We start from the raw sequence: 71,315 nt of genomic DNA on the forward strand, positions 1-71,315 counted from the left end.
GTATGGTTTGTCACAATATTCCTGATATTATCGATACATCGATCCCACTACAGTATAAACAAGAATTTGTCTTAAGAAACAAAAGCCGCTGCAAGTCACCTAATTACACCATTATTGACGATTATAGTGGTTCCAAAAATTTTAGCGAAAATGCTACAGGATATTGTTTGGCAAAACCATTGATTTGGATATATACTGCCCAACATGCAACACTTAAAAAAAAAAAAAAACAAGCGAAATAAAATACTTATATTATTTATTGATATATAAATATTACTATTACAATACAAGCACCACTATCACTACTAATTCTACTACTAAAACATTTCAACACTTTTAACGCTACTAACACTACTACTGACACTATGAGATTATATACATTTTATTTTTACATATAGTTTCTTTAATTTGTCGGATTTTTGAATACTTTTTTTCATTTCGTTTTCTGCACCCCGCAATTCACTTTGTTCTTCCACTAACTGTCTTTGGAGAGTTGCAATTTGATTTGCTAATTTTTTAATGTTTTTTTTGCACTTTTTTTGTTTTTGCACTAGTTCCCTTTGTCGCGTATTATGTCTGTCCTGCGCTGCCCTACACTTCCACTTAAAATTATACAATAATGTAGATGCATTGTCTTCGTCTTCGAATTCATCACCCGAATCATCAGGTGCAGCAGGATGAGGTGTATCAGGGGCAGGTGTTGGTTGAGACGTCGGTGGTGATGGTGATTTGCGGACCGGTTGTTGCTGCTCCTCCTGCTGCTGTTGCTGCTGCTCCTGCTCCTGCTCCTGCTGCTCTTGCTGCTCTCTCTGCCTCTGTTCGTCTTCCTCCGTAACTCCGTAAACATTACGAAGGAAAGACAAGCTTTTTCCGTGCGCCTCTAACCCCTCAAACAGTGAGGGCGTCATAGAGACGCACGGCTCCTCCAGCCCTGATATATCTAGCTGGGAAGGTGTCTGGGAGTCTTCCACAGCGGAAGTGGAGGCGTCCTCACTTTTTGTTTTTAGTTTTTCAATTTCTTCCTCAGGTAGATCTGCAAGTCTACGCAGTTTGGGCAAAGGCGGCTGAAAATAAAATAAATACTTATAAACATTTCTACATTTTATGAATATAAAAACATTTTTTTTTTTAAATTAATCAAAAATAAAAAACCTACCTGTATCACTACATCCTGGAGGATGTTAATTTTTGGTTTCTTGAGACTCAAGGAATACTTCATTTTTTTTTTTTTTTTTCAACAATTAGCACTTAACACTAACAGACACAGAATTAAGACAAACAATTACGAGTTCCTATGCAAAATATATAGGAAAAATAATGCAGAATATGCAGAAAATAAATGGCGAAGAAGGGTGAAATGTCAAATCAGCAGTTTTACATGTCCATATATGGTCATTTAAAGATTGATTGCAATGAAGTAGGAGGGTGAAATGTCAAATCAGCAGTTTTTTCATGTCCATATATGGTCATTTAATAATTTATTGCAATTCAGCAATTCTTCAAACTATTTCCGTGTGAATTGCAATTCAGCAATTTTTTGATATTTGGTATATAAAAGTAACTTTTGTAAGCATGTGAGTACAGTTCACACATCAGATATGTTCTCATTAAAAAACACAAGTTTCATTTCTCGCAATCTTGATATATCTTCACTGAATGAAGAAAAACGTCGTATCATTCAAACAGTTGAAAGTTTGTTACATCAAAAAATTTCGGTCGTCCAGAACTTTCATGGCTGGGGGATGTGCAGCGTTTCTCTTAGGTCGGACGTCTTCTTATACAGACATCGATATTTACGTCGAAGCAGATGAAAATACACAAAAATGGGCTAAGGATAACTGCGCAGACAATCACATGTCTAAATATGACTATCTTTATCAGTCCAAGTGGCCCTGCTGCTATTTGAAGTTTGATGGATTTATATTTAATATTATTTTTGTTGAACCTCGTCTTCAATTTTCGTTGGAAGCCAGAATTCTATGTATCCTTAAATCGTTCGACTTAACCGCGTGCAAAGTGGCAATACACTTTTCAAGTGGAATAAATCCTGTTCTTGTAGAATGGAAATTAACTGACCTGAACTTCGATAATGTCAAGAAAAAGGATCGCATCATTAAGTATAAGAAAAGAATTGAGAAAAATGAAAAGGAACAACGATTCGATCCCAACAGTTTGTCTATGTTGGCCTATACCGTCGTGGTAGATCATGATGACTCATATCGTGCTGCTGGACAAATACTTTGAAAGATATTTATATAACTTAATATTGTTATGCTGAATCATTGTAGTGTTGATTCCGTTAGATAAATATGTAAGAGGATATTAAATAAAACTCACAAACGTAACTAATTGTTTTATTGAACCAATATGTTTATACATTTTCAAACATTTATTGAACTATTGCATTTGCTACAGTGAGTGAAACAAATTAGTACTAAATAAAGAAACACACACACGCACAATTATTTTTGTGTGTCTTGACATGTTTCCGTTTGCCGCCTTCGAAACGATGATATATTTTTTTTAATATTTTCTGAATACGTCTCTGGCAGCGTGCGAGATCCAATGCATCGCAAGCTTTTTCGCTCTCCGTCATCTAACACCTTATTGTAATAATTTCGAAGGAATGCGGACATGTTTACGTTATTGTGGATTAATTCTGGGCGTAATTCAACGATTTCGAAACGAAATTGATATATGGCAACGATTTCATTATTTTGTACATTAATTACTGCATGTTTTTTTTTTATATATATATATATAAAATCTGGTGTGGATACAAAAGTTGAATATCCGAATTTAATTGGGTCGTATTTATTTATGTTAATTTTCAATCCCAAAATTTCATACAACGCCCAACCGGAATCCTTTTCTGCAAATTTCTCTAATTTTTTCATGATTTTATCAATGACGTTTTCTTCGTACCATTCTTTTAAATTTGTGTTTTGATCAATGTGTTATTTTTTGTTGAAAATGTTTTAATGTCTGTTTCACTAGAGTGCGGTTGAATAAAATTTGCCGAAAAAATTACATTTACCTTAAGCATTGAGTTTTTCACTTCTTTTTTAATTCTAAACATAAAGCATTTAAAAGATTGTTGAAAAAAAAACTGAAGAGGATCTTTAACATGGTGGTTACTTATAAATCCTGTACGAATTCGTTGTTGAAAGCAGGATTCGACATCTTGCCATGTTACATTAGTCACCGATTTAAATTTGTTGGTTTTAATATAGCCTTCACCAGTTTTTATAGATAATAATTGTTTTTTCTTATTTAAAAGCTTTAGGTGATAAAATTTCAAATACGTCAAGCTTGTTCCTAAGGAATTTGCGTTTTCCAATATATTTTCTCAGGGGATTTTACATTTGAGTGCTTTTCTAATTATTATTATACTGTTATAACTAAAAAAATGTTTAGTTTCTTTGATTGTTTTGATTTTACTTAAGTATTCATGAATTAGCTTAAGAGAGTTTTTACATATAACCCTCACTGATTCTTGTGATTTCATTTTTTGTCGTGAAACTTGCTCACCACAGCAGAAAAAAAAAAAAAAGAACACTACTATGACCCGTGGAGTATATTGTATTGAATTGTAGCGTTGATGCTCTTAGATTAACATGTTGAAGTAAGTATATTAAATAAAACAATCTAGTAGCTAGTTGTTTTATCGAATCATACATTTGTTGTAGATTAACATGGTGAAGGATATTAAATAAAACAATCAAAAGTAGCTAATTGTTTTATTGAATCATACATTTGTTGGAGTATTTTATTTGCTAAAATAACTGAAACAAATTAATCCTAAATAAAGGAACACACAAAATACGATTACAAAAATAATTGCTCCTATCGAAGTAAATATCCATAGGGGAAGTTCAGCCTCCCAGAGTTTTCGCTCCCTCTCCCAGGCATCCCGATGACAGTTGAAAATATGTTTTCTCAACCTCTTCTCTAACAGCCTGTGGCTAGGATCATAAGGACAAATGATAAATTTTTCTACACAGAAAAAAAAAAAGTTTTTAAAACTTTACATACTACAACAAAAATGTATAAGCTTACCCATTTCTGCTGTTAAGTATTAACTTATGTACTTGCAAGAAACTTATTAATTCGTTCTTGTGTGTGTGTGATCTTTAATTTATACACCATATTAATCCCCACCCTTGCTTTTTTCCTTCCATTTTTGTTAAGGCTTTCTTAAAAAAATCACAGTACATAATTTTTGCATTACAACAGGGAAGAAAAAATCAATTGAAGAAAAACTACAGTCAATATGATCATTGTAATCTGAGAGATGTAAAATTGTACCTTAATGATACCATGTATCCCTACAAAAACATGAATGTTGATTTCACAAATAATCGGTATGCAATTGTCTATGATATGTTTAAAGAATTCCAGACATCGTTCTTATCCAAACAAACCAGCGAACTTCGATAAGGATGAAATGAAAAATACATCCCTGCACAAGATGTCGTCAGAGTGATGTAAATAATTTCATCTGTTATTGTATTATGTTTGGGGGTAAATAAAACTACATATAACCCATTTTTGTGTATTTTATTCATGGTTACCAGAAATTACATGTAAAGTTTTCTTATAATCATCTAACTTAATCGAGGGCCATTTTGTTGAATCCGGTCCCTCTGTCCATCCTAATGGTATTTCAGGATTGGCTTCTCCTTTGACAATGTTCTTTTTGATCCAGTTGAAAATTCTTCGGTGCTCCTGATTTTGAGAAGGTTGAAATGCGAAAGAATCGTAATTTATTATTTCTAAAGACTCATAGAAAGTACTGAGCGCTTTATGGTTTGCCAAATACGCAGCCCGACACATAAATTCATCCACGCACTGGTCGATCCTTCGATAATTTTTCCGGATATTCTCAACAGGATAGAATATATCTCCAAGATTCTGCCAGCGATTATCACTCAATAATTTATAAATAAAACATTTATACGTTAGAGTATTGTCCAAATAGTTGGTGGTCATCAAAAACTCCAAAGCAGCATAATTTAAATTTTCAATTTGGTCTCTTTCGCATACACGTAGAAATGCATCAATGTAACCATCGACACATTGCTTTCTTTGTAGCAGAATACAAATGTCAAGTGTATAAAAGTCACTTTCACTTTCGGCAATCCATTTAAACACTTCGTCCGGTACAATAAAATCTTTTTTATCGATGAGATGAAGGAATAAATTTAATTTCGTTCGATCACTCGCAGCGGCTTTAAGATATGTTTTGTACACGCTTTCGGATGCACAAAATGCTTGTAAATCAACAAATTGTCTCAAGTCAGACATTGTTGTAATCATAAAATAACCAACATCAGTGAAATTTAATTGCTTATATATGACAATTCCCACTTTTTTTAAATTACGTGCGAAATATGATATCCCCAAGGTTTCGTATCCGTTGCGAATCTTATGACAATTCTTTTGTCATCATTGGGGCTGAGAACTACTTTTTCTTGTTTTACTGTGTAAACAGTATGATGTTTGGACTTGATGAGTCTTTGGGATTTTTCGTAACTTCGATTATTAAATAAACAATCTTTGTAATTTTCAAACGTTATTGTTTTAAGTGATGCTTTTGTACTACCTTTGGATTTCTTAACTAATTTTTTATTGAAATCATAACTTGCAGTTCTAGATGCGTACATTTTAGATCTGAGACCCACAAATTCTAGCATAATCTTACCGTTATTTTCATCTTTCTTATTTTTAAGTTCTATATCATAAATATTATATAAATCATAGTCAGAAGTATCAAATCTATGTGAATCATTCATTAATTCACATATAAACAAAAAACTAGTCAACGGGTCATAGTAGTGTTCTTTTTTTTTTTTTCTGCTGTGGTGAGCAAGTTTCACGACAAAAAATGAAATCACAAGAATCAGTGAGGGTTATATGTAAAAACTCTCTTAAGCTAATTCATGAATACTTAAGTAAAATCAAAACAATCAAAGAAACTAAACATTTTTTTAGTTATAACAGTATAATAATAATTAGAAAAGCACTCAAATGTAAAATCCCCTGAGAAAATATATTGGAAAACGCAAATTCCTTAGGAACAAGCTTGACGTATTTGAAATTTTATCACCTAAAGCTTTTAAATAAGAAAAAACAATTATTATCTATAAAAACTGGTGAAGGCTATATTAAAACCAACAAATTTAAATCGGTGACTAATGTAACATGGCAAGATGTCGAATCCTGCTTTCAACAACGAATTCGTACAGGATTTATAAGTAACCACCATGTTAAAGATCCTCTTCAGTTTTTTTTTCAACAATCTTTTAAATGCTTTATGTTTAGAATTAAAAAAGAAGTGAAAAACTCAATGCTTAAGGTAAATGTAATTTTTTCGGCAAATTTTATTCAACCGCACTCTAGTGAAACAGACATTAAAACATTTTCAACAAAAAATAACACATTGATCAAAACACAAATTTAAAAGAATGGTACGAAGAAAACGTCATTGATAAAATCATGAAAAAATTAGAGAAATTTGCAGAAAAGGATTCCGGTTGGGCGTTGTATGAAATTTTGGGATTGAAAATTAACATAAATAAATACGACCCAATTAAATTCGGATATTCAACTTTTGTATCCACACCAGATTTTATATATATATATATAAAAAAAAAACATGCAGTAATTAATGTACAAAATAATGAAATCGTTGCCATATATCAATTTCGTTTCGAAATCGTTGAATTACGCCCAGAATTAATCCACAATAACGTAAACATGTCCGCATTCCTTCGAAATTATTACAATAAGGTGTTAGATGACGGAGAGCGAAAAAGCTTGCGATGCATTGGATCTCGCACGCTGCCAGAGACGTATTCAGAAAATATTAAAAAAAATATATCATCGTTTCGAAGGCGGCAAACGGAAACATGTCAAGACACACAAAAATAATTGTGCGTGTGTGTGTTTCTTTATTTAGTACTAATTTGTTTCACTCACTGTAGCAAATGCAATAGTTCAATAAATGTTTGAAAATGTATAAACATATTGGTTCAATAAAACAATTAGTTACGTTTGTGAGTTTTATTTAATATCCTCTTACATATTTATCTAACGGAATCAACACTACAATGATTCAGCATAACAATATTAAGTTATATAAATATCTTTCAAAGTATTTGTCCAGCAGCACGATATGAGTCATCATGATCTACCACGACGGTATAGGCCAACATAGACAAACTGTTGGGATCGAATCGTTGTTCCTTTTCATTTTTCTCAATTCTTTTCTTATACTTAATGATGCGATCCTTTTTCTTGACATTATCGAAGTTCAGGTCAGTTAATTTCCATTCTACAAGAACAGGATTTATTCCACTTGAAAAGTGTATTGCCACTTTGCACGCGGTTAAGTCGAACGATTTAAGGATACATAGAATTCTGGCTTCCAACGAAAATTGAAGACGAGGTTCAACAAAAATAATATTAAATATAAATCCATCAAACTTCAAATAGCAGCAGGGCCACTTGGACTGATAAAGATAGTCATATTTAGACATGTGATTGTCTGCGCAGTTATCCTTAGCCCATTTTTGTGTATTTTCATCTGCTTCGACGTAAATATCGATGTCTGTATAAGAAGACGTCCGACCTAAGAGAAACGCTGCACATCCCCCAGCCATGAAAGTTCTGGACGACCGAAATTTTTGATGTAACAAACTTTCAACTGTTTGAATGATACGACGTTTTTCTTCATTCAGTGAAGATATATCAAGATTGCGAGAAATGAAACTTGTGTTTTTTAATGAGAACATATCTGATGTGTGAACTGTACTCACATGCTTACAAAAGTTACTTTTATATACCAAATATCAAAAAATTGCTGAATTGCAATTCACACGGAAATAGTTTGAAGAATTGCTGAATTGCAATAAATTATTAAATGACCATATATGGACATGAAAAAACTGCTGATTTGACATTTCACCCTCCTACTTCATTGCAATCAATCTTTAAATGACCATATATGGACATGTAAAACTGCTGATTTGACATTTCACCCTTCTTCGCCATTTATTTTCTGCATATTCTGCATTATTTTTCCTATATATTTTGCATAGGAACTCGTAATTGTTTGTCTTAATTCTGTGTCTGTTAGTGTTAAGTGCTAATTGTTGAAAAAAAAAAAAAAAAATGAAGTATTCCTTGAGTCTCAAGAAACCAAAAATTAACATCCTCCAGGATGTAGTGATACAGGTAGGTTTTTTATTTTTGATTAATTTAAAAAAAAAAATGTTTTTATATTCATAAAATGTAGAAATGTTTATAAGTATTTATTTTATTTTCAGCCGCCTTTGCCCAAACTGCGTAGACTTGCAGATCTACCTGAGGAAGAAATTGAAAAACTAAAAACAAAAAGTGAGGACGCCTCCACTTCCGCTGTGGAAGACTCCCAGACACCTTCCCAGCTAGATATATCAGGGCTGGAGGAGCCGTGCGTCTCTATGACGCCCTCACTGTTTGAGGGGTTAGAGGCGCACGGAAAAAGCTTGTCTTTCCTTCGTAATGTTTACGGAGTTACGGAGGAAGACGAACAGAGGCAGAGAGAGCAGCAAGAGCAGCAGGAGCAGGAGCAGGAGCAGCAGCAACAGCAGCAGGAGGAGCAGCAACAACCGGTCCGCAAATCACCATCACCACCGACGTCTCAACCAACACCTGCCCCTGATACACCTCATCCTGCTGCACCTGATGATTCGGGTGATGAATTCGAAGACGAAGACAATGCATCTACATTATTGTATAATTTTAAGTGGAAGTGTAGGGCAGCGCAGGACAGACATAATACGCGACAAAGGGAACTAGTGCAAAAACAAAAAAAGTGCAAAAAAAACATTAAAAAATTAGCAAATCAAATTGCAACTCTCCAAAGACAGTTAGTGGAAGAACAAAGTGAATTGCGGGGTGCAGAAAACGAAATGAAAAAAAGTATTCAAAAATCCGACAAATTAAAGAAACTATATGTAAAAATAAAATGTATATAATCTCATAGTGTCAGTAGTAGTGTTAGTAGCGTTAAAAGTGTTGAAATGTTTTAGTAGTAGAATTAGTAGTGATAGTGGTGCTTGTATTGTAATAGTAATATTTATATATCAATAAATAATATAAGTATTTTATTTCGCTTGTTTTTTTTTTTTTTTAAGTGTTGCATGTTGGGCAGTATATATCCAAATCAATGGTTTTGCCAAACAATATCCTGTAGCATTTTCGCTAAAATTTTTGGAACCACTATAATCGTCAATAATGGTGTAATTAGGTGACTTGCAGCGGCTTTTGTTTCTTAAGACAAATTCTTGTTTATACTGTAGTGGGATCGATGTATCGATAATATCAGGAATATTGTGACAAACCATACACGAGCATTTCTTAAACAAAAGTCCATGTTCTCCTTGGGAATGGTATCGCTGTTAGTATTTAGAGAGGTAGCTTGTAGAGATGGTAAGTTCTGGTAGGGTGGTACAAATTAACGAGTAGAGACAGACAAAAACAAAAAATTATTTTTGTTTATTTTTGCCGAACACAGCGTTATAAAAATTTATTGATGTCTTGTCGAGCATCAAGTCATCCTTCAACGATGGAACGTACGTCCCACTGGCGTCGTCGTCCCAATTTTCGAGTGATGTTACTTTTGGGGGTTCAGAATTGAACCATTTTGATGGTTGAGATGGTATCGGTGGTGATGCTTTGGGAAGTGCAGCTTCGCGGAGCTGTCGCTCCCTTTCCCAAGCCTCCCTATGACACCTAAATATATGCCTCTGGAGTCTCCCCTCTAGCATTCGATGGCTCCTATCGTATGGGCAAACTATAAAATCCTCTAAACAAAACAAAAAAAAATATATGAAATTTACATACTGTAATAAAAATATAACCTTACCCATGTCCCTAGATATCTATTGGTTAATTCTCTTGATACTAGTTAATCAGTTATAATCACATCTTTCATATAGTCTTGAATTTATATACGAAATTAATCCCTTCTTTTACTCTTTTTCCCTCTCTAATTTTTATTTCAAGTTGACGATTCAGTTGTTTTTCTCTTATCGAAAATGCAAGAGTTTCACTAATTCAGAAAGATTTAGCAACTACGATTTAATACAACAACAAGTTATTTAATACGTTTTAAATTATTTGTCCAGCAGCACGATATGACTCATCATGATCCACCACCACAGCATAGGCTAACATATACAAATTTAGAAGTAGTAGAAGTATCAATATATATATATATATATATCTTTTTTTTAATAGTGCTTTTTGATGGTTTTTTGTTGGTTTTTGATAGTTTTTTGGTTTTTTATTTGTTTTTGATGTTTTTCTTTTTTTTATTGATTTTTGATGGCTGTTTATAGGTTTTCGTTTTTTTTTTTTTAATGATCTTTTGTTGTTTTCATATAAAATTCAACAAAAAGCGGTTTTCGGTTAACTGGAATTTTTTTTTTTACTGTCTTAGTATATTTAGTTGTGATGGTAGTAGTCATATAACAATAAATATAAAGAATAACCTATTTCGCTTTTTTTTTTTTTTTTTTTTTTTTTTTAAGTGTTGCATGTTGGGCTTATTCGAATCCTTTTTCGATGGTCTTTTTTTCGACCTGAAAAAAGTTTTACGTAGCGACCTCGAAAAAACTAAAAATGGCTCCTGTATCAAGGTTGACGTGGACAGAATCGATTTTTTTGAACAAACTTATGCGTTCGTTCCAGAAGAAGGTTTTGCTGTATGCAACCGATATTCTATTTCTTACCATTTGGACACTAGAAACTTTTGCCCTTTTCTCCCTTATTTTCAACTTTTTTCAAAATTTTTTTTGTTCAACATATGCCTTAATTTTTTTAGCATTTCCCCGTTCCCCTGAGCCGACATGCTACCTCTTACCGCTTACGAACTATGACGTTTTTTCGTTATTACTACTAAACGGTAGCAAAAAATATTTATTTTGCTAAGTGGACCTATAGACTGTTCACTCAGAAATATTTTGGTACAAAAATATATTTTTTAAGTTTTACCGTTTGGGCGCCACAAACTTTTGCCCTTTTCACAGTCATGTCAAAAGTTAGCGAAAAACCGTCGACGGCTGTCGATATTATTTGTTTTTGTCAATCTTTTTTGCTCTATACACGAACCTCCTATCTCTTACCATTTTCGAGTAACAAAAATTTTTTCTATTTAAACGGTAGATACACCTATGAGTCATAATCATTTTTACACACGATTAGATAGTACTTCATGAATATGCATTTGATTTTGTGGAAAAACAAACTTTTCAAAATTTGGATTTTTTTTTTGAGATTTTTTTTGTTTTAATTTTTCTTTGGATTCTTTGAATTTTTTAAATTTTTTTTTTCACCAAAACTTCTAATTTACTTTCCTACTGCTCAAGGAAAACTTTTTTTCGAATTTTGACAACCTTTTTTGACAAAAATTGTTGCGCCCCAAACTCAAATTTTCACATATTTAATTACATGGACCTATTGATTATTCATCCAAAAATATTTTGACACAAAAAACAAATTTTTAACTAATTCCGTTTGGTCACCACAAACTTTTGCCCTTTTCTCCGAAATGCTAAACTCAAACTAAAAACCGTCGACACAGGTGCATGTGTTTCGTATTTTAGGAACTTTTTTGTTCTTTGCACGAACCTCGTATCTCTTACCGTCTTCGAGTAAAACATTTTTTTTTTATATTTAAACAATTATTGCACCTCCAACCCACATTTATTTTTACACAAATGTGTCATTAGTTTATAGGGATGCATTTTTATTTTTTTAACAAACTTTCTGCCCTTTGGCACCCTCAAGCGATAATTCTTTTTTTTTAATATTTCCGAATACGTCCCTGTCTATTGAAGATAAGAGCGTCCAGTTCCGTAAGAATTTGCTGAAACAGCATCGCGTTATTTCATTCTGTGTTGTAATAATGACGGGCGGCGTGTTTCGGTTTATGAATTTTACCGTGAAAAGATTTGGGAAAAAGGTGGTTTTGTTGAACTAAATGGTGGCTTCTGTGAAGTGTGCGTGTATTTGAATGTTTTCGAGGGAGAACGGATGATTTTATTGCCTGTTTTCAATGTCGTAAGTAACAATTTTTTTAATTTTTAACAACACACTCGCCTTCTGACATTTGAGATTTTATTCTAATAATCACTGACAAATAAGCTTAAATCGGCAGAAAGTTGCTGATGAACATTTATTTATTAAGAAAATAACAGGAGTTTTGTCGGAGCAAACACGGCTTTTATTCGTTGCTGTTATTCCCAATTAAATAATTTTAGATGAGACTGGGGAAAATAATACACCAAACGAAATAAACAATATTTATTATAATTTCAATTACAGCTTAAGATTATACAAACTAGTTCGTATTTTATACATTTTAAGAAACTAATAAGTTTTAAATTTAAATCTAATTTACGACGCAGTGGTTTAACCGCAATGTGCACAGTTATTTAACTGATTTTCTTTGCTGAATAATTTTCAATTCTGAATCCAATTTTTCGATTGTTTCTCTAAATTTTCGCTTCTTCTCCATCATTTTTTCGATTAAGGGCTTTATTTGCAATTCGAAACGTTCCACATTCATTTGAAATCTTTTAACATCGTATAACCAAGTATTAATTCGGCTTTCTTTATCATTTATTAAGAAAATAACCGGAACTTTGTCGAAACAAACACGTCTGTTATTCATGACAGTTTGCAATCAAATATTTTTTACATGAGACTGGGGAAAATAATACACCGAACGAATTAAATAATATTTATTATAATTTCTATTACAGCTTAAGATTATTCAATTTAGTTCTTATTTCATACATTTTAATTGCTTCTTTTAAATAACTAATTCGTTTTAAATGTAATTCTAATCTACGACGAAGCAGTCTAACTGCACTTGATTTGTTTTCCACATGAACCAATGCCTTCTTCATTCTTCGATAAATTCGATATTGATGGTTCGACCGATCGGACCTCTATTTACCAAGTACAATTTCAAGCCGTTCACGATCTTCTGGTTCAGATCGCTGATCACTGAGTCGGTGAATTTTTCGGTAAATCTCTGTGGAAGTATCGTTCTAGACTCTTCAAGTTGCACAAATATCTTGTCACCGTACTTTGTAGACAGTTTACTAAAATTTTTTGTTAAAAATTTTTTATTTTCTTCTAAAGTTTTCGCACTCACAAAAGCTTGCAAGTGAGACTCTTTATTCAAGGTAGAAATGAAAGATGACATTTCTAAGTGTTAAATAATTGAATTCAAAAAACTAATTAATTCTTACACACGAATCCATCGACTTTTATACAAGTATAAAACGGAAGTGGGGATGCGAGATTGCGTCCGAGATCCCTCCCCGACCTAAACGAAAAGAGGGGATAGATCTCGAGATGAACGAGGGCAATAAACGACCAAGGTCGAGCAACGACTAGGTCAATGATCGCCCGATGAAAAGTAATGGGGGAGCTGGACCAGCTGGCAAGGTCAGTCACGTGCACCGACAAGCTCGACAACAAATGAAAGGTCAATGACCGCTCGATGAAAAGTAATGGGGGAGCTGGACCAGTTTGACCTCATTTGACCTGGTCTAGAACCCCCACTATATAACTACTGAAATGATAGAGCAATTGTTGATCTTCAAAGTTATCATTACTGTTATTAGTATTTTGTATTTGTCTTTCAGCGGGTAGCATAAGCAAATTAATTGCTTTATAAGAATTTGAGAATCTAGTGCTTAAACGACAAGGTAAAATTTTTTTCTTCTCGATGCAGTATAAATTAATGGCAAGATTGTTGAGTTCCTCAAATTTTTGAATGTCTTTAATTGTGATTGGAAAGTCTAAATTATCATATTTCAACACATTTTTGAAATGAGGATACGATGATTTTCGGTCTGAATGTTTATCGGTAGGAAATAAAGCCGAAACTATGGCCCAAAGAAAACAATATTCATCATTATTTTGTACATTAATTATTGCATGTTTTTTTTTTATAAAATCTGGTGTGGATACAAAAGTTGAATAGCCGAATTTAATTGGGTCGTATTTATTTATGTTAATTTTCAATCCTAAAATTTCATACAACGCCCAACCGGAATCCTTTTCTGCAAATTCCTCTAATTTTTTCATGATTTTATCAATGACGTTTTCTTCGTACCATTCCTTTAAATTTGTGTATTGATCAATGTGCTGATTTTTTGTTGAAAATGTTTTAATGTCTGTTTCACCAGAGTGCGGTTGAATAAAATTTGCGGAAAAAATTACATTTACCTTAAGCATTGAGTTTTTCCGTTCTTTTTTAATTCTAAACATAAAGCATTTAAAAGATTGTTGAAAAAACTGAAGAGGATCTTTAATGTGGTGGTTACTTATAAATCCTGTACGAATTCGTTGTTGAAAACAGGATTCGACATCCTGCCATGTTACATTAGTCACCGGTTTAAATTTGACTGTTTTAATATAGCCTTCACCAGTTTTTATAGATAATTGTTTTTTCTTATTTAAAAGCTTTAGGCGATAAAATTTCAAATACGCCAAACTTGTTTCTAAGGAATTTGCGTTTTCCAACATATTTTCTCGATGGATTTTACATTTGAGTGCTTTTCTAATTATTCTAATACTGGTATTGATATAAACTAAAAAATGTTTAGTTTCTTCGATTGTTTTGATTTTACTTATGTATTCATGAATTAGCTTAAGAGAGTTTTTACATATAGCCGTCACTGATTCTTGTGATTTCATTTTTTGTCGTGAAACTTGCTCACCACAGCAGAAAAAAAGAAACACTACTATTTCCCGTTGACTAGTTTCTTGTTTATATGAGAATTAATTTGCAAGTTACAACTTGCAAGTCGTAGTTGAAAACGTGGTCGTAAAAAATAAATTCAAGTCAGCGAAAAATGAAACATGAGGAAAGCAACTGAAGGAGGGAAAAAAGTAGGGGTGGGGATTAATATAGTGTATAAATTAAAGATCACACAAAAGAACAGATTAATAAGTGTTCTGTAAGTACATATCATAAAAATTAATTAACGACAGAAATGGGTAAGCTTATATATATATTTTTTTTTGTAGTAGTTAATTTTTTTTTTTTTTGTGTAGAGAAATTTGTTATCTGCCCCTATGATGTCAGCCACAGGCTTTTAGAGAATAGGCTGAGAAAGCATATTTTCAAATGCCACCGGGATGCCTGGAAAAGGGAGCGAAAACTCTGGGAGAATGCACTTCCAAGACCATCTACACCACCCCCACCACCATCAAAGTGGTTCAGCCAACCACCACCAACACCACCGCAAGTGGAAAACTGGGACAACGAATTCTCAGGGACCTATGTCCCAAAGTTAGATAGATCCCTGTTTTTAGATAGAACAGCCTTAAACGCCTACCATGCGACATTTAACAAATATATAAGAAAACAATAATTTGTTATTTCTATCGCTATCACCCCACCACCATCATTTACCACACCATCATTTACCACCTCTAAAAACTTCTTCCCTACAAATATCAACGACCACAACTAAGTATTTGTGTCTGTGTACAAGAAGATAAGTCTAAGATGTTTCTGCCTAGCAATGTGTTAATACTATTAAATGTGCTTGTTGAAAACAACTTGTATATTTACACCACTTCAAATATAAGTCTGCTGTATATTCAGACGTACGAAAAAGAATTTTGGGAAAAAATGACTCCGATCAATCTAATCGAAACCAGTTATCATCTCTTCTATGCGAAAAATATAACAATGCAGAATCATTTGACTTACAAGATAAAAACGGAAGAAGAAAATCACCAATTTTCCAATTGGTTAATAGTAGAAAATACTAAGAACAGTCGCAGTTCAAAGGAAGTCATTGATTTTTGTTTAAGAAACGATCGTGTATGGTTTGCTTCATTTTTTGTCATATTCACGATAATGACTGTAATAGTGGGATGTTGGGACCTGGCTGCTCGTTAATGGTGGTGGTGATGGTTGTTGCTATATATATAGAATTCCGCAACAACAAACTATTCATTTCATCCAAACAATGTTCGGCTTAAACTGCACACTTGTTCTATCAACCATTCTAATTCAGAAAGATTTTTATTTATTGACTGATAGCAATGTTACTGATGTCTATCTACAAACTATTGATAGTAGTAAAGAATGTATTGTTAGAAAAATGTTAGAAATTAAAAATGGGCATGAACAACTACGTATGTTTTATTCAAAAATTGTATCTTCCTCGAACCAACTGCAATATCGGCTAGAATTAGTCTTCAAAGACAACACTCGATGCAAGTCACCGAATTACACCATCATTAACGATTATAGTGGATACAAGAATTCTACAGGTGCAAATGTTACAGAATATTGTTTGGCAAAACCATGGATATGGATATTTACTTCAGTAGGAGCAATTATTTTTGCAATCGTATTTTGTCTGTTACTTTATTTAGTATTAATTTGTTTCAGTTATTTTAGTAAATACAATACTCAAACAAATGTATGATTCAATAAAACAATTAGTTACTATTAATAGTTTTATTTAATGTCCTTTAACATATTTATTTAACAGCATCAGTACTACGATTTAATACAACAATAAGTTATTTAATATGTTTTAAATTATTTGTCCAGCTGCACGATATGACTCATCATGATCCACCACCACAGCAGTGATTTTTGATGATTGTTTATAGGTTTTTGATTTTCGTTTTTTAATGATGTTTTGTTGTTTTCATATAAAATTCAACAAAAAGCCGTCTTTGGTTAACTTGAAATTTTTTTTTTTTAATGTCTTAGTATATTTAGTTGTGATGGTAGTAGTCATATAACAATACATATAAAGAACAACCTATTTCGCTTTTTTTTTTTTTTTTTTTTTTTTTTTTTTTTTAAGTGTTGCATGTTGGGCTTATTCGAATCCTTTTTCGATGGTCTTTTTTTCGACCTGAAAAAATTTTTACGTAGCGACCTCGAAAAAACTAGAAATGGCTCCTGTATCTAGGTCGATGTGGACAGAATCGATTTTTTTGAGCAGACTTATGCGTTCGTTCCAGAAGAAGGTTTTGATGTATACAACCGATATTCTATCTCTTACCATTTGGACACTAGAAACTTTTGCCCTTTTCTCCCTTATTTTCAACTTTTTTGAAAATTTTTTTTGCTCAACATATGGCTTAATTTTTTTAGCTTTTCCCCGTTCCCCTGAGCCGACATGCTACCTCTTACCGCTTACGAACTATGACGTTTTTTCGTTATTACTACTAAACGGTAGCAAAAAATATTTATTTTGCTAAGTGTACCTATAGACTGTTCACTCAGAAATATTTTGGTACAAAAATATATTTTTTAAGTTTTACCGTTTGGGCGCCACAAACTTTTGCCCTTTTCACAGTCATGTCAAAAGTTAGCGAAAAACCGTCGACGGCTGTCGATATTATTTGTTTTCGTCAATCTTTTTTGCTCTATACACGAACCTCCTATCTCTTACCATTTTCGAGTAACAAAAATTTTTTCTATTTAAACGGTAGATACACCTATGAGTCATAATCATTTTTACACACGATTAGATAGTACTTCATGAATATGCATTTGATTTTGTGGAAAAACAAACTTTTCAAAATTTGGATTTTTTTTTTGAGATTTTTTTTGTTTTAATTTTTCTTTGGATTCTTTGAATTTTTTAAATTTTTTTTTTCACCAAAACTTCTAATTTACTTTCCTACTGCTCAAGGAAAACTTTTTTTCGAATTTTGACAACCTTTTTTGACAAAAATTGTTGCGCCCCAAACTCAAATTTTCACATATTTAATTATATGGACCTATCGATTATTCATCCGAAAATAATTTGACACAAAAAACAAATTTTTAACTAATTCCGTTTGGTCACCACAAACTTTTGCCCTTTTCTCCGAAATGCTAAACTCAAACTAAAAACCATCGACACAGGTGCATGTGTTTCGTATTTTAGGAACTTTTTTGTTCTTTGCACGAACCTCGTATCTCTTACCGTCTTCGAGTAAAACATTTTTTTTATATTTAAACAATTATTGCACCTCTAACCCACATTTATTTTTACACAAATGTGTCATTAGTTTATAGGGATGCATTTTTACTTTTTTAACAAACTTTCTGCCCTTTATCACCCTCAAGCGATAATTCTTTTTTTTTAATATTTCCGAATACGTCCCTGTCTATTGCGACAAAAGCGTCCAGTTCCGTAAGAATTTGCTGAAACAGCATCGCGTTATTTCATTCTGTGTTGTAATAATGACGGGCGGCGTGTTTCGGTTTATGAATTTTACCGTGAAAAGATTTGGGAAAAAGGTGGTTTTGTTGAACTAAATGGTGGCTTCTGTGATGTGTGCGTGTATATGAATGTTTTCGAGGGACAACGGATAATTTAATTGCCTGTTTTCAATGTGGTAAGCAATTTTTAATTTTAAACAACACACACTCGCCTTCCGACATTTTATTCTAATAATCACGGACGTGTTTTGCATAATTATTTTTACGTTGAACTGATCGTAACGTACGAGATTTCGAGTGCAAAGAAACTTAAATCGATGGAAAGATGCTGATGAACATTTATTTATTAAGAACATAACCGGAATTTTGTCGGAACAAACACGGCTTTTATTCGTTGCGGTTATTCGCAATTAAATAATTTTATATGAGACTGGGGAAAATAATACACCAAACGACATAAACAATATTTATTATAATTTCAATTACAACTTAAGATTACACAAACAAGTTCGTACTTTATACATTTTAAGAAACTAATAAGTTTTAAATTTAAATCTAATTTAGGACGCAGTGGTTTAACCGCAATGTGCACAGTTATTTAACTGATTTTCTTTGCTGAATAATTTTCAATTCTGAATCCAATTTTTCGATTGTTTCTCTAAATTTTCGCTTCTTCTCCATCATTTTTTCGATTAAGGGCTTTATTTGCAATTCGAAACGTTCCACATTCATTTGAAATCTTTTAACATCGTATAACCAAGTATTAATTCGGCTTTCTTTATCATTTATTAAGAAAATAACCGGAACTTTGTCGAAACAAACACGTCTGTTATTCATGACGGTTTGCAATCAAATATTTTTTACATGAGACTGGGGAAAATAATACACCGAACGAATTAAATAATATTTATTATAATTTCTATTACAGCTTAAGATTGTTCAATTTAGTCCTTATTTCATACATTTTAATAGATTCTTTTAAATTACTAATTCGTTTTAAGTGTAATTCTAATCTACGATGAAGCAGTCTAACTGCACTTGATTTGTTTTCCACATGAACCAATGCCTTCTTCATTCTTCGATAAATTCGATATTGATGGTTCGACCGATCGGACCTCTATTTACCAAGTACAATTTCAAGCCGTTCACGATCTTCTGGTTCAGATCGCTGATCACTGAGTCGGTGAATTTTTCGGTAAATCTCTGTGGAAGTATCGTTCTAGACTCTTCAAGTTCCACAAATATCTTGTCACCGTACTTTGTAGACAGTTTACTAAAATTTTTTGTTAAAAATTTTTTATTTTCTTCTAAAGTTTTCGCACTCACAAAAGCTTGCAAGTGAGACTCTTTATTCAATGTAGAAATGAAAGATGACATTTCTAAGTGTTAAATAATTGAATTCAAAAAACTAATTAATTCCTACAGACGAATCCATCGACTTTTATACAAGTATAAAACGGAAGTGGGGATGCGAGATTGCGTCCGAGATCCCTCCCCGACCTAAACGAAAAGAGGGGATAGATCTCGAGATGAACGAGGGCAATAAACGACCAAGGTCGAGCAACGACTAGGTCAATGATCGCCCGATGAAAAGTAATGGGGGAGCTGGACCAGCTGGCAAGGTCAGCCACGTGCAACGACAAGGTCAACAACAAATGAAAGGTCAATGACCGCTCGATGAAAAGTAATGGGGGAGCTGGACCAGTTTGACCTCATTTGACCTGGTCTAGAACCCCCACTATATAACTACTCTTTTCCTATTCTGAGTCGATTCTGCATGCTTTAAGTGTGTTTGGTGGCTCAGAACCATCAAAAAACGTTGAAATATAGTTCAAATTCAATAAAAATCGACAAAAATACAGTTTCTAGCTAAAATTTGATGGTTTCGTTGCACTTTCCGAGCCCGTAGGGTATCTGAGTGGCTTAAAAGTACAAGAAAACACTTCAAAAATGACGTTTCTGAAGAATTTTAACAGTTTTCTTGTATCTACGAACGCCAGAATGCATAAAATTGACCTAAACGTCTCCTTTTCCTATTCTGAGTCGATTCTGCATGCTTTAAGTGTGTTTGGTGGCTCAGAACCATCAAAAAACGTTGAAATATAGTTCAAATTCAATAAAAATCGACAAAAATACAGTTTCTAGCTAAAATTTGATGGTTTCGTTGCACTTTCCGAGCCCGTAGGGTATCTGAGTGGCTTAAAAGTACAAGAAAACACTTCAAAAGTGACGTTTCTGAAGAATTTTAACAGTTTTCTTGTATCTACGAACGCCAGAATGCATAAAATTGACCTAAACGTCTCCTTTTCCTATTCTGAGTCGATTCTGCATGCTTTAAGTGTGTTTGGTGGCTCAGAACCATCAAAAAACGTTGAAATATAGTTCAAATTCAATAAAAATCGACAAAAATACAGTTTCTAGCTAAAATTTGATGGTTTCGTTGCACTTTCCGAGCCCGTAGGGTATCTGAGTGGCTTAAAAGTACAAGAAAACACTTCAAAAGTGACGTTTCTGAAGAATTTTAACAGTTTTCTTGTATCTACGAACGCCAGAATGCATAAAATTGACCTAAACGTCTCCTTTTTCTATTCTGAGTCGATTCTGCATGCTTTAAGTGTGTTTGGTGGCTCAGAACCATCAAAAAACGTTGAAATATAGTTCAAATTCAATAAAAATCGACAAAAATACAGTTTCTAGCTAAAATTTGATGGTTTCGTTGCACTTTCCGAGCCCGTAGGGTATCTGAGTGGCTTAAAAGTACAAGAAAACACTTCAAAAGTGACGTTTCTGAAGAATTTTAACAGTTTTCTGGTATCTACGAACGCCAGAATGCATAAATTTGACCTAAACGTCTCCTTTTCCTATTCTGAGTCGATTCTGCATGCTTTAAGTGTGTTTGGTGGCTCAGAACCATCAAAAAACGTTGAAATATAGTTCAAATTCAATAAAAATCGACAAAAATACAGTTTCTAGCTAAAATTTGATGGTTTCGTTGCACTTTCCGAGCCCGTAGGGTATCTGAGTGGCTTAAAAGTACAAGAAAACACTTCAAAAGTGACGTTTCTGAAGAATTTTAACAGTTTTCTAGTATCTACGAACGCCAGAATGCATAAAATTGACCTAAACGTCTCCTTTTCCTATTCTGAGTCGATTCTGCATGCTTTAAGTGTGTTTGGTGGCTCAGAACCATCAAAAAACGTTGAAATATAGTTCAAATTCAATAAAAATCGACAAAAATACAGTTTCTAGCTAAAATTTGATGGTTTCGTTGCACTTTCCGAGCCCGTAGGGTATCTGAGTGGCTTAAAAGTACAAGAAAACACTTCAAAAGTGACGTTTCTGAAGAATTTTAACAGTTTTCTTGTATCTACGAACGCCAGAATGCATAAATTTGACCTAAACGTCTCCTTTTCCTATTCTGAGTCGATTCTGCATGCTTTAAGTGTGTTTGGTGGCTCAGAACCATCAAAAAACGTTGAAATATAGTTCAAATTCAATAAAAATCGACAAAAATACAGTTTCTAGCTAAAATTTGATGGTTTCGTTGCACTTTCCGAGCCCGTAGGGTATCTGAGTGGCTTAAAAGTACAAGAAAACACTTCAAAAGTGACGTTTCTGAAGAATTTTAACAGTTTTCTTGTATCTACGAACGCCAGAATGCATAAAATTGACCTAAACGTCTCCTTTTCCTATTCTGAGTCGATTCTGCATGCTTTAAGTGTGTTTGGTGGCTCAGAACCATCAAAAAACGTTGAAATATAGTTCAAATTCAATAAAAATCGACAAAAATACAGTTTCTAGCTAAAATTTGATGGTTTCGTTGCACTTTCCGAGCCCGTAGGGTATCTGAGTGGCTTAAAAGTACAAGAAAACACTTCAAAAGTGACGTTTCTGAAGAATTTTAACAGTTTTCTTGTATCTACGAACGCCAGAATGCATAAAATTGACCTAAACGTCTCCTTTTCCTATTCTGAGTCGATTCTGCATGCTTTAAGTGTGTTTGGTGGCTCAGAACCATCAAAAAACGTTGAAATATAGTTCAAATTCAATAAAAATCGACAAAAATACAGTTTCTAGCTAAAATTTGATGGTTTCGTTGCACTTTCCGAGCCCGTAGGGTATCTGAGTGGCTTAAAAGTACAAGAAAACACTTCAAAAGTGACGTTTCTGAAGAATTTTAACAGTTTTCTTGTATCTACGAAGCCAGAATGCATAAAATTGACCTAAACGTCTCCTTTTCCTATTCTGAGTCGATTCTGCATGCTTTACGTGTGTTTGGTGGCTCAGAACCATCAAAAAACGTTGAAATATAGTTCAAATTCAATAAAAATCGACAAAAATACAGTTTCTAGCTAAAATTTGATGGTTTCGTTGCACTTTCCGAGCCCGTAGGGTATCTGAGTGGCTTAAAAGTACAAGAAAACACTTCAAAAGTGACGTTTCTGAAGAATTTTAACAGTTTTCTTGTATCTACGAACGCCAGAATGCATAAAATTGACCTAAACGTCTCCTTTTCCTATTCTGAGTCGATTCTGCATGCTTTAAGTGTGTTTGGTGGCTCAGAACCATCAAAAAACGTTGAAATATAGTTCAAATTCAATAAAAATCGACAAAAATACTGTTTCTAGCTAAAATTTGATGGTTTCGTTGCACTTTCCGAGCCCGTAGGGTATCTGAGTGGCTTAAAAGTACAAGAAAACACTTCAAAAGTGACGTTTCTGAAGAATTTTAACAGTTTTCTTGTATCTACGAACGCCAGAATGCACAAAATTGACCTAAACGTCTCCTTTTCCTATTCTGAGTCGATTCTGCATGCTTTAAGTGTGTTTGGTGGCTCAGAACCATCAAAAAACGTTGAAATATAGTTCAAATTCAATAAAAATCGACAAAAATACAGTTTCTAGCTAAAATTTGATGGTTTCGTTGCACTTTCCGAGCCCGTAGGGTATCTGAGTGGCTTAAAAGTACAAGAAAACACTTCAAAAGTGACGTTTCTGAAGAATTTTAACAGTTTTCTTGTATCTACGAACGCCAGAATGCATAAAATTGACCTAAACGTCTCCTTTTCCTATTCTGAGTCGATTCTGCATGCTTTAAGTGTGTTTGGTGGCTCAGAACCATCAAAAAACGTTGAAATATAGTTCAAATTCAATAAAAATCGACAAAAATACAGTTTCTAGCTAAAATTTGATGGTTTCGTTGCACTTTCCGAGCCCGTAAGGTATCTGAGTGGCTTAAAAGTACAAGAAAACACTTCAAAAGTGACGTTTCTGAAGAATTTTAACAGTTTTCTTGTATCTACGAACGCCAGAATGCATAAAATTGACCTAAACGTCTCCTTTTCCTATTCTGAGTCGATTCTGCATGCTTTAAGTGTGTTTGGTGGCTCAGAACCATCAAAAAACTTTGAAATATAGTTCAAATTCAATAAAAATCGACAAAAATACAGTTTCTAGCTAAAATTTGATGGTTTCGTTGCACTTTCCGAGTCCGTAGGGTATCTGAGTGGCTTAAAAGTACAAGAAAACACTTCAAAAGTGACGTTTCTGAAGAATTTTAACAGTTTTCTTGTATCTACGAACGCCAGAATGCATAAAATTGACCTAAACGTCTCCTTTTCCTATTCTGAGTCGATTCTGCATGCTTTAAGTGTGTTTGGTGGCTCAGAACCATCAAAAAACGTTGAAATATAGTTCAAATTCAATAAGAATCGACAAAAATACAGTTTCTAGCTAAAATTTGATAGTTTCGTTGCACTTTCCGAGCCCGTTGGGTATCTGAGTGGCTTAAAAGTACAAGAAAACACTTCAAAAGTGACGTTTCTGAAGAATTTTAACAGTTTTCTTGTATCTACGAACGCCAGAATGCATAAAATTGACCTAAACGTCTCCTTTTCCTATTCTGAGTCGATTCTGCATGCTTTAAGTGTGTTTGGTGGCTCAGAACCATCAAAAAACGTTGAAATATAGTTCAAATTCAATAAAAATCGACAAAAATACAGTTTCTAGCTAAAATTTGATGGTTTCGTTGCACTTTCCGAGCCCGTAGGGTATCTGAGTGGCTTAAAAGTACAAGAAAACACTTCAAAAGTGACGTTTCTGAAGAATTTTAACAGTTTTCTTGTATCTACGAACGCCAGAATGCATAAAATTGACCTAAACGTCTCCTTTTCCTATTCTGAGTCGATTCTGCATGCTTTAAGTGTGTTTGGTGGCTCAGAACCATCAAAAAACGTTGAAATATAGTTCAAATTCAATAAAAATCGACAAAAATACAGTTTCTAGCTAAAATTTGATGGTTTCGTTGCACTTTCCGAGCCCGTAGGGTATCTGAGAACCATCAAAAAACGTTGAAATATAGTTCAAATTCAATAAAAATCGACAAAAATACAGTTTCTAGCTAAAATTTGATGGTTTCGTTGCACTTTCCGAGCCCGTAGGGTATCTGAGTGGCTTAAAAGTACAAGAAAACACTTCAAAAGTGACGTTTCTGAAGAATTTTAACAGTTTTCTTGTATCTACGAACGCCAGAATGCATAAAATTGACCTAAACGTCTCCTTTTCCTATTCTGAGTCGATTCTGCATGCTTTAAGTGTGTTTGGTGGCTCAGAACCATCAGAAAACGTTGAAATATAGTTCAAATTCAATAAAAATCGACAAAAATACAGTTTCTAGCTAAAATTTGATGGTTTCGTTGCACTTTCCGAGCCCGTAGGGTATCTGAGTGGCTTAAAAGTACAAGAAAACACTTCAAAAGTGACGTTTCTGAAGAATTTTAACAGTTTTCTTGTATCTACGAACGCCAGAATGCATAAAATTGACCTAAACATCTCCTTTTCCTATTCTGAGTCGATTCTGCATGCTTTAAGTGTGTTTGGTGGCTCAGAACCCTCAAAAAACGTTGAAATATAGTTCAAATTCAATAAAAATCGACAAAAATACAGTTTCTAGCTAAAATTTGATGGTTTCGTTGCACTTTCCGAGCCCGTAGGGTATCTGAGTGGCTTAAAAGTACAAGAAAACACTTCAAAAGTGACGTTTCTGAAGAATTTTAACAGTTTTCTTGTATCTACGAACGCCAGAATGCATAAAATTGACCTAAACGTCTCCTTTTCCTATTCTGAGTCGATTCTGCATGCTTTAAGTGTGTTTGGTGGCTCAGAACCATCAAAAAACGTTGAAATATAGTTCAAATTCAATAAAAATCGACAAAAATACAGTTTCTAGCTAAAATTTGATGGTTTCGTTGCACTTTCCGAGCCCGTAGGGTATCTGAGTGGCTTAAAAGTACAAGAAAACACTTCAAAAGTGACGTTTCTGAAGAATTTTAACAGTTTTCTTGTATCTACGATCGCCAGAATGCATAAAATTGACCTAAACGTCTCCTTTTCCTGTTCTGAGTCGATTCTGCATGCTTTAAGTGTGTTTGGTGGCTCAGAACCATCAAAAAACGTTGAAATATAGTTCAAATTCAATAAAAATCGACAAAAATACAGTTTCTAGCTAAAATTTGATGGTTTCGTTGCACTTTCCGAGCCCGTAGGGTATCTGAGTGGCTTAAAAGTACAAGAAAACACTTCAAAAGTGACGTTTCTGAAGAATTTTAACAGTTTTCTTGTATCTACGAACGCCAGAATGCATAAAATTGACCTAAACGTCTCCTTTTCCTATTCTGAGTCGATTCTGCATGCTTTAAGTGTGTTTGGTGGCTCAGAACCATCAAAAAACGTTGAAATATAGTTCAAATTCAATAAAAATCGACAAAAATACAGTTTCTAGCTAAAATTTGATGGTTTCGTTGCACTTTCCGAGCCCGTAGGGTATCTGAGTGGCTTAAAAGTACAAGAAAACACTTCAAAAGTGACGTTTCTGAAGAATTTTAACAGTTTTCTTGTATCTACGAACGCCAGAATGCATAAAATTGACCTAAACGTCTCCTTTTCCTATTCTGAGTCGATTCTGCATGCTTTAAGTGTGTTTGGTGGCTCAGAACCATCAAAAAACGTTGAAATATAGTTCAAATTCAATAAAAATCGACAAAAATACAGTTTCTAGCTAAAATTTGATGGTTTCGTTGCACTTTCCGGGCCCGTAGGGTATCTGAGTGGCTTAAAAGTACAAGAAAACACTTCAAAAGTGACGTTTCTGAAGAATTTTAACAGTTTTCTTGTATCTACGAACGCCAGAATGCATAAAAATGACCTAAACGTCTCCTTTTCCTATTCTGAGTCGATTCTGCATGCTTTAAGTGTGTTTGGTGGCTCAGAACCATCAAAAAACGTTGAAATATAGTTCAAATTCAATAAAAATCGACAAAAATACAGTTTCTAGCTAAAATTTGATGGTTTCGTTGCACTTTCCGAGCCCGTAGGGTATCTGAGTGGCTTAAAAGTACAAGAAAACACTTCAAAAGTGACGTTTCTGAAGAATTTTAACAGTTTTCTTGTATCTACGAACGCCAGAATGCATAAAATTGACCTAAACGTCTCCTTTTCCTATTCTGAGTCGATTCTGCATGCTTTAAGTGTGTTTGGTGGCTCAGAACCATCAAAAAACATTGAAATATAGTTCAAATTCAATAAAAATCGACAAAAATACAGTTTCTAGCTAAAATTTGATGGTTTCGTTGCACTTTCCGAGCCCGTAGGGTATCTGAGTGGCTTAAAAGTACAAGAAAACACTTCAAAAGTGACGTTTCTGAAGAATTTTAACAGTTTTCTTGTATCTACGATCGCCAGAATGCATAAAATTGACCTAAACGTCTCCTTTTCCTGTTCTGAGTCGATTCTGCATGCTTTAAGTGTGTTTGGTGGCTCAGAACCATCAAAAAACGTTGAAATATAGTTCAAATTCAATAAAAATCGACAAAAATACAGTTTCTAGCTAAAATTTGATGGTTTCGTTGCACTTTCCGAGCCCGTAGGGTATCTGAGTGGCTTAAAATTACAAGAAAACACTTCAAAAGTGACGTTTCTGAAGAATTTTAACAGTTTTCTTGTATCTACGAACGCCAGAATGCATAAAATTGACCTAAACGTCTCCTTTTCCTATTCTGAGTCGATTCTGCATGCTTTAAGTGTGTTTGGTGGCTCAGAACCATCAAAAAACGTTGAAATATAGTTCAAATTCAATAAAAATCGACAAAAATACAGTTTCTAGCTAAAATTTGATGGTTTCGTTGCACTTTCCGAGCCCGTAGTGTATCTGAGTGGCTTAAAAGTACAAGAAAACACTTCAAAAGTGACGTTTCTGAAGAATTTTAACAGTTTTCTTGTATCTACGAACGCCAGAATGCATAAAATTGACCTAAACGTCTGCTTTTCCTATTCTGAGTCGATTCTGCATGCTTTAAGTGTGTTTGGTGGCTCAGAACCATCAAAAAACGTTGAAATATAGTTCAAATTCAATAAAAATCGACAAAAATACAGTTTCTAGCTAAAATTTGATGGTTTCGTTGCACTTTCCGAGCCCGTAGGGTATCTGAGTGGCTTAAAAGTACAAGAAAACACTTCAAAAGTGACGTTTCTGAAGAATTTTAACAGTTTTCTTGTATCTACGAACGCCAGAATGCATAAAATTGACCTAAACGTCTCCTTTTCCTATTCTGAGTCGATTCTGCATGCTTTAAGTGTGTTTGGTGGCTCAGAACCATCAAAAAACGTTGAAATATAGTTCAAATTCAATAAAAATCGACAAAAATACAGTTTCTAGCTAAAATTTGATGGTTTCGTTGCACTTTCCGAGCCCGTTGGGTATCTGAGTGGCTTAAAAGTACAAGAAAACACTTCAAAAGTGACGTTTCTGAAGAATTTTAACAGTTTTCTTGTATCTACGAACGCCAGAATGCATAAAATTGACCTAAACGTCTCCTGTTCCTATTCTGAGTCGATTCTGCATGCTTTAAGTGTGTTTGGTGGCTCAGAACCATCAAAAAACGTTGAAATATAGTTCAAGTTCAATAAAAATCGACAAAAATACAGTTTCTAGCTAAAATTTGATGGTTTCGTTGCACTTTCCGAGCCCGTAGGGTATCTGAGTGGCTTAAAAGTACAAGAAAACACTTCAAAAGTGACGTTTCTGAAGAATTTTAACAGTTTTCTTGTATCTACGAACGCCAGAATGCATAAAATTGACCTAAACGTCTGCTTTTCCTATTCTGAGTCGATTCTGCATGCTTTAAGTGTGTTTGGTGGCTCAGAACCATCAAAAAACGTTGAAATATAGTTCAAATTCAATAAAAATCGACAAAAATACAGTTTCTAGCTAAAATTTGATGGTTTCGTTGCACTTTCCGAGCCCGTAGGGTATCTGAGTGGCTTAAAAGTACAAGAAAACACTTCAAAAGTGACGTTTCTGAAGAATTTTAACAGTTTTCTTGTATCTACGAACGCCAGAATGCATAAAATTGACCTAAACGTCTCCTTTTCCTATTCTGAGTCGATTCTGCATGCTTTAAGTGTGTTTGGTGGCTCAGAACCATCAAAAAACGTTGAAATATAGTTCAAATTCAATAAAAATCGACAAAAATACAGTTTCTAGCTAAAATTTGATGGTTTCGTTGCACTTTCCGAGCCCGTTGGGTATCTGAGTGGCTTAAAAGTACAAGAAAACACTTCAAAAGTGACGTTTCTGAAGAATTTTAACAGTTTTCTTGTATCTACGAACGCCAGAATGCATAAAATTGACCTAAACGTCTCCTTTTCCTATTCTGAGTCGATTCTGCATGCTTTAAGTGTGTTTGGTGGCTCAGAACCATCAAAAAACGTTGAAATATAGTTCAAGTTCAATAAAAATCGACAAAAATACAGTTTCTAGCTAAAATTTGATGGTTTCGTTGCACTTTCCGAGCCCGTAGGGTATCTGAGTGGCTTAAAAGTACAAGAAAACACTTCAAAAGTGACGTTTCTGAAGAATTTTAACAGTTTTCTTGTATCTACGAACGCCAGAATACATAAAATTGACCTAAACGTCTCCTTTTCCTATTCTGAGTCGATTCTGCATGCTTTAAGTGTGTTTGGTGGCTCAGAACCATCAAAAAACGTTGAAATATAGTTCAAATTCAATAAAAATCGACAAAAATACAGTTTCTAGCTAAAATTTGATGGTTTCGTTGCACTTTCCGAGCCCGTAGGGTATCTGAGTGGCTTAAAAGTACAAGAAAACACTTCAAAAGTGACGTTTCTGAAGAATTTTAACAGTTTTCTTGTATCTACGAAGTCGATTCTGCATGCTTTAAGTGTGTTTGGTGGTTCAGAACCATCAAAAAACGTTGAAATATAGTTCAAATTCAATAAAAATCGACAAAAATACAGTTTCTAGTTAAAATTTGATGGTTTCGTTGCACTTTCCGAGCCCGTAGGGTATCTGAGTGGCTTAAAAGTACAAGAAAACACTTCAAAAGTGACGTTTCTGAAGAATTTTAACAGTTTTCTTGTATCTACGAACGCCAGAATGCATAAAATTGACCTAAACATCTCCTTTTCCTATTCTGAGTCGATTCTGCATGCTTTAAGTGTGTTTGGTGGCTCAGAACCATCAAAAAACGTTGAAATATAGTTCAAATTCAATAAAAATCGACAAAAATACAGTTTCTAGCTAAAATTTGATGGTTTCGTTGCACTTTCCGAGCCCGTAGGGTATCTGAGTGGCTTAAAAGTACAAGAAAACACTTCAAAAGTGACGTTTCTGAAGAATTTTAACAGTTTTCTTGTATCTACGAACGCCAGAATGCATAAAATTGACCTAAACGTCTCCTTTTCCTATTCTGAGTCGATTCTGCATGCTTTAAGTGTGTTTGGTGGCTCAGAACCATCAAAAAACGTTGAAATATAGTTCAAATTCAATAAAAATCGACAAAAATACAGTTTCTAGCTAAAATTTCATGGTTTCGTTGCACTTTCCGAGCCCGTAGGGTATCTGAGTGGCTTAAAAGTACAAGAAAACACTTCAAAAGTGACGTTTCTGAAGAATTTTAACAGTTTTCTTGTATCTACGAACGCCAGAATGCATAAAATTGACCTAAACGTCTCCTTTTCCTATTCTGAGTCGATTCTGCATGCTTTAAGTGTGTTTGGTGGCTCAGAACCATCAAAAAACGTTGAAATATAGTTCAAATTCAATAAAAATCGACAAAAATACAGTTTCTAGCTAAAATTTGATGGTTTCGTTGCACTTTCCGAGCCCGTAGGGTATCTGAGTGGCTTAAAAGTACAAGAAAACACTTCAAAAGTGACGTTTCTGAAGAATTTTAACAGTTTTCTTGTATCTACGAACGCCAGAATGCATAAAATTGACCTAAACGTCTCCTTTTCCTATTCTGAGTCGATTCTGCATGCTTTAAGTGTGTTTGGTGGCTCAGAACCATCAAAAAACGTTGAAATATAGTTCAAATTCAATAAAAATCGACAAAAATACAGTTTCTAGCTAAAATTTGATGGTTTCGTTGCACTTTCCGAGCCCGTAGGGTATCTGAGTGGCTTAAAAGTACAAGAAAACACTTCAAAAGTGACGTTTCTGAAGAATTTTAACAGTTTTCTTGTATCTACGAACGCCAGAATGCATAAAATTGACCTAAACGTCTCCTTTTCCTATTCTGAGTCGATTCTGCATGCTTTAAGTGTGTTTGGTGGCTCAGAACCATCAAAAAACGTTGAAATATAGTTCAAATTCAATAAAAATCGACAAAAATACAGTTTCTAGCTAAAATTTGACGGTTTCGTTGCACTTTCCGAGCCCGTAGGGTATCTGAGTGGCTTAAAAGTACAAGAAAACACTTCAAAAGTGACGTTTCTGAAGAATTTTAACAGTTTTCTTGTATCTACGAACGCCAGAATGCATAAAATTGACCTAAACGTCTCCTTTTCCTATTCTGAGTCGATTCTGCATGCTTTAAGTGTGTTTGGTGGCTCAGAACCATCAAAAAACGTTGAAATATAGTTCAAATTCAATAAAAATCGACAAAAACACAGTTTCTAGCTAAAATTTGATGGTTTCGTTGCACTTTCCGAGCCCGTAGAGTATCTGAGTGGCTTAAAAGTACAAGAAAACACTTCAAAAGTGACGTTTCTGAAGAATTTTAACAGTTTTCTTGTATCTACGAACGCCAGAATGCATAAAATTGACCTAAACGTCTCCTTTTCCTATTCTGAGTCGATTCTGCATGCTTTAAGTGTGTTTGGTGGCTCAGAACCATCAAAAAACGTTGAAATATAGTTCAAATTCAATAAAAATCGACAAAAATACAGTTTCTAGCTAAAATTTGATGGTTTCGTTGCACTTTCCGAGCCCGTAGGGTATCTGAGTGGCTTAAAAGTACAAGAAAACACTTCAAAAGTGACGTTTCTGAAGAATTTTAACAGTTTTCTTGTATCTACGAACGCCAGAATGCATAAAATTGACCTAAACGTCTCCTTTTCCTATTCTGAGTCGATTCTGCATGCTTTAAGTGTGTTTGGTGGCTCAGAACCATCAAAAAACGTTGAAATATAGTTCAAATTCAATAAAAATCGACAAAAATACAGTTTCTAGCTAAAATTTGATGGTTTCGTTGCACTTTTCGAGCCCGTAGGATATCTGAGTGGCTTAAAAGTACAAGAAAACACTTCAAAAGTGACGTTTCTGAAGAATTTTAACAGTTTTCGTGTATCTACGAACGCCAGAATGCATAAAATTGACCTAAACGTCTCCTTTTCCTATTCTGAGTCGATTCTGCATGCTTTAAGTGTGTTTGGTGGCTCAGAACCATCAAAAAACGTTGAAATATAGTTCAAATTCAATAAAAATCGACAAAAATACAGTTTCTAGCTAAAATTTGACGGTTTCGTTGCACTTTCCGAGCCCGTAGGGTATCTGAGTGGCTTAAAAGTACAAGAAAACACTTCAAAAGTGACGTTTCTGAAGAATTTTAACAGTTTTCTTGTATCTACGAACGCCAGAATGCATAAAATTGACCTAAACGTCTCCTTTTCCTATTCTGAGTCGATTCTGCATGCTTTAAGTGTGTTTGGTGGCTCAGAACCATCAAAAAACTTTGAAATATAGTTCAAATTCAATAAAAATCGACAAAAATACAGTTTCTAGCTAAAATTTGATGGTTTCGTTGCACTTTCCGAGCCCGTAGGGTATCTGAGTGGCTTAAAAGTACAAGAAAACACTTCAAAAGTGACGTTTCTGAAGAATTTTAACAGTTTTCTTGTATCTACGAACGCCAGAATGCATAAAATTGACCTAAACGTCTCCTTTTCCTATTCTGAGTCGATTCTGCATGCTTTAAGTGTGTTTGGTGGCTCAGAACCATCAAAAAACGTTGAAATATAGTTCAAATTCAATAAAAATCGACAAAAATACAGTTTCTAGCTAAAATTTGATGGTTTCGTTGCACTTTCCGAGCCCGTAGGGTATCTGAGTGGCTTAAAAGTACAAGAAAACACTTCAAAAGTGACGTTTCTGAAGAATTTTAACAGTTTTCTTGTATCTACGAACGCCAGAATGCATAAAATTGACCTAAACGTCTCCTTTTCCTATTCTGAGTCGATTCTGCATGCTTTAAGTGTGTTTGGTGGCTCAGAACCATCAAAAAACGTTGAAATATAGTTCAAATTCAATAAAAATCGACAAAAATACAGTTTCTAGCTAAAATTTGATGGTTTCGTTGCACTTTCCGAGCCCGTAGAGTATCTGAGTGGCTTAAAAGTACAAGAAAACACTTCAAAAGTGACGTTTCTGAAGAATTTTAACAGTTTTCTTGTATCTACGAACGCCAGAATGCATAAAATTGACCTAAACGTCTCCTTTTCCTATTCTGAGTCGATTCTGCATGCTTTAAGTGTGTTTGGTGGCTCAGAACCATCAAAAAACGTTGAAATATAGTTCAAATTCAATAAAAATCGACAAAAATACAGTTTCTAGCTAAAATTTGATGGTTTCGTTGCACTTTCCGAGCCCGTAGGGTATCTGAGTGGCTTAAAAGTACAAGAAAACACTTCAAAAGTGACGTTTCTGAAGAATTTTAACAGTTTTCTTGTATCTACGAACGCCAGAATGCATAAAATTGACCTAAACGTCTCCTTTTCCTATTCTGAGTCGATTCTGCATGCTTTAAGTGTGTTTGGTGGCTCAGAACAATCAAAAAACGTTGAAATATAGTTCAAATTCAATAAAAATCGACAAAAATACAGTTTCTAGCTAAAATTTGATGGTTTCGTTGCACTTTCCGAGCCCGTAGGATATCTGAGTGGCTTAAAAGTACAAGAAAACACTTCAAAAGTGACGTTTCTGAAGAATTTTAACAGTTTTCGTGTATCTACGAACGCCAGAATGCATAAAATTGACCTAAACGTCTCCTTTTCCTATTCTGAGTCGATTCTGCATGCTTTAAGTGTGTTTGGTGGCTCAGAACCATCAAAAAACGTTGAAATATAGTTCAAATTCAATAAAAATCGACAAAAATACAGTTTCTAGCTAAAATTTGACGGTTTCGTTGCACTTTCCGAGCCCGTAGGGTATCTGAGTGGCTTAAAAGTACAAGAAAACACTTCAAAAGTGACGTTTCTGAAGAATTTTAACAGTTTTCTTGTATCTACGAACGCCAGAATGCATAAAATTGACCTAAACGTCTCCTTTTCCTATTCTGAGTCGATTCTGCATGCTTTAAGTGTGTTTGGTGGCTCAGAACCATCAAAAAACTTTGAAATATAGTTCAAATTCAATAAAAATCGACAAAAATACAGTTTCTAGCTAAAATTTGATGGTTTCGTTGCACTTTCCGAGCCCGTAGGGTATCTGAGTGGCTTAAAAGTACAAGAAAACACTTCAAAAGTGACGTTTCTGAAGAATTTTAACAGTTTTCTTGTATCTACGAACGCCAGAATGCATAAAATTGACCTAAACGTCTCCTTTTCCTATTCTGAGTCGATTCTGCATGCTTTAAGTGTGTTTGGTGGCTCAGAACCATCAAAAAACGTTGAAATATAGTTCAAATTCAATAAAAATCGACAAAAATACAGTTTCTAGCTAAAATTTGATGGTTTCGTTGCACTTTCCGAGCCCGTAGGGTATCTGAGTGGCTTAAAAGTACAAGAAAACACTTCAAAAGTGACGTTTCTGAAGAATTTTAACAGTTTTCTTGTATCTACGAACGCCAGAATGCATAAAATTGACCTAAACGTCTCCTTTTCCTATTCTGAGTCGATTCTGCATGCTTTAAGTGTGTTTGGTGGCTCAGAACCATCAAAAAACGTTGAAATATAGTTCAAATTCAATAAAAAATCGACAAAAATACAGTTTCTAGCTAAAATTTGATGATTTCGTTGCACTTTCCGAGCCCGTAGGGTATCTGAGTGGCTTAAAAGTACAAGAAAACACTTCAAAAGTGACGTTTCTGAAGAATTTTAACAGTTTTCTTGTATCTACGAACGCCAGAATGCATAAAATTGACCTAAACGTCTCCTTTTCCTATTCTGAGTCGATTCTGCATGCTTTAAGTGTGTTTGGTGGCTCAGAACCATCAAAAAACGTTGAAATATAGTTCAAATTCAATAAAAATCGACAAAAATACAGTTTCTAGCTAAAATTTGACGGTTTCGTTGCACTTTCCGAGCCCGTAGGGTATCTGAGTGGCTTAAAAGTACAAGAAAACACTTCAAAAGTGACGTTTCTGAAGAATTTTAACAGTTTTCTTGTATCTACGAACGCCAGAATGCATAAAATTGACCTAAACGTCTCCTTTTCCTATTCTGAGTCGATTCTGCATGCTTTAAGTGTGTTTGGTGGCTCAGAACCATCAAAAAACGTTGAAATATAGTTCAAATTCAATAAAAATCGACAAAAATACAGTTTCTAGCTAAAATTTGATGGTTTCGTTGCACTTTCCGAGCCCGTAGGGTATCTGAGTGGCTTAAAAGTACAAGAAAACACTTCAAAAGTGACGTTTCTGAAGAATTTTAACAGTTTTCTTGTATCTACGAACGCCAGAATGCATAAAATTGACCTAAACGTGTCCTTTTCCTATTCTGAGTCGATTCTGCATGCTTTAAGTGTGTTTGGTGGCTCAGAACCATCAAAAAACGTTGAAATATAGTTCAAATTCAATAAAAATCGACAAAAATACAGTTTCTAGCTAAAATTTGATGGTTTCGTTGCACTTTCCGAGCCCGTAGGGTATCTGAGTGGCTTAAAAGTACAAGAAAACACTTCAAAAGTGACGTTTCTGAAGAATTTTAACAGTTTTCTTGTATCTACGAACGCCAGAATGCATAAAATTGACCTAAACGTCTCCTTTTCCTATTCTGAGTCGATTCTGCATGCTTTAAGTGTGTTTGGTGGCTCAGAACCATCAAAAAACGTTGAAATATAGTTCAAATTCAATAAAAATCGACAAAAATACAGTTTCTAGCTAAAATTTGATGGTTTCGTTGCACTTTCCGAGCCCGTAGGATATCTGAGTGGCTTAAAAGTACAAGAAAACACTTCAAAAGTGACGTTTCTGAAGAATTTTAACAGTTTTCGTGTATCTACGAACGCCAGAATGCATAAAATTGACCTAAACGTCTCCTTTTCCTATTCTGAGTCGATTCTGCATGCTTTAAGTGTGTTTGGTGGCTCAGAACCATCAAAAAACGTTGAAATATAGTTCAAATTCAATAAAAATCGACAAAAATACAGTTTCTAGCTAAAATTTGATGGTTTCGTTGCACTTTCCGAGCCCGTAGGGTATCTGAGTGGCTTAAAAGTACAAGAAAACACTTCAAAAGTGACGTTTCTTAAGAATTTTAACAGTTTTCTTGTATCTACGAACGCCAGAATGCATAAAATTGACCTAAACTTCTCCTTTTCCTATTCTGAGTCGATTCTGCATGCTTTAAGTGTGTTTGGTGGCTCAGAACCATCAAAAAACGTTGAAATATAGTTCAAATTCAATAAAAATCGACAAAAATACAGTTTCTAGCTAAAATTTGATGGTTTCGTTGCACTTTCCGAGCCCGTAGGGTATCTGAGTGGCTTAAAAGTACAAGAAAACACTTCAAAAGTGACGTTTCTGAAGAATTTTAACAGTTTTCTTGTATCTACGAAGTCGATTCTGCATGCTTTAAGTGTGTTTGGTGGCTCAGAACCATCAAAAAACGTTGAAATATAGTTCAAATTCAATAAAAATCGACAAAAATATAGTTTCTAGTTAAAATTTGATGGTTTCGTTGCACTTTCCGAGCCCGTAGGGTATCTGAGTGGCTTAAAAGTACAAGAAAACACTTCAAAAGTGACGTTTCTGAAGAATTTTAACAGTTTTCTTGTATCTACGAACGCCAGAATGCATAAAATTGACCTAAACGTCTCCTTTTCCTATTCTGAGTCGATTCTGCATGCTTTAAGTGTGTTTGGTGGCTCAGAACCATCAAAAAACGTTGAAATATAGTTCAAATTCAATAAAAATCGACAAAATACAGTTTCTAGTTAAAATTTGATGGTTTCGTTGCACTTTCCGAGCCCGTAGGGTATCTGAGTGGCTTAAAAGTACAAGAAAACACTTCAAAAGTGACGTTTCTGAAGAATTTTAACAGTTTTCTTGTATCTACGAACGCCAGAATGCATAAAATTGACCTAAACGTCTCCTTTTCCTATTCTGAGTCGATTCTGCATGCTTTAAGTATGTTTGGTGGCTCAGAACCATCAAAAAACGTTGAAATATAGTTCAAATTCAACAAAAATCGACAAAAATACAGTTTCTAGCTAAAATTTGATGGTTTCGTTGCACTTTCCGAGCCCGTAGGGTATCTGAGTGGCTTAAAAGTACAAGAAAACACTTCAAAAGTGACGTTTCTGAAGAATTTTAACAGTTTTCTTGTATCTACGAACGCCAGAATGCATAAAATTGACCTAAACGTCTCCTTTTCCTATTCTGAGTCGATTCTGCATGCTTTAAGTGTGTTTGGTGGCTCAGAACCATCAAAAAACGTTGAAATATAGTTCAAATTCAATAAAAATCGACAAAAATACAGTTTCTAGTTAAAATTTGATGGTTTCGTTGCACTTTCCGAGCCCGTAGGGTATCTGAGTGGCTTAAAAGTACAAGAAAACACTTCAAAAGTGACGTTTCTGAAGAATTTTAACAGTTTTCTTGTATCTACGAACGCCAGAATGCATAAAATTGACCTAAACGTCTCCTTTTCCTATTCTGAGTCGATTCTGCATGCTTTAAGTGTGTTTGGTGGCTCAGAACCATCAAAAAACGTTGAAATATAGTTCAAATTCAATAAAAATCGACAAAAATACAGTTTCTAGTTAAAATTTGATGGTTTCGTTGCACTTTCCGAGCCCGTAGGGTATCTGAGTGGCTTAAAAGTACAAGAAAACACTTCAAAAGTGACGTTTCTGAAGAATTTTAACAGTTTTCTTGTATCTACGAACGCCAGAATGCATAAAATTGACCTAAACGTCTCCTTTTCCTATTCTGAGTCGATTCTGCATGCTTTAAGTGTGTTTGGTGGCTCAGAACCATCAAAAAACGTTGAAATATAGTTCAAATTCAATAAAAATCGACAAAAATACAGTTTCTAGTTAAAATTTGATGGTTTCGTTGCACTTTCCGAGCCCGTAGGGTATCTGAGTGGCTTAAAAGTACAAGAAAACACTTCAAAAGTGACGTTTCTGAAGAATTTTAACAATTTTCTTGTATCTACGAACGCCAGAATGCATAAAATTGACCTAAACGTCTCCTTTTCCTATTCTGAGTCGATTCTGCATGCTTTAAGTGTGTTTGGTGGCTCAGAACCATCAAAAAACGTTGAAATATAGTTCAAATTCAACAAAAATCGACAAAAATACAGTTTCTAGCTAAAATTTGATGGTTTCGTTGCACTTTCCGAGCCCGTAGGGTATCTGAGTGGCTTAAAAGTACAAGAAAACACTTCAAAAGTGACGTTTCTGAAGAATTTTAACAGTTTTCTTGTATCTACGAACGCCAGAATGCATAAAATTGACCTAAACGTCTCCTTTTCCTATTCTGAGTCGATTCTGCATGCTTTAAGTGTGTTTGGTGGCTCAGAACCATCAAAAAACGTTGAAATATAGTTCAAATTCAATAAAAATCGACAAAAATACAGTTTCTAGTTAAAATTTGATGGTTTCGTTGCATTTTCCGAGCCCGTAGGGTATCTGAGTGGCTTAAAAGTACAAGAAAACACTTCAAAAGTGACGTTTCTGAAGAATTTTAACAGTTTTCTTGTATCTACGAACGCCAGAATGCATAAAATTGACCTAAACGTCTCCTTTTCCTATTCTGAGTCGATTCTGCATGCTTTAAGTGTGTTTGGTGGCTCAGAACCATCAAAAAACGTTGAAATATAGTTCAAATTCAACAAAAATCGACAAAAATACAGTTTCTAGCTAAAATTTGATGGTTTCGTTGCACTTTCCGAGCCCGTAGGGTATCTGAGTGGCTTAAAAGTACAAGAAAACACTTCAAAAGTGACGTTTCTGAAGAATTTTAACAGTTTTCTTGTATCTACGAACGCCAGAATGCATAAAATTGACCTAAACGTCTCCTTTTCCTATTCTGAGTCGATTCTGCATGCTTTAAGTGTGTTTGGTGGCTCAGAACCATCAAAAAACGTTGAAATATAGTTCAAATTCAACAAAAATCGACAAAAATACAGTTTCTAGCTAAAATTTGATGGTTTCGTTGCACTTTCCGAGCCCGTAGGGTATCTGAGTGGCTTAAAAGTACAAGAAAACACTTCAAAAGTGACGTTTCTGAAGAATTTTAACAGTTTTCTTGTATCTACGAACGCCAGAATGCATAAAATTGACCTAAACGTCTCCTTTTCCTATTCTGAGTCGATTCTGCATGCTTTAAGTGTGTTTGGTGGCTCAGAACCATCAAAAAACGTTGAAATATAGTTCAAATTAAAAAAAAATCGACAAAAATACAGTTTCTAGTTAAAATTTGATGGTTTCGTTGCACTTTCCGAGCCCGTAGGGTATCTGAGTGGCTTAAAAGTACAAGAAAACACTTCAAAAGTGACGTTTCTGAAGAATTTTAACAGTTTTCTTGTATCTACGAACGCCAGAATGCATAAAATTGACCTAAACGTCTCCTTTTCCTATTCTGAGTCGATTCTGCATGCTTTAAGTGTGTTTGGTGGCTCAGAACCATCAAAAAACGTTGAAATATAGTTCAAATTCAACAAAAATCGACAAAAATACAGTTTCTAGCTAAAATTTGATGGTTTCGTTGCACTTTCCGAGCCCGTAGGGTATCTGAGTGGCTTAAAAGTACAAGAAAACACTTCAAAAGTGACGTTTCTGAAGAATTTTAACAGTTTTCTTGTATCTACGAACGCCAGAATGCATAAAATTGACCTAAACGTCTCCTTTTCCTATTCTGAGTCGATTCTGCATGCTTTAAGTGTGTTTGGTGGCTCAGAACCATCAAAAAACGTTGAAATATAGTTCAAATTCAATAAAAATCGACAAAAATACAGTTTCTAGTTAAAATTTGATGGTTTCGTTGCACTTTCCGAGCCCGTAGGGTATCTGAGTGGCTTAAAAGTACAAGAAAACACTTCAAAAGTGACGTTTCTGAAGAATTTTAACAGTTTTCTTGTATCTACGAACGCCAGAATGCATAAAATTGACCTAAACGTCTCCTTTTCCTATTCTGAGTCGATTCTGCATGCTTTAAGTGTGTTTGGTGGCTCAGAACCATCAAAAAACGTTGAAATATAGTTCAAATTCTATAAAAATCGACAAAAATACAGTTTCTAGTTAAAATTTGATGGTTTCGTTGCACTTTCCGAGCCCGTAGGGTATCTGAGTGGCTTAAAAGTACAAGAAAACACTTCAAAAGTGACGTTTCTGAAGAATTTTAACAGTTTTCTTGTATCTACGAACGCCAGAATGCATAAAATTGACCTAAACGTCTCCTTTTCCTATTCTGAGTCGATTCTGCATGCTTTAAGTGTGTTTGGTGGCTCAGAACCATCAAAAAACGTTGAAATATAGTTCAAATTCAATAAAAATCGACAAAAATACAGTTTCTAGTTAAAATTTGATGGTTTCGTTGCACTTTCCGAACCCGTAGGGTATCTGAGTGGCTTAAAAGTACAAGAAAACACTTCAAAAGTGACGTTTCTGAAGAATTTTAACAGTTTTCTTGTATCTACGAACGCCAGAATGCATAAAATTGACCTAAACGTCTCCTTTTCCTATTCTGAGTCGATTCTGCATGCTTTAAGTGTGTTTGGTGGCTCAGAACCATCAAAAAACGTTGAAATATAGTTCAAATTCAACAAAAATCGACAAAAATACAGTTTCTAGCTAAAATTTGATGGTTTCGTTGCACTTTCCGAGCCCGTAGGGTATCTGAGTGGCTTAAAAGTACAAGAAAACACTTCAAAAGTGACGTTTCTGAAGAATTTTAACAGTTTTCTTGTATCTACGAACGCCAGAATGCATAAAATTGACCTAAACGTCTCCTTTTCCTATTCTGAGTCGATTCTGCATGCTTTAAGTGTGTTTGGTGGCTCAGAACCATCAAAAAACGTTGAAATATAGTTCAAATTAAAAAAAAATCGACAAAAATACAGTTTCTAGTTAAAATTTGATGGTTTCGTTGCACTTTCCGAGCCCGTAGGGTATCTGAGTGGCTTAAAAGTACAAGAAAACACTTCAAAAGTGACGTTTCTGAAGAATTTTAACAGTTTTCTTGTATCTACGAACGCCAGAATGCATAAAATTGACCTAAACGTCTCCCTTTCCTATTCTGAGTCGATTCTGCATGCTTTAAGTGTGTTTGGTGGCTCAGAACCATCAAAAAACGTTGAAATATAGTTCAAATTCAACAAAAATCGACAAAAATACAGTTTCTAGCTAAAATTTGATGGTTTCGTTGCACTTTCCGAGCCCGTAGGGTATCTGAGTGGCTTAAAAGTACAAGAAAACACTTCAAAAGTGACGTTTCTGAAGAATTTTAACAGTTTTCTTGTATCTACGAACGCCAGAATGCATAAAATTGACCTAAACGTCTCCTTTTCCTATTCTGAGTCGATTCTGCATGCTTTAAGTGTGTTTGGTGGCTCAGAACCATCAAAAAACGTTGAAATATAGTTCAAATTCAATAAAAATCGACAAAAATACAGTTTCTAGTTAAAATTTGATGGTTTCGTTGCACTTTCCGAGCCCGTAGGGTATCTGAGTGGCTTAAAAGTACAAGAAAACACTTCAAAAGTGACGTTTCTGAAGAATTTTAACAGTTTTCTTGTATCTACGAACGCCAGAATGCATAAAATTGACCTAAACGTCTCCTTTTCCTATTCTGAGTCGATTCTGCATGCTTTAAGTGTGTTTGGTGGCTCAGAACCATCAAAAAACGTTGAAATATAGTTCAAATTCTATAAAAATCGACAAAAATACAGTTTCTAGTTAAAATTTGATGGTTTCGTTGCACTTTCCGAGCCCGTAGGGTATCTGAGTGGCTTAAAAGTACAAGAAAACACTTCAAAAGTGACGTTTCTGAAGAATTTTAACAGTTTTCTTGTATCTACGAACGCCAGAATGCATAAAATTGACCTAAACGTCTCCTTTTCCTATTCTGAGTCGATTCTGCATGCTTTAAGTGTGTTTGGTGGCTCAGAACCATCAAAAAACGTTGAAATATAGTTCAAATTCAATAAAAATCGACAAAAATACAGTTTCTAGTTAAAATTTGATGGTTTCGTTGCACTTTCCGAACCCGTAGGGTATCTGAGTGGCTTAAAAGTACAAGAAAACACTTCAAAAGTGACGTTTCTGAAGAATTTTAACAGTTTTCTTGTATCTACGAACGCCAGAATGCATAAAATTGACCTAAACGTCTCCTTTTCCTATTCTGAGTCGATTCTGCATGCTTTAAGTGTGTTTGGTGGCTCAGAACCATCAAAAAACGTTGAAATATAGTTCAAATTCAATAAAAATCGACAAAAATACAGTTTCTAGCTAAAATTTGATGGTTTCGTTGCACTTTCCGAGCCCGTAGGGTATCTGAGTGGCTTAAAAGTACAAGAAAACACTTCAAAAGTGACGTTTCTGAGGAATTTTAACAGTTTTCTTGTATCTACGAACGCCAGAATGCATAAATTTGACCTAAACGTCTCCTTTTCCTATTCTGAGTCGATTCTGCATGCTTTAAGTGTGTTTGGTGGCTCAGAACCATCAAAAAACGTTGAAATATAGTTCAAATTCAATAAAAATCGACAAAAATACAGTTTCTAGTTAAAATTTGATGGTTTCGTTGCACTTTCCGAGCCCGTAGGGTATCTGAGTGGCTTAAAAGTACAAGAAAACACTTCAAAAGTGACGTTTCTGAAGAATTTTAACAGTTTTCTTGTATCTACGAACGCCAGAATGCATAAAATTGACCTAAACGTCTCCTTTTCCTATTCTGAGTCGATTCTGCATGCTTTAAGTGTGTTTGGTGGCTCAGAACCATCAAAAAACGTTGAAATATAGTTCAAATTCAATAAAAATCGACAAAAATACAGTTTCTAGTTAAAATTTGATGGTTTCGTTGCACTTTCCGAGCCCGTAGGGTATCTGAGTGGCTTAAAAGTACAAGAAAACACTTCAAAAGTGACGTTTCTGAAGAATTTTAACAGTTTTCTTGTATCTACGAACGCCAGAATGCATAAAATTGACCTAAACGTCTCCTTTTCCTATTCTGAGTCGATTCTGCATGCTTTAAGTGTGTTTGGTGGCTCAGAACCATCAAAAAACGTTGAAATATAGTTCAAATTCAATAAAAATCGACAAAAATACAGTTTCTAGCTAAAATTTGATTGTTTCGTTGCACTTTCCGAGCCCGTAGGGTATCTGAGTGGCTTAAAAGTACAAGAAAACACTTCAAAAGTGACGTTTCTGAAGAATTTTAACAGTTTTCTTGTATCTACGAACGCCAGAATGCATAAACTTGACCTAAACGTCTCCTTTTCCTATTCTGAGTCGATTCTGCATGCTTTAAGTGTGTTTGGTGGCTCAGAACCATCAAAAAACGTTGAAATATAGTTCAAATTCAATAAAAATCGACAAAAATACAGTTTCTAGTTAAAATTTGATGGTTTCGTTGCACTTTCCGAGCCCGTAGGGTATCTGAGTGGCTTAAAAGTACAAGAAAACACTTCAAAAGTGACGTTTCTGAAGAATTTTAACAGTTTTCTTGTATCTACGAACGCCAGAATGCATAAAATTGACCTAAACGTCTCCTTTTCCTATTCTGAGTCGATTCTGCATGCTTTAAGTGTGTTTGGTGGCTCAGAACCATCAAAAAACGTTGAAATATAGTTCAAATTCAATAAAAATCGACAAAAATACAGTTTCTAGTTAAAATTTGATGGTTTCGTTGCACTTTCCGAGCCCGTAGGGTATCTGAGTGGCTTAAAAGTACAAGAAAACACTTCAAAAGTGACGTTTCTGAAGAATTTTAACAGTTTTCTTGTATCTACGAACGCCAGAATGCATAAAATTGACCTAAACGTCTCCTTTTCCTATTCTGAGTCGATTCTGCATGCTTTAAGTGTGTTTGGTGGCTCAGAACCATCAAAAAACGTTGAAATATAGTTCAAATTCAATAAAAATCGACAAAAATACAGTTTCTAGTTAAAATTTGATGGTTTCGTTGCACTTTCCGAGCCCGTAGGGTATCTGAGTGGCTTAAAAGTACAAGAAAACACTTCAAAAGTGACGTTTCTGAAGAATTTTAACAGTTTTCTTGTATCTACGAACGCCAGAATGCATAAAATTGACCTAAACGTCTCCTTTTCCTATTCTGAGTCGATTCTGCATGCTTTAAGTGTGTTTGGTGGCTCAGAACCATCAAAAAACGTTGAAATATAGTTCAAATTCAATAAAAATCGACAAAAATACAGTTTCTAGCTAAAATTTGATTGTTTCGTTGCACTTTCCGAGCCCGTAGGGTATCTGAGTGGCTTAAAAGTACAAGAAAACACTTCAAAAGTGACGTTTCTGAAGAATTTTAACAGTTTTCTTGTATCTACGAACGCCAGAATGCATAAACTTGACCTAAACGTCTCCTTTTCCATTCTGAGTCGATTCTGCATGCTTTAAGTGTGTTTGGTGGCTCAGAACCATCAAAAAACGTTGAAATATAGTTCAAATTCAATAAAAATCGACAAAAATACAGTTTCTAGTTAAAATTTGATGGTTTCGTTGCACTTTCCGAGCCCGTAGGGTATCTGAGTGGCTTAAAAGTACAAGAAAACACTTCAAAAGTGACGTTTCTGAAGAATTTTAACAGTTTTCTTGTATCTACGAACGCCAGAATGCATAAAATTGACCTAAACGTCTCCTTTTCCTATTCTGAGTCGATTCTGCATGCTTTAAGTGTGTTTGGTGGCTCAGAACCATCAAAAAACGTTGAAATATAGTTCAAATTCAATAAAAATCGACAAAAATACAGTTTCTAGCTAAAATTTGATGGTTTCGTTGCACTTTCCGAGCCCGTAGGGTATCTGAGTGGCTTAAAAGTACAAGAAAACACTTCAAAAGTGACGTTTCTGAGGAATTTTAACAGTTTTCTTGTATCTACGAACGCCAGAATGCATAAATTTGACCTAAACGTCTCCTTTTCCTATTCTGAGTCGATTCTGCATGCTTTAAGTGTGTTTGGTGGCTCAGAACCATCAAAAAACGTTGAAATATAGTTCAAATTCAATAAAAATCGACAAAAATACAGTTTCTAGTTAAAATTTGATGGTTTCGTTGCACTTTCCGAGCCCGTAGGGTATCTGAGTGGCTTAAAAGTACAAGAAAACACTTCAAAAGTGACGTTTCTGAAGAATTTTAACAGTTTTCTTGTATCTACGAACGCCAGAATGCATAAAATTGACCTAAACGTCTCCATTTCCTATTCTGAGTCGATTCTGCATGCTTTAAGTGTGTTTGGTGGCTCAGAACCATCAAAAAACGTTGAAATATAGTTCAAATTCAATAAAAATCGACAAAAATACAGTTTCTAGTTAAAATTTGATGGTTTCGTTGCACTTTCCGAGCCCGTAGGGTATCTGAGTGGCTTAAAAGTACAAGAAAACACTTCAAAAGTGACGTTTCTGAAGAATTTTAACAGTTTTCTTGTATCTACGAACGCCAGAATGCATAAAATTGACCTAAACGTCTCCTTTTCCTATTCTGAGTCGATTCTGCATGCTTTAAGTGTGTTTGGTGGCTCAGAACCATCAAAAAACGTTGAAATATAGTTCAAATTCAATAAAAATCGACAAAAATACAGTTTCTAGTTAAAATTTGATGGTTTCGTTGCACTTTCCGAGCCCGTAGGGTATCTGAGTGGCTTAAAAGTACAAGAAAACACTTCAAAAGTGACGTTTCTGAAGAATTTTAACAGTTTTCTTGTATCTACGAACGCCAGAATGCATAAAATTGACCTAAACGTCTCCTTTTCCTATTCTGAGTCGATTCTGCATGCTTTAAGTGTGTTTGGTGGCTCAGAACCATCAAAAAACGTTGAAATATAGTTCAAATTCAATAAAAATCGACAAAAATACAGTTTCTAGCTAAAATTTGATGGTTTCGTTGCACTTTCCGAGCCCGTAGGGTATCTGAGTGGCTTAAAAGTACAAGAAAACACTTCAAAAGTGACGTTTCTGAAGAATTTTAACAGTTTTCTTGTATCTACGAACGCCAGAATGCATAAAATTGACCTAAACGTCTCCTTTTCCTATTCTGAGTCGATTCTGCATGCTTTAAGTGTGTTTGGTGGCTCAGAACCATCAAAAAACGTTGAAATATAGTTCAAATTCAATAAAAATCGACAAAAATACAGTTTCTAGTTAAAATTTGATGGTTTCGTTACACTTTCCGAGCCCGTAGGGTATCTGAGTGGCTTAAAAGTACAAGAAAACACTTCAAAAGTGACGTTTCTGAAGAATTTTAACAGTTTTCTTGTATCTACGAACGCCAGAATGCATAAAATTGACCTAAACGTCTCCTTTTCCTATTCTGAGTCGATTCTGCATGCTTTAAGTGTGTTTGGTGGCTCAGAACCATCAAAAAACGTTGAAATATAGTTCAAATTCAATAAAAATCGACAAAAATACAGTTTCTAGCTAAAATTTGATGGTTTCGTTGCACTTTCCGAACCCGTAGGGTATCTGAGTGGCTTAAAAGTACAAGAAAACACTTCAAAAGTGATGTTTCTGAAGAATTTTAACAGTTTTCTTGTATCTACGAACGCCAGAATGCATAAAATTGACCTAAACGTCTCCTTTTCCTATTCTGAGTCGATTCTGCATGCTTTAAGTGTGTTTGGTGGCTCAGAACCATCAAAAAACGTTGAAATATAGTTCAAATTCAATAAAAATCGACAAAAATACAGTTTCTAGTTAAAATTTGATGGTTTCGTTGCACTTTCCGAGCCCGTAGGGTATCTGAGTGGCTTAAAAGTACAAGAAAACACTTCAAAAGTGACGTTTCTGAAGAATTTTAACAGTTTTCTTGTATCCACGAACGCCAGAATGCATAAAATTGACCTAAACGTCTCCTTTTCCTATTCTGAGTCGATTCTGCATGCTTTAAGTGTGTTTGGTGGCTCAGAACCATCAAAAAACGTTGAAATATAGTTCAAATTCAATAAAAATCGACAAAAATACAGTTTCTAGTTAAAATTTGATGGTTTCGTTGCACTTTCCGAGCCCGTAGGGTATCTGAGTGGCTTAAAAGTACAAGAAAACATTTCAAAAGTGACGTTTCTGAAGAATTTTAACAGTTTTCTTGTATCTACGAACGCCAGAATGCATAAAATTGACCTAAACGTCTCCTTTTCCTATTCTGAGTCGATTCTGCATGCTTTAAGAGTGTTTGGTGGCTCAGAACCATCAAAAAACGTTGAAATATAGTTCAAATTCAATAAAAATCGACAAAAATACAGTTTCTAGTTAAAATTTGATGGTTTCGTTGCACTTTCCGAGCCCGTAGGGTATCTGAGTGGCTTAAAAGTACAAGAAAACACTTCAAGAGTGACGTTTCTGAAGAATTTTAACAGTTTTCTTGTATCTACGAACGCCAGAATGCATAAAATTGACCTAAACGTCTCCTTTTCCTATTCTGAGTCAATTCTGCATGCTTTAAGTGTGTTTGGTGGCTCAGAACCATCAAAAAACGTTGAAATATAGTTCAAATTCAATAAAAATCGACAAAAATACAGTTTCTAGTTAAAATTTGATGGTTTCGTTACACTTTCCGAGCCCGTAGGGTATCTGAGTGGCTTAAAAGTACAAGAAAACACTTCAAAAGTGACGTTTCTGAAGAATTTTAACAGTTTTCTTGTATCTACGAACGCCAGAATGCATAAAATTGACCTAAACGTCTCCTTTTCCTATTCTGAGTCGATTCTGCATGCTTTAAGTGTGTTTGGTGGCTCAGAACCATCAAAAAACGTTGAAATATAGTTCAAATTCAATAAAAATCGACAAAAATACAGTTTCTAGTTAAAATTTGATGGTTTCGTTGCACTTTCCGAGCCCGTAGGGTATCTGAGTGGCTTAAAAGTACAAGAAAACACTTCAAAAGTTACGTTTCTGAAGAATTTTAACAGTTTTCTTGTATCTACGAACGCCAGAATGCATAAAATTGACCTAAACGTCTCCTTTTCCTATTCTGAGTCGATTCTGCATGCTTTAAGTGTGTTTGGTGGCTCAGAACCATCAAAAAACGTTGAAATATAGTTCAAATTCAATAAAAATCGACAAAAATAGTTTCTAGCTAAAATTTGATGGTTTCGTTGCACTTTCCGAGCCCGTCGGGTATCTGAGGGGCTTAAAAGTACAAGAAAACACTTCAAAAGTGACGTTTCTGAAGAATTTTAACAGTTTTCTTGTATCTACGAACGCCAGAATGCATAAAATTGACCTAAACGTCTCCTTTTCCTATTCTGAGTCGATTCTGCATGCTTTAAGTGTGTTTGGTGGCTCAGAACCATCAAAAAACGTTGAAATATAGTTCAAATTCAATAAAAATCGACAAAAATACAGTTTCTAGTTAAAATTTGATGGTTTCGTTGCACTTTCCGAGCCCGTAGGGTATCTGAGTGGCTTAAAAGTACAAGAAAACACTTCAAAAGTGACGTTTCTGAAGAATTTTAACAGTTTTCTTGTATCTACGAACGCCAGAATGCATAAAATTGACCTAAACGTCTCCTTTTCCTATTCTGAGTCGATTCTGCATGCTTTAAGTGTGTTTGGTGGCTCAGAACCATCAAAAAACGTTGAAATATAGTTCAAATTCAATAAAAATCGGCAAAAATACAGTTTCTAGTTAAAATTTGATGGTTTCGTTGCACTTTCCGAGCCCGTAGGGTATCTGAGTGGCTTAAAAGTACAAGAAAACACTTCAAAAGTGACGTTTCTGAAGAATTTTAACAGTTTTCTTGTATCTACGAACGCCAGAATGCATAAAATTGACCTAAACGTCTCCTTTTCCTATTCTGAGTCGATTCTGCATGCTTTAAGTGTGTTTGGTGGCTCAGAACCATCAAAAAAACGTTGAAATATAGTTCAAATTCAATAAAAATCGACAAAAATACAGTTTCTAGTTAAAATTTGATGGTTTCGTTGCACTTTCCGAGCCCGTAGGGTATCTGAGTGGCTTAAAAGTACAAGAAAACACTTCAAAAGTGACGTTTCTGAAGAATTTTAACAGTTTTCTTGTATCTACGAACGCCAGAATGCATAAAATTGACCTAAACGTCTCCTTTTCCTATTCTGAGTCGATTCTGCATGCTTTAAGTGTGTTTGGTGGCTCAGAACCATCAAAAAACGTTGAAATATAGTTCAAATTCAATAAAAATCGACAAAAATACAGTTTCTAGCTAAAATTTGATGGTTTCGTTGCACTTTCCGAGCCCGTAGGGTATCTGAGTGGCTTAAAAGTACAAGAAAACACTTCAAAAGTGACGTTTCTGAAGAATTTTAACAGTTTTCTTGTATCTACGAACGCCAGAATGCATAAAATTGACCTAAACGTCTCCTTTTCCTATTCTGAGTCGATTCTGCATGCTTTAAGTGTGTTTGGTGGCTCAGAACCATCAAAAAACGTTGAAATATAGTTCAAATTCAATAAAAATCGACAAAAATACAGTTTCTAGTTAAAATTTGATGGTTTCGTTGCACTTTCCGAGCCCGTAGGGTATCTGAGTGGCTTAAAAGTACAAGAAAACATTTCAAAAGTGACGTTTCTGAAGAATTTTAACAGTTTTCTTGTATCTACGAACGCCAGAATGCATAAAATTGACCTAAACGTCTCCTTTTCCTATTCTGAGTCGATTCTGCATGCTTTAAGAGTGTTTGGTGGCTCAGAACCATCAAAAAACGTTGAAATATAGTTCAAATTCAATAAAAATCGACAAAAATACAGTTTCTAGTTAAAATTTGATGGTTTCGTTGCACTTTCCGAGCCCGTAGGGTATCTGAGTGGCTTAAAAGTACAAGAAAACACTTCAAAAGTGACGTTTCTGAAGAATTTTAACAGTTTTCTTGTATCTACGAACGCCAGAATGCATAAAATTGACCTAAACGTCTCCTTTTCCTATTCTGAGTCGATTCTGCATGCTTTAAGTGTGTTTGGTGGCTCAGAACCATCAAAAAACGTTGAAATATAGTTCAAATTCAATAAAAATCGACAAAAATACAGTTTCTAGCTAAAATTTGATGGTTTCGTTGCACTTTCCGAGCCCGTAGGGTATCTGAGTGGCTTAAAAGTACAAGAAAACACTTCAAAAGTGACGTTTCTGAAGAATTTTAACAGTTTTCTTGTATCTACGAACGCCAGAATGCATAAAATTGACCTAAACGTCTCCTTTTCCTATTCTGAGTCGATTCTGCATGCTTTAAGTGTGTTTGGTGGCTCAGAACCATCAAAAAACGTTGAAATATAGTTCAAATTCAATAAAAATCGACAAAAATACAGTTTCTAGCTAAAATTTGATGGTTTCGTTGCACTTTCCGAGCCCGTAGGGTATCTGAGTGGCTTAAAAGTACAAGAAAACACTTCAAAAGTGACGTTTCTGAAGAATTTTAACAGTTTTCTTGTATCTACGAACGCCAGAATGCATAAAATTGACCTAAACGTCTCCTTTTCCTATTCTGAGTCGATTCTGCATGCTTTAAGTGTGTTTGGTGGCTCAGAACCATCAAAAAACGTTGAAATATAGTTCAAATTCAATAAAAATCGACAAAAATACAGTTTCTAGTTAAAATTTGATGGTTTCGTTGCACTTTCCGAGCCCGCAGGGTATCTGAGTGGCTTAAAAGTACAAGAAAACACTTCAAAAGTGACGTTTCTGAAGAATTTTAACAGTTTTCTTGTATCTACGAACGCCAGAATGCATAAAATTGACCTAAACGTCTCCTTTTCCTATTCTGAGTCGATTCTGCATGCTTTAAGAGTGTTTGGTGGCTCAGAACCATCAAAAAACGTTGAAATATAGTTCAAATTCAATAAAAATCGACAAAAATACAGTTTCTAGTTAAAATTTGATGGTTTCGTTGCACTTTCCGAGCCCGTAGGGTATCTGAGTGGCTTAAAAGTACAAGAAAACACTTCAAAAGTGACGTTTCTGAAGAATTTTAACAGTTTTCTTGTATCTACGAACGCCAGAATGCATAAAATTGACCTAAACGTCTCCTTTTCCTATTCTGAGTCGATTCTGCATGCTTTAAGTGTGTTTGGTGGCTCAGAACCATCAAAAAACGTTGAAATATAGTTCAAATTCAATAAAAATCGACAAAAATACAGTTTCTAGCTAAAATTTGATGGTTTCGTTGCACTTTCCGAGCCCGTAGGGTATCTGAGTGGCTTAAAAGTACAAGAAAACACTTCAAAAGTGACGTTTCTGAAGAATTTTAACAGTTTTCTTGTATCTACGAACGCCAGAATGCATAAAATTGACCTAAACGTCTCCTTTTCCTATTCTGAGTCGATTCTGCATGCTTTAAGTGTGTTTGGTGGCTCAGAACCATCAAAAAACGTTGAAATATAGTTCAAATTCAATAAAAATCGACAAAAATACAGTTTCTAGTTAAAATTTGATGGTTTCGTTGCACTTTCCGAGCCCGCAGGGTATCTGAGTGGCTTAAAAGTACAAGAAAACACTTCAAAAGTGACGTTTCTGAAGAATTTTAACAGTTTTCTTGTATCTACGAACGCCAGAATGCATAAAATTGACCTAAACGTCTCCTTTTCCTATTCTGAGTCGATTCTGCATGCTTTAAGAGTGTTTGGTGGCTCAGAACCATCAAAAAACGTTGAAATATAGTTCAAATTCAATAAAAATCGACAAAAATACAGTTTCTAGTTAAAATTTGATGGTTTCGTTGCACTTTCCGAGCCCGTAGGGTATCTGAGTGGCTTAAAAGTACAAGAAAACACTTCAAAAGTGACGTTTCTGAAGAATTTTAACAGTTTTCTTGTATCTACGAACGCCAGAATGCATAAAATTGACCTAAACGTCTCCTTTTCCTATTCTGAGTCGATTCTGCATGCTTTAAGTGTGTTTGGTGGCTCAGAACCATCAAAAAACGTTGAAATATAGTTCAAATTCAATAAAAATCGACAAAAATACAGTTTCTAGCTAAAATTTGATGGTTTCGTTGCACTTTCCGAGCCCGTAGGGTATCTGAGTGGCTTAAAAGTACAAGAAAACACTTCAAAAGTGACGTTTCTGAAGAATTTTAACAGTTTTCTTGTATCTACGAACGCCAGAATGCATAAAATTGACCTAAACGTCTCCTTTTCCTATTCTGAGTCGATTCTGCATGCTTTAAGTGTGTTTGGTGGCTCAGAACCATCAAAAAACGTTGAAATATAGTTCAAATTCAATAAAAATCGACAAAAATACAGTTTCTAGTTAAAATTTGATGGTTTCGTTGCACTTTCCGAGCCCGCAGGGTATCTGAGTGGCTTAAAAGTACAAGAAAACACTTCAAAAGTGACGTTTCTGAAGAATTTTAACAGTTTTCTTGTATCTACGAACGCCAGAATGCATAAAATTGACCTAAACGTCTCCTTTTCCTATTCTGAGTCGATTCTGCATGCTTTAAGAGTGTTTGGTGGCTCAGAACCATCAAAAAACGTTGAAATATAGTTCAAATTCAATAAAAATCGACAAAAATACAGTTTCTAGTTAAAATTTGATGGTTTCGTTGCACTTTCCGAGCCCGTAGGGTATCTGAGTGGCTTAAAAGTACAAGAAAACACTTCAAAAGTGACGTTTCTGAAGAATTTTAACAGTTTTCTTGTATCTACGAACGCCAGAATGCATAAAATTGACCTAAACGTCTCCTTTTCCTATTCTGAGTCGATTCTGCATGCTTTAAGTGTGTTTGGTGGCTCAGAACCATCAAAAAACGTTGAAATATAGTTCAAATTCAATAAAAATCGACAAAAATACAGTTTCTAGCTAAAATTTGATGGTTTCGTTGCACTTTCCGAGCCCGTAGGGTATCTGAGTGGCTTAAAAGTACAAGAAAACACTTCAAAAGTGACGTTTCTGAAGAATTTTAACAGTTTTCTTGTATCTACGAACGCCAGAATGCATAAAATTGACCTAAACGTCTCCTTTTCCTATTCTGAGTCGATTCTGCATGCTTTAAGTGTGTTTGGTGGCTCAGAACCATCAAAAAACGTTGAAATATAGTTCAAATTCAATAAAAATCGACAAAAATACAGTTTCTAGTTAAAATTTGATGGTTTCGTTGCACTTTCCGAGCCCGTAGGGTATCTGAGTGGCTTAAAAGTACAAGAAAACACTTCAAAAGTGACGTTTCTGAAGAATTTTAACAGTTTTCTTGTATCTACGAACGCCAGAATGCATAAAATTGACCTAAACGTCTCCTTTTCCTATTCTGAGTCGATTCTGCATGCTTTAAGTGTGTTTGGTGGCTCAGAACCATCAAAAAACGTTGAAATATAGTTCAAATTCAAAAAAAATCGACAAAAATACAGTTTCTAGTTAAAATTTGATGGTTTCGTTGCACTTTCCGAGCCCGTAGGGTATCTGAGTGGCTTAAAAGTACAAGAAAACACTTCAAAAGTGACGTTTCTGAAGAATTTTAACAGTTTTCTTGTATCTACGAACGCCAGAATGCATAAAATTGACCTAAACGTCTCCTTTTCCTATTCTGAGTCGATTCTGCATGCTTTAAGTGTGTTTGGTGGCTCAGAACCATCAAAAAACGTTGAAATATAGTTCAAATTCAATAAAAATCGACAAAAATACAGTTTCTAGCTAACATTTGATGGTTTCGTTGCACTTTCCGAGCCCGGAATTAATTAGTTCCTGTACTTTTAAGCCACTCAGATACCCTACGGGCTCGGAAAGTGCAACGAAACCATCAAATTTTAGCTAGAAACTGTATTTTTGTCGATTTTTATTGAATTTGAACTATATTTCAACGTTTTTTGATGGTTCTGAGCCACCCAACACACTTAAAGCATGCAGAATCGACTCAGAATAGGAAAAGGAGACGTTTAGGTCAATTTTATGCATTCTGGCGTTCGTAGATACAAGAAAACTGTTAAAATTCTTCAGAAACGTCACTTTTGAAGTGTTTTCTTGTACTTTTAAGCCACTCAGATACCCTACGGGCTCGGAAAGTGCAACGAAACCATCAAATTTTAGCTAGAAACTGTATTTTTGTCGATTTTTATTGAATTTGAACTATATTTCAACGTTTTTTGATGGTTCTGAGCCACCAAACACACTTAAAGCATGCAGAATCGACTCAGAATAGGAAAAGGAGACGTTTAGGTCAATTTTATGCATTCTGGCGTTCGTAGATACAAGAAAACTGTTAAAATTCTTCAGAAACGTCACTTTTGAAGTGTTTTCTTGTACTTTTAAGCCACTCAGATACCCTACGGGCTCGGAAAGTGCAACGAAACCATCAAATTTTAACTAGAAACTGTATTTTTGTCGATTTTTATTGAATTTGAACTATATTTCAACGTTTTTTGATGGTTCTGAGCCACCAAACACACTTAAAGCATGCAGAATCGACTCAGAATAGGAAAAGGAGACGTTTAGGTCAATTTTATGCATTCTGGCGTTCGTAGATACAAGAAAACTGTTAAAATTCTTCAGAAACGTCACTTTTGAAGTGTTTTCTTGTACTTTTAAGCCACTCAGATACCCTACGGGCTCGGAAAGTGCAACGAAACCATCAAATTTTAACTAGAAACTGTATTTTTGTCGATTTTTATTGAATTTGAACTATATTTCAACGTTTTTTGATGGTTCTGAGCCACCAAACACACTTAAAGCATGCAGAATCGACTCAGAATAGGAAAAGGAGACGTTTAGGTCAATTTTATGCATTCTGGCGTTCGTAGATACAAGAAAACTGTTAAAATTCTTCAGAAACGTCACTTTTGAAGTGTTTTCTTGTACTTTTAAGCCACTCAGATACCCTACGGGCTCGGAAAGTCCAACGAAACCATCAAATTTTAGCTAGAAACTGTATTTTTGTCGATTTTTATTAAATTTGAACTATATTTCAAAGTTTTTTGATGGTTCTGAGCCACCAAACACACTTAAAGCATGCAGAATCGACTCAGAATAGGAAAAGGAGACGTTTAGGTCAATTTTATGCATTCTGGCGTTCGTAGATACAAGAAAACTGTTAAAATTCTTCAGAAACGTCACTTTTGAAGTGTTTTCTTGTACTTTTAAGCCACTCAGATACCCTACGGGCTCGGAAAGTGCAACGAAACCATCAAATTTTAACTAGAAACTGTATTTTTGTCGATTTTTATTGAATTTGAACTATATTTCAACGTTTTTTGATGGTTCTGAGCCACCAAACACACTTAAAGCATGCAGAATCGACTCAGAATAGGAAAAGGAGACGTTTAGGTCAATTTTATGCATTCTGGCGTTCGTAGATACAAGAAAACTGTTAAAATTCTTCAGAAACGTCACTTTTGAAGTGTTTTCTTGTACTTTTAAGCCACTCATATACCCTACGGGCTCGGAAAGTGCAACGAAACCATCAAATTTTAGCTAGAAACTGTATTTTTGTCGATTTTTATTGAATTTGAACTATATTCCAACGTTTTTTGATGGTTCTGAGCCACCAAACACACTTAAAGCATGCAGAATCGACTCAGAATAGGAAAAGGAGACGTTTAGGTCAATTTTATGCATTCTGGCGTTCGTAGATACAAGAAAACTGTTAAAATTCTTCAGAAACGTCACTTTTGAAGTGTTTTCTTGTACTTTTAAGCCACTCGGATACCCTACGGGCTCGGAAAGTGCAACGAAACCATCAAATTTTAACTAGAAACTGTATTTTTGACGATTTTTATTGAATTTGAACTATATTTCAACGTTTTTTGATGGTTCTGAGCCACCAAACACACTTAAAGCATGCAGAATCGACTCAGAATAGGAAAAGGAGACGTTTAGGTCAATTTTATGCATTCTGGCGTTCGTAGATACAAGAAAACTGTTAAAATTCTTCAGAAACGTCACTTTTGAAGTGTTTTCCTGTAATTTTAAGCCACTCAGATACCCTACGGGCTCGGAAAGTGCAACGAAACCATCAAATTTTAGCTAGAAACTGTATTTTTGTCGATTTTTATTGAATTTGAACTATATTTCAACGTTTTTTAATGGTTCTGAGCCACCCAACACACTTAAAGCATGCAGAATCGACTCAGAATAGGAAAAGGAGACGTTTAGGTCAATTTTATGCATTCTGGCGTTCGTAGATACAAGAAAACTGTAAAAATTCTTCAGAAACGTCACTTTTGAAGTGTTTTCTTGTACTTTTAAGCCACTCAGATACCCTACGGGCTCGGAAAGTGCAACGAAACCATCAAATTTTAGCTAGAAACTGTATTTTTGTCGATTTTTATTGAATTTGAACTATATTTCAACGTTTTTTGATGGTTCTGAGCCACCAAACACACTTAAAGCATGCAGAATCGACTCTGAATAGGAAAAGGAGACGTTTGGATCAATTTTATGCATTCTGGCGTTCGTAGATACAAGAAAACTGTTAAAATTCTTCAGAAACGTCACTTTTGAAGTGTTTTCGTGTACTTTTAAGCCACTCAGATACCCTACGGGCTCGGAAAGTGCAACGAAACCATCAAATTTTAACTAGAAACTGTATTTTTGTCGATTTTTATTGAATTTGAACTATATTTCAACGTTTTTTGATGGTTCTGAGCCACCAAACACACTTAAAGCATGCAGAATCGACTCAGAATAGGAAAAGGAGACGTTTAGGTCAATTTTATGCATTCTGGCGTTCGTAGATACAAGAAAACTGTTAAAATTCTTCAGAAACGTCACTTTTGAAGTGTTTTCTTGTACTTTTAAGCCACTCAGATACCCTACGGGCTCGGAAAGTGCAACGAAACCATCAAATTTTAGCTAGAAACTGTATTTTTGTCGATTTTTATTGAATTTGAACTATATTTCAACGTTTTTTGATGGTTCTGAGCCACCAAACACACTTAAAGCATGCAGAATCGACTCAGAATAGGAAAAGGAGATGTTTAGGTCAATTTTATGCATTCTGGCGTTCGTAGATACAAGAAAACTGTTAAAATTCTTCAGAAACGTCACTTTTGAAGTGTTTTCTTGTACTTTTAAGCCACTCAGATACCCTACGGGCTCGGAAAGTGCTACGAAACCATCAAATTTTAACTAGAAACTGTATTTTTGTCGATTTTTATTGAATTTGAACTATATTTCAACGTTTTTTGATGGTTCTGAGCCACCAAATACACTTAAAGCATGCAGAATCGACTCAGAATAGGAAAAGGAGACGTTTAGGTCAATTTTATGCATTCTGGCGTTCGTAGATACAAGAAAACTGTTAAAATTCTTCAGAAACGTCACTTTTGAAGTGTTTTCTTGTATTTTTAAGCCACTCATATACCCTACGGGCTCGGAAAGTGCAACGAAACCATCAAATTTTAGCTAGAAACTGTATTTTTGTCGATTTTTATTGAATTTGAACTATATTTCAACGTTTTTTGATGGTTCTGAGCCACCAAACACACTTAAAGCATGCAGAATCGACTCTGAATAGGAAAAGGAGACGTTTGGATCAATTTTATGCATTCTGGCGTTCGTAGATACAAGAAAACTGTTAAAATTCTTCAGAAACGTCACTTTTGAAGTGTTTTCGTGTACTTTTAAGCCACTCAGATACCCTACGGGCTCGGAAAGTGCAACGAAACCATCAAATTTTAACTAGAAACTGTATTTTTGTCGATTTTTATTGAATTTGAACTATATTTCAACGTTTTTTGATGGTTCTGAGCCACCAAACACACTTAAAGCATGCAGAATCGACTCAGAATAGGAAAAGGAGACGTTTAGGTCAATTTTATGCATTCTGGCGTTCGTAGATACAAGAAAACTGTTAAAATTCTTCAGAAACGTCACTTTTGAAGTGTTTTCTTGTACTTTTAAGCCACTCAGATACCCTACGGGCTCGGAAAGTGCAACGAAACCATCAAATTTTAGCTAGAAACTGTATTTTTGTCGATTTTTATTGAATTTGAACTATATTTCAACGTTTTTTGATGGTTCTGAGCCACCAAACACACTTAAAGCATGCAGAATCGACTCAGAATAGGAAAAGGAGATGTTTAGGTCAATTTTATGCATTCTGGCGTTCGTAGATACAAGAAAACTGTTAAAATTCTTCAGAAACGTCACTTTTGAAGTGTTTTCTTGTACTTTTAAGCCACTCAGATACCCTACGGGCTCGGAAAGTGCTACGAAACCATCAAATTTTAACTAGAAACTGTATTTTTGTCGATTTTTATTGAATTTGAACTATATTTCAACGTTTTTTGATGGTTCTGAGCCACCAAACACACTTAAAGCATGCAGAATCGACTCAGAATAGGAAAAGGAGACGTTTAGGTCAATTTTATGCATTCTGGCGTTCGTAGATACAAGAAAACTGTTAAAATTCTTCAGAAACGTCACTTTTGAAGTGTTTTCTTGTATTTTTAAGCCACTCATATACCCTACGGGCTCGGAAAGTGCAACGAAACCATCAAATTTTAGCTAGAAACTGTATTTTTGTCGATTTTTATTGAATTTGAACTATATTTCAACGTTTTTTGATGGTTCTGAGCCACCAAACACACTTAAAGCATGCAGAATCGACTCAGAATAGGAAAAGGAGACGTTTAGGTCAATTTTATGCATTCTGGCGTTCGTAGATACAAGAAAACTGTTAAAATTCTTCAGAAACGTCACTTTTGAAGTGTTTTCTTGTACTTTTAAGCCACTCAGATACCCTACGGGCTCGGAAAGTGCAACGAAACCATCAAATTTTTAGCTAGAAACTGTATTTTTGTCGATTTTTATTGAATTTGAACTATATTTCAACGATTTTTGATGGTTCTGAGCCACCAAACACACTTAAAGCATGCAGAATTGACTCAGAATAGGAAAAGGAGACGTTTAGGTCAATTTTATGCATTCTGGCGTTCGTAGATACAAGAAAACTGTTAAAATTCTTCAGAAACGTCACTTTTGAAGTGTTTTCTTGTACTTTTAAGCCACTCAGATAACCTACGGGCTCGGAAAGTGCAACGAAACCATCAAATTTTAACTAGAAACTGTATTTTTGTCGATTTTTATTGAATTTGAACTATATTTCAACGTTTTTTGATGGTTCTGAGCCACCAAACACACTTAAAGCATGCAGAATCGACTCAGAATAGGAAAAGGAGACGTTTAGGTCAATTTTATGCATTCTGGCGTTCGTAGATACAAGAAAACTGTTAAAATTCTTCAGAAACGTCACTTTTGAAGTGTTTTCTTTTACTTTTAAGCCACTCAGATACCCTACGGGCTCGGAAAGTGCAACGAAACCATCAAATTTTAACTAGAAACTGTATTTTTGTCGATTTTTATTGAATTTGAATTATATTTCAACGTTTTTTGATGGTTCTGAGCCACCAAACACACTTAAAGCATGCAGAATCGACTCAGAATAGGAAAAGGAGACGTTTAGGTCAATTTTATGCATTCTGGCGTTCGTAGATACAAGAAAACTGTTAAAATTCTTCAGAAACGTCACTTTTAAAGTGTTTTCTTGTACTTTTAAGCCACTCAGATACCCTACGGGCTCGGAAAGTGCAACGAAACCATCAAATTTTAACTAGAAACTGTATTTTTGTCGATTTTTATTGAATTTGAACTATATTTCAACGTTTTTTGATGGCTCTGAGCCACCAAACACACTTAAAGCATGCAGAATCGACTCAGAATAGGAAAAGGAGACGTTTAGGTCAATTTTATGCATTCTGGCGTTCGTAGATACAAGAAAACTGTTAAAATTCTTCAGAAACGTTACTTTTGAAGTGTTTTCTTGTACTTTTAAGCCACTCAGATACCCTACGATCTCGGAAAGTGCAACGAAACCATCAAATTTTAGCTAGAAACTGTATTTTTGTCGATTTTTATTGAATTTGAACTATATTTCAACGTTTTTTGATGGTTCTGAGCCACCAAACACTTAAAGCATGCAGAATCGACTCAGAATAGGAAAAGGAGACGTTTAGGTCAATTTTATGCATTCTGGCGTTCGTAGATACAAGAAAACCGTTAAAATTCTTCAGAAACGTCACTTTTGAAGTGTTTTCTTGTACTTTTAAGCCACTCAGATACCCTACGGGCTCGGAAAGTGCAACGAAACCATCAAATTTTAACTAGAAACTGTATTTTTGTCGATTTTTTTGAATTTGAACTATATTTCAACGTTTTTTGATGGTTCTGAGCCACCAAACACACTTAAAGCATGCAGAATCGACTCAGAATAGGAAAAGGAGACGTTTAGGTCAATTTTATGCATTCTGGCGTTCGTAGATACAAGAAAACTGTTAAAATTCTTCAGAAACATCACTTTTGAAGTGTTTTCTTGTACTTTTAAGCCACTCAGATACCCTACGGGCTCGGAAAGTGCAACGAAACCATCAAATTTTAGCTAGAAACTGTATTTTTGTCGATTTTTATTGAATTTGAACTATATTTCAACGATTTTTGATGGTTCTGAGCCACCAAACACACTTAAAGCATGCAGAATCGACTCAGAATAGGAAAACGAGACGTTTAGGTCAATTTTATGCATTCTGGCGTTCGTAGATACAAGAAAACTGTTAAAATTCTTCAGAAACGTCACTTTTGAAGTGTTTTCTTGTACTTTTAAGCCACTCAGATACCCTACGGGCTCGGAAAGTGCAACGAAACCATCAAATTTTAACTAGAAACTGTATTTTTGTCGATTTTTATTGAATTTGAACTATATTTCAACGTTTTTTGATGGTTCTGAGCCACCAAACACACTTAAAGCATGCAGAATCGACTCAGAATAGGAAAAGGAGACGTTTAGGTCAATTTTATGCATTCTGGCGTTCGTAGATACAAGAAAACTGTTAAAATTCTTCAGAAACGTCACTTTTAAAGTGTTTTCTTGTACTTTTAAGCAACTCAGATACCCTACGGGCTCGGAAAGTGCAACGAAACCATCAAATTTTAACTAGAAACTGTATTTTTGTCGATTTTTATTGAATTTGAACTATATTTCAACGTTTTTTGATGGTTCTGAGCCACCAAACACACTTAAATCATGCAGAATCGACTCAGAATAGGAAAAGGAGACGTTTAGGTCAATTTTATGCATTCTGGCGTTCGTAGATACAAGAAAACTGTTAAAATTCTTCAGAAACGTCACTTTTGAAGTGTTTTCTTGTACTTTTAAGCCACTCAGATACCCTACGGGCTCGGAAAGTGCAACGAAACCATCAAATTTTAACTAGAAACTGTATTTTTGTCGATTTTTATTAAATTTGAACTATATTTCAACGTTTTTTGATGGTTCTGAGCCACCAAACACACTTAAAGCATGCAGAATCGACTCAGAATAGGAAAAGGAGACGTTTAGGTCAATTTTATGCATTCTGGCATTCGTAGATACAAGAAAACTGTTAAAATTCTTCAGAAACGTCACTTTTGAAGTGTTTTCTTGTACTTTTAAGCCACTCAGATACCCTACGGGCTCGGAAAGTGCAACGAAACCATCAAATTTTAACTAGAAACTGAATTTTTGTCGATTTTTATTGAATTTGAACTATATTTCAACGTTTTTTGATGGTTCTGAGCCACCAAACACACTTAAAGCATGCAGAATCGACTCAGAATAAGAAAAGGAGACGTTTAGGTCAATTTTATGCATTCTGGCGTTCGTAGATACAAGAAAACTGTTAAAATTCTTCAGAAACGTCACTTTTGAAGTGTTTTCCTGTACTTTTAAGCCACTCAGATTCCCTACGGGCTCGGAAAGTGCAACGAAACCATCAAATTTTAACTAGAAACTGTATTTTTGTCGATTTTTATTGAATTTGAACTATATTTCAACGTTTTTTGATGGTTTTGAGCCACCAAACACACTTAAAGCATGCAGAATCGACTCAGAATAGGAAAAGGAGACGTTTAGGTCAATTTTATGCATTCTGGCGTTCGTAGATACAAGAAAACTGTTAAAATTCTTCAGAAACGTCACTTTTAAAGTGTTTTCTTGTACTTTTAAGATACTCAGATACCCTACGGGCTCGGAAAGTGCAACGAAACCATCAAATTTTAACTAGAAACTGTATTTTTGTCGATTTTTATTGAATTTGAACTATATTTCAACGTTTTTTGATGGTTCTGAGCCACCAAACACACTTAAAGCATGCAGAATCGACTCAGAATAGGAAAAGGAGACGTTTAGGTCAATTTTATGCATTCTGGCGTTCGTAGATACAAGAAAACTGTTAAAATTCTTCAGAAACGTCACTTTTGAAGTGTTTTCTTGTACTTTTAAGCCACTCAGATACCCTACGGGCTCGGAAAGTGCAACGAAACCATCAAATTTTAGCTAGAAACTGTATTTTTGTCGATTTTTATTGAATTTGAACTATATTTCAACGTTTTTTGATGGTTCTGAGCCACCAAACACACTTAAAGCATGCAGAATCGACTCAGAATAGGAAAAGGAGACGTTTAGGTCAATTTTATGCATTCTGGCGTTCGTAGATACAAGAAAACTGTTAAAATTCTTCAGAAACGTCACTTTTGAAGTGTTTTCTTGTACTTTTAAGCCACTCAGATACCCTACGGGCTCGGAAAGTGCAACGAAACCATCAAATTTTAACTAGAAACTGTATTTTTGTCGATTTTTATTGAATTTGAACTATATTTCAACGTTTTTTGATGGTTCTGAGCCAACAAACACACTTAAAGCATGCAGAATCGACTCAGAATAGGAAAAGGAGACGTTTAGGTCAATTTTATGCATTCTGGCGTTCGTAGATACAAGAAAACTGTTAAAATTCTTCAGAAACATCACTTTTGAAGTGTTTTCTTGTACTTTTAAGCCACTCAGATACCCTACGGGCTCGGAAAGTGCAACGAAACCATCAAATTTTAACTAGAAACTGTATTTTTGTCGATTTTTATTGAATTTGAACTATATTTCAACGTTTTTTGATGGTTCTGAGCCACCAAACACACTTAAAGCATGCAGAATCGACTCAGAATAGGAAAAGGAGACGTTTAGGTCGATTTTATGCATTCTGGCGTTCGTAGATACAAGAAAACTGTTAAAATTCTTCAGAAACATCACTTTTGAAGTGTTTTCTTGTACTTTTAAGCCACTCAGATACCCTACGGGCTCGGAAAGTGCAACGAAACCATCAAATTTTAGCTAGAAACTGTATTTTTGTCGATTTTTATTGAATTTGAACTATATTTCAACGATTTTTGATGGTTCTGAGCCACCAAACACACTTAAAGCATGCAGAATCGACTCAGAATAGGAAAACGAGACGTTTAGGTCAATTTTATGCATTCTGGCGTTCGTAGATACAAGAAAACTGTTAAAATTCTTCAGAAACGTCACTTTTGAAGTGTTTTCTTGTACTTTTAAGCCACTCAGATACCCTACGGGCTCGGAAAGTGCAACGAAACCATCAAATTTTAACTAGAAACTGTATTTTTGTCGATTTTTATTGAATTTGAACTATATTTCAACGTTTTTTGATGGTTCTGAGCCACCAAACACACTTAAAGCATGCAGAATCGACTCAGAATAGGAAAAGGAGACGTTTAGGTCAATTTTATGCATTCTGGCGTTCGTAGATACAAGAAAACTGTTAAAATTCTTCAGAAACGTCACTTTTAAAGTGTTTTCTTGTACTTTTAAGCAACTCAGATACCCTACGGGCTCGGAAAGTGCAACGAAACCATCAAATTTTAACTAGAAACTGTATTTTTGTCGATTTTTATTGAATTTGAACTATATTTCAACGTTTTTTGATGGTTCTGAGCCACCAAACACACTTAAATCATGCAGAATCGACTCAGAATAGGAAAAGGAGACGTTTAGGTCAATTTTATGCATTCTGGCGTTCGTAGATACAAGAAAACTGTTAAAATTCTTCAGAAACGTCACTTTTGAAGTGTTTTCTTGTACTTTTAAGCCACTCAGATACCCTACGGGCTCGGAAAGTGCAACGAAACCATCAAATTTTAACTAGAAACTGTATTTTTGTCGATTTTTATTAAATTTGAACTATATTTCAACGTTTTTTGATGGTTCTGAGCCACCAAACACACTTAAAGCATGCAGAATCGACTCAGAATAGGAAAAGGAGACGTTTAGGTCAATTTTATGCATTCTGGCATTCGTAGATACAAGAAAACTGTTAAAATTCTTCAGAAACGTCACTTTTGAAGTGTTTTCTTGTACTTTTAAGCCACTCAGATACCCTACGGGCTCGGAAAGTGCAACGAAACCATCAAATTTTAACTAGAAACTGAATTTTTGTCGATTTTTATTGAATTTGAACTATATTTCAACGTTTTTTGATGGTTCTGAGCCACCAAACACACTTAAAGCATGCAGAATCGACTCAGAATAAGAAAAGGAGACGTTTAGGTCAATTTTATGCATTCTGGCGTTCGTAGATACAAGAAAACTGTTAAAATTCTTCAGAAACGTCACTTTTGAAGTGTTTTCCTGTACTTTTAAGCCACTCAGATTCCCTACGGGCTCGGAAAGTGCAACGAAACCATCAAATTTTAACTACAAACTGTATTTTTGTCGATTTTTATTGAATTTGAACTATATTTCAACGTTTTTTGATGGTTCTGAGCCACCAAACACACTTAAAGCATGCAGAATCGACTCAGAATAGGAAAAGGAGACGTTTAGGTCAATTTTATGCATTCTGGCGTTCGTAGATACAAGAAAACTGTTAAAATTCTTCAGAAACGTCACTTTTAAAGTGTTTTCTTATACTTTTAAGATACTCAGATACCCTACGGGCTCGGAAAGTGCAACGAAACCATCAAATTTTAACTAGAAACTGTATTTTTGTCGATTTTTATTGAATTTGAACTATATTTCAACGTTTTTTGATGGTTCTGAGCCACCAAACACACTTAAAGCATGCAGAATCGACTCAGAATAGGAAAAGGAGACGTTTAGGTCAATTTTATGCATTCTGGCGTTCGTAGATACAAGAAAACTGTTAAAATTCTTCAGAAACGTCACTTTTGAAGTGTTTTCTTGTACTTTTAAGCCACTCAGATACCCTACGGGCTCGGAAAGTGCAACGAAACCATCAAATTTTAGCTAGAAACTGTATTTTTGTCGATTTTTATTGAATTTGAACTATATTTCAACGTTTTTTGATGGTTCTGAGCCACCAAACACACTTAAAGCATGCAGAATCGACTCAGAATAGGAAAAGGAGACGTTTAGGTCAATTTTATGCATTCTGGCGTTCGTAGATACAAGAAAACTGTTAAGATTCTTCAGAAACGTCACTTTTGAAGTGTTTTCTTGTACTTTTAAGCCACTCAGATAACCTACGGGCTCGGAAAGTGCAACGAAACCATCAAATTTTAACTAGAAACTGTATTTTTGTCGATTTTTATTGAATTTGAACTATATTTCAACGTTTTTTGATGGTTCTGAGCCAACAAACACACTTAAAGCATGCAGAATCGACTCAGAATAGGAAAAGGAGACGTTTAGGTCAATTTTATGCATTCTGGCGTTCGTAGATACAAGAAAACTGTTAAAATTCTTCAGAAACATCACTTTTGAAGTGTTTTCTTGTACTTTTAAGCCACTCAGATACCCTACGGGCTCGGAAAGTGCAACGAAACCATCAAATTTTAGCTAGAAACTGTATTTTTGTCGATTTTTATTGAATTTGAACTATATTTCAACGTTTTTTGATGGTTCTGAGCCACCAAACACACTTAAAGCATGCAGAATCGACTCAGAATAGGAAAAGGAGACGTTTAGGTCAATTTTATGCATTCTGGCGTTCGTAGATACAAGAAAACTGTTAAAATTCTTCAGAAACGTCACTTTTGAAGTGTTTTCTTGTACTTTTAAGCCACTCAGATACCCAACGGGCTCGGAAAGTGCAACGAAACCATCAAATTTTAGCTAGAAACTGTATTTTTGTCGATTTTTATTGAATTTGAACTATATTTCAACGTTTTTTGATGGTTCTGAGCCACCAAACACACTTAAAGCATGCAGAATCGACTCAGAATAGGAAAAGGAGACGTTTAGGTCAATTTTATGCATTCTGGCGTTCGTAGATACAAGAAAACTGTTAAAATTCTTCAGAAACGTCACTTTTGAAGTGTTTTCTTGTACTTTTAAGCCACTCAGATACCCTACGGGCTCGGAAAGTGCAACGAAACCATCAAATTTTAGCTAGAAACTGTATTTTTGTCGATTTTTATTGAATTTGAACTATATTTCAACGTTTTTTGATGGTTCTGAGCCACCAAACACACTTAAAGCATGCAGAATCGACTCAGAATAGGAAAAGGAGACGTTTAGGTCAATTTTATGCATTCTGGCGTTCGTAGATACAAGAAAACTGTTAAAATTCTTCAGAAATGTCACTTTTGAAGTGTTTTCTTGTACTTTTAAGCCACTCAGATACCCTACGGGCTCGGAAAGTGCAACGAAACCATAAAATTTTAACTAGAAACTGTATTTTTGTCGATTTTTATTGAATTTGAACTATATTTCAACGTTTTTTGATGGTTCTGAGCCAACAAACACACTTAAAGCATGCAGAATCGACTCAGAATAGGAAAAGGAGACGTTTAGGTCAATTTTATGCATTCTGGCGTTCGTAGATACAAGAAAACTGTTAAAATTCTTCAGAAACGTCACTTTTGAAGTGTTTTCTTGTACTTTTAAGCCACTCAGATACCCTACGGGCTCGGAAAGTGCAACGAAACCATCAAATTTTAGCTAGAAACTGTATTTTTGTCGATTTTTATTGAATTTGAACTATATTTCAACGTTTTTTGATGGTTCTGAGCCACCAAACACACTTAAAGCATGCAGAATCGACTCAGAATAGGAAAAGGAGACGTTTAGGTCAATTTTATGCATTCTGGCGTTCGTAGATACAAGAAAACTGTTAAAATTCTTCAGAAACGTCACTTTTGAAGTGTTTTCTTGTACTTTTAAGCCACTCAGATACCCTACGGGCTCGGAAAGTGAAACGAAACCATCAAATTTTAGCTAGAAACTGTATTTTTGTCGATTTTTATTGAATTTGAACTATATTTCAACGTTTTTTGATGGTTCTGAGCCACCAAACACACTTAAAGCATGCAGAATCGACTCAGAATAGGAAAAGGAGACGTTTAGGTCAATTTTATGCATTCTGGCTTTCGTAGATACAAGAAAACTGTTAAAATTCTTCAGAAACGTCACTTTTGAAGTGTTTTCTAGTACTTTTAAGCCACTCAGATACCCTACGGGCTCGGAAAGTGCAACGAAACCATCAAATTTTAGCTAGAAACTGTATTTTTGTCGATTTTTATTGAATTTGAACTATATTTCAACGTTTTTTGATGGTTCTGAGCCACCAAACACACTTAAAGCATGCAGAATCGACTCAGAATAGGAAAAGGAGACGTTTAGGTCAATTTTATGCATTCTGGCGTTCGTAGATACAAGAAAACTGTTAAAATTCTTCAGAAACGTCACTTTTGAAGTGTTTTCTTGTACTTTTAAGCCACTCAGATACCCTACGGGCTCGGAAAGTGCAACGAAACAATCAAATTTTAACTAGAAACTGTATTTTTGTCGATTTTTATTGAATTTGAACTATATTTCAAAGTTTTTTGATGGTTCTGAGCCACCAAACACACTTAAAGCATGCAGAATCGACTCAGAATAGGAAAAGGAGACGTTTAGGTCAATTTTATGCATTCTGGCGTTCGTAGATACAAGAAAACTGTTAAAATTCTTCAGAAACGTCACTTTTGAAGTGTTTTCTTGTACTTTTAAGCCACTCAGATACCCTACGGGTTCGGAAAGTGCAACGAAACCATCAAATTTTAACTAGAAACTGTATTTTTGTCGATTTTTATTGAATTTGAACTATATTTCAACGTTTTTTGATGGTTCTGAGCCACCAAACACACTTAAAGCATGCAGAATCGACTCAGAATAGGAAAAGGAGACGTTTAGGTCAATTTTATGCATTCTGGCGTTCGTAGATACAAGAAAACTGTTAAAATTCTTCAGAAACGTCACTTTTGAAGTGTTTTCTTGTACTTTTAAGCCACTCAGATACCCTACGGGCTCGGAAAGTGCAACGAAACCATCAAATTTTAACTAGAAACTGTATTTTTGTCGATTTTTATTGAATTTGAACTATATTTCAACGTTTTTTGATGGTTCTGAGCCACCAAACACACTTAAAGCATGAAGAATCGACTCAGAATAGGAAAAGGACACGTTTAGGTCAATTTTATGCATTCTGGCGTTCGTAGATACAAGAAAACTGTTAAAATTCTTCAGAAACGTCACTTTTGAAGTGTTTTCTTGTACTTTTAAGCCACTCAGATACCCTACGGGCTCGGAAAGTGCAACGAAACCATCAAATTTTAACTAGAAACTGTATTTTTGTCGATTTTTATTGAATTTGAACTATATTTCAACGTTTTTTGATGGTTCTGAGCCACCAAACACACTTAAAGCATGCAGAATCGACTCAGAATAGGAAAAGGAGACGTTTAGGTCAATTTTATGCATTCTGGCGTTCGTAGATACAAGAAAACTGTTAAAATTCTTCAGAAACGTCACTTTTGAAGTGTTTTCTTGTACTTTTAAGCCACTCAGATACCCTACGGGCTCGGAAAGTGCAACGAAACCATCAAATTTTAACTAGAAACTGTATTTTTGTCGATTTTAATTGAATTTGAACTATATTTCAACGTTTTTTGATGGTTCTGAGCCACCAAACACACTTAAAGCATGCAGAATCGACTCAGAATAGGAAAAGGAGACGTTTAGGTCAATTTTATGCATTCTGGCGTTCGTAGATACAAGAAAACTGTTAAAATTCTTCAGAAACGTCACTTTTGAAGTGTTTTCTTGTACTTTTAAGCCACTCAGATACCATACGGGCTCGGAAAGTGCAACGAAACCATCAAATTTTAACTAGAAACTGTATTTTTGTCGATTTTTATTGAATTTGAACTATATTTCAACGTTTTTTGATGGTTCTGAGCCACCAAACACACTTAAAGCATGCAGAATCGACTCAGAATAGGAAAAGGAGACGTTTAGGTCAATTTTATGCATTCTGGCGTTCGTAGATACAAGAAAACTGTTAAAATTCTTCAGAAACGTCACTTTTGAAGTGTTTTCTTGTACTTTTAAGCCACTCAGATACCCTACGGGCTCGGAAAGTGCAACGAAACCATCAAATTTTAACTAGAAACTGTATTTTTGTCGATTTTTATTGAATTTGAACTATATTTCAACGTTTTTTGATGGTTCTGAGCCACCAAACACACTTAAAGCATGAAGAATCGACTCAGAATAGGAAAAGGAGACGTTTAGGTCAATTTTATGCATTCTGGCGTTCGTAGATACAAGAAAACTGTTAAAATTCTTCAGAAACGTCACTTTTGAAGTGTTTTCTTGTACTTTTAAGCCACTCAGATACCCTACGGGCTCGGAAAGTGCAACGAAACCATCAAATTTTAACTAGAAACTGTATTTTTGTCGATTTTTATTGAATTTGAACTATATTTCAACGTTTTTTGATGGTTCTGAGCCACCAAACACACTTAAAGCATGCAGAATCGACTCAGAATAGGGAAAGGAGACGTTTAGGTCAATTTTATGCATTCTGGCGTTCGTAGATACAAGAAAACTGTTAAAATTCTTCAGAAACGTCACTTTTGAAGTGTTTTCTTGTACTTTTAAGCCACTCAGATACCCTACGGGCTCGGAAAGTGCAACGAAACCATCAAATTTTAACTAGAAACTGTATTTTTGTCGATTTTTATTGAATTTGAACTATATTTCAACGTTTTTTGATGGTTCTGAGCCACCAAACACACTTAAAGCATGCAGAATCGACTCAGAATAGGAAAAGGAGACGTTTAGGACAATTTTATGCATTCTGGCGTTCGTAGATACAAGAAAACTGTTAAAATTCTTCAGAAACGTCACTTTTGAAGTGTTTTCTTGTACTTTTAAGCCACTCAGATACCCTACGGCTCGGAAAGTGCAACGAAACCATCAAATTTTAACTAGAAACTGTATTTTTGTCGATTTTTATTGAATTTGAACTATATTTCAACGTTTTTTGATGGTTCTGAGCCACCAAACACACTTAAAGCATGCAGAATCGACTCAGAATAGGAAAAGGAGACGTTTAGGTCAATTTTATGCATTCTGGCGTTCGTAGATACAAGAAAACTGTTAAAATTCTTCAGAAACGTCACTTTTGAAGTGTTTTCTTGTACTTTTAAGCCACTCAGATACCCTACGGGCTCGGAAAGTGCAACGAAACCATCAAATTTTAGCTAGAAACTGTATTTTTGTCGATTTTTATTGAATTTGAACTATATTTCAACGTTTTTTGATGGTTCTGAGCCACCAAACACACTTAAAGCATGCAGAATCGACTCAGAATAGGAAAAGGAGACGTTTAGGTCAATTTTATGCATTCTGGCGTTCGTAGATACAAGAAAACTGATAAAATTCTTCAGAAACGTCACTTTTGAAGTGTTTTCTTGTACTTTTAAGCCACTCAGATACCCTACGGGCTCGGAAAGTGCAACGAAACCATCAAATTTTAACTAGAAACTGTATTTTTGTCGATTTTTATTGAATTTGAAGAATATTTCAACGTTTTTTGATGGTTCTGAGCCACCAAACACACTTAAAGCATGCAGAATCGACTCAGAATAGGAAAAGGAGACGTTTAGGTCAATTTTATGCATTCTGGCGTTCGTAGATACAAGAAAACTGTTAAAATTCTTCAGAAACGTCACTTTTGAAGTGTTTTCTTGTACTTTTAAGCCACTCAGATACCCTACGGGCTCGGAAAGTGCAACGAAACCATCAAATTTTAACTAGAAACTGTATTTTTGTCGATTTTTATTGAATTTGAACTATATTTCAACGTTTTTTGATGGTTCTGAGCCACCAAACACACTTAAAGCATGCAGAATCGACTCAGAATAGGAAAAGGAGACGTTTAGGTCAATTTTATGCATTCTAGCGTTCGTAGATACAAGAAAACTGTTAAAATTCTTCAGAAACGTCACTTTTGAAGTGTTTTCTTGTACTTTTAAGCCACTCAGATACCCTACGGGCTCGGAAAGTGCAACGAAACCATCAAATTTTAGCTAGAAACTGTATTTTTGTCGATTTTTATTGAATTTGAACTATATTTCAACGTTTTTTGATGGTTCTGAGCCACCAAACACACTTAAAGCATGCAGAATCGACTCAGAATAGGAAAAGGAGACGTTTAGGTCAATTTTATGCATTCTGGCGTTCGTAGATACAAGAAAAGTGATAAAATCCTTCAGAAACGTCACTTTTGAAGTGTTTTCTTGTACTTTTAAGCCACTCAGATACCCTACGGGCTCGGAAAGTGCAACGAAACCATCAAATTT

At 34.8% G+C, this 71,315-nt stretch overlaps 2 protein-coding genes across 2 annotated transcripts; one reads left to right on the forward strand and one right to left on the reverse strand.

The window, feature by feature from the left end:
• Positions 1–615: 615 nt before the first annotated feature.
• Positions 616–1,219, reverse strand: LOC135122387 (putative uncharacterized protein DDB_G0294196; the record flags this gene model as incomplete). Its single annotated transcript, XM_064046564.1, has 2 exons — positions 1,157–1,219; positions 616–1,064 (listed from the first exon to the last, which is right to left on the reverse strand). Coding segments are annotated over exons 1-2 (512 nt in total), but the record flags the coding sequence as incomplete, so codon positions are not given.
• A 6,956-nt stretch (positions 1,220–8,175) lies between these two features.
• On the forward strand, positions 8,176–9,367 carry LOC135122386 (ras guanine nucleotide exchange factor P-like). The gene is made up of 3 exons (XM_064046563.1): positions 8,176–8,238; positions 8,331–8,779; positions 9,307–9,367. Exons 1-3 carry the CDS (start codon positions 8,176–8,178, stop codon positions 9,365–9,367), a joined length of 573 nt encoding a protein of 190 aa, XP_063902633.1.
• The last annotated feature ends 61,948 nt before the right edge of the window (positions 9,368–71,315 follow it).

The sequence above is a fragment of the Zophobas morio genome, unplaced genomic scaffold, assembly GCF_036711695.1.
Source record: "Zophobas morio isolate AGI-343-1 ecotype UQ-CSIRO unplaced genomic scaffold, CSIRO_AGI_Zmor_V1 ptg001166l, whole genome shotgun sequence".
In the NCBI taxonomy this organism is placed as follows: Eukaryota; Metazoa; Arthropoda; class Insecta; order Coleoptera; family Tenebrionidae; genus Zophobas; species Zophobas morio.

Coding starts and splice junctions, on each gene's coding strand:
- LOC135122386 (XM_064046563.1), top strand. CDS start 8,176: ATGAAGTATTCCTTGAGTCTCAAGAAACCAAAAATTAACATCCTCCAG. Junction 8,239..8,330: donor TCCAGGATGTAGTGATACAG/GTAGGTTTTTTA, acceptor TTTTATTTTCAG/CCGCCTTTGCCCAAACTGCG. Junction 8,780..9,306: donor GACAATGCATCTACATTATT/GTATAATTTTAA, acceptor GGTGACTTGCAG/CGGCTTTTGTTTCTTAAGAC.